Consider the following 70,478-nt stretch of genomic DNA (forward strand, 5'->3'; position numbering starts at 1 on the left):
GCTCGTGGTTGAGACTGGAAAAATCATTGCTGTGCGCAGGGGAGGACTCGGAATTGTCATCATCGCCCTGATGTTTGTAAAACTGAGCTGCTGGTGGCACTGAGAGCTGCCCCAGGCCACAGAGGACATGTTCCCCAGCCCAGTGAGGGCTCTCCCTTCCCTTCTTGCCCTCCCTGTGCTCGGCTGTTCACAGGTGAGGAGCCCCTTGGTCAGTGCTCATCATCACCCTCCCGGCTGCCTTTGTGCTCTCTGCTCCATCCCACAGCAGAGCTTTAGTCCTGGGGACATCCAGTTCTGTCCTGGCTGTGTCCCCAAGGCCCTGCAGAGCCAAAGATGTCCAGGCAGCTGAGCTGCGTGGCCTGAGGGAAGGGAGGGCAAATGCACCCCAGTTAAGGAGTGATCCTGTTAATGTGGTGCATTAATGAGGAAATTGGAATAAAGGACTTCATCAGAGATGTAAAGTGAATTGGTGGCAGGCTGGAAGTCTCCTAATGAGTGCTCTCCCCTGAGTTTTCTACCCTTTTGTGAAGCCAGAACAAGCTGTTTTGAAACAGTACATTAACTCGAGGCACTAAGAGGCTTCCAAGAGATGGGAGGGGAGGAAGGAGCCAGGAGATGGGAGGGAATGAGCCAGGAGATGGGAAGAAAGGAGCCAGGATATGGAGGAAAGCACTAGAGACAGCAATGCTGAGAGCTGCAGCTCAGAGCTCATCTGGTTTCTGAACTCCCCTGTGACTTTGGGCAGGACCAGGAGCCTGGACACCCCAGCACAACGAGATGTTGGCTCAGTTCTGGACACCAGCCCAGCCCTTCCCTAACACCAATGTGACCTTGGAAACACCTTCCCACATGAGGATCTGGGCACAAACACCAGCAGCTGCCCTCTGGCCAGGGCACCCAGCAGCTGCACTTACCTTTGTGTGATGAGGTTAAATCCCTGCCTCATTAGAGCCCTCAAATGAAGTCCCCACCTTGGTGGATCGATGGCATTTTCCATGATGCACTCGTGACACCAGGGCTGGCAGATGGATTGATGCTGGGAGCCTGGAGCGCTGCGCAGCCAGAGCCAGCGTGGGCAGGGCCTGTTCTCAGGGGGAAAAAGGGCAAATTTCCATGGAGAGCAGCAGCTGAGGGCAGGGCAGGAGCTGTGGGGGAGTGGGGGCACGAGGACAGAGTGTGCTGGCACCTTGGTGCTGGTTCCCAGCTCACATTTCAGGGCTGTTGCAGAGAAGGGTCCTTGTGTGTGAGAAGCTGTGGCAGAAACGGTCTCCTCTCCTCCAGGTGTGTCTGCACTGGGATCAGGGTCTGAAATGGGCTGTTCTTCCTCCTGCCCCATTCTCCCTCCCTCTGAGCAGGGTCTGGGAGAGGAAAGGTGGAGGAGAAACCTCCATGGGGTGAGATTTCTCACCAGCAGCCACAGCACAGCCCTGTCCCCAGGAGCTGCCACCATGCCCTGACTGGGATGGCACCACAAGGACCCTCCAGCTGCATTGATCCTTCTGGAATGATCTTTACAGGAGTGTGCCAGTGGCTCAGCTGGGGGCTGGATCCAAGGGAGGAGTGCCCAGGGCTGGGTGTGAGGTGAGCTGGGGACCCCAGGTGCTGGATCACTTCTCTCTGAGCTGCAGCCAGGCCAGGAAAATCTGTGGCCAAAGTGAATGCTGGCAGTCCCAAATCCCAGCTCTGGGATGTTTGTGCTTCTGCCAGCCCCCCACACATGGAAGCTTAGAAGGGACCTCTCTGATGAGGACCAGAGACCACCCACCTCACCCCAGCCACCTGCCCCACTCCAGGTGCGAGGGCTAAGGTCAGCTCTTCATCTTCCATCCCCATCTCCCTCACCCAATGCCCTTCCCACCTCCCTCACCCCCCTTACCCCTCAGGACCACCGAGCCCACGATCCCCCAGTGCTGGGAGCTTGTTCAGCAGGCTGGAGGAGCAGGCAGGGCAGGTGCTGGGTGGCCAGAGCAGGGGCTACAACCCCTCCTTCCTGCTCTGCAGCTGGACACCACAGGGCTGGGCGGTGGGGAGGGGAATGGGCCCAGTCTGCTGCATGAACTGGGTGAGTTTAACCCTTCCAGGTCAAGCCTGGCTCTCTTGAACAGCTCCAGGGTACAGCCAGCCTTTCCCAGCCCCTTTATAGGAGCAGGGGGTGATTGAGAGGAGCAATCATAGCCCTAAACCCACTCCTCACCCCCCAAACCCAAACACCTCCTGTCTGCAGGGTGCCCACATTGCTGCCAGACCAGAACTCCTGGGTGCTGGCTGGATTTCCTTCCTAAATCTCTAACACAAGCACAATTTATCCAATATATCTGGCATTTTAAAAACTGGGATTTCTCCTGTTAATCCCTCTGCAGATACACCCAGAGGTGACCTGGGGGCTGTCACAGCCTCGTACTCAGGCAGAGGTGGAGGAGTGGGCTCAGGCAGAGGCTGTGCCCACCCCAGGGCGTGAGGGCTGAGTGGGTGCCTTGCAATAAAACACAAAAGCAACAGGAGGAGGGCAAAGCTGATAAAAATGCCCAGAGCAGCTGTGGCAGTGTGGGCAATGCGGTGACACCACAATTGGCTGTCACTTATTTTGAGGCTTAGCATCTCTGGGTGGTTTAAGAAACCTTGGTTTTGTGTCCCAAGAGCCCTCTTGGGAGCTGAATTTGTGCAGCCCAAAATTCTCTGACCTGCTGCCAGCAGGGATGCAGGAGGAAGCCCAGGGAGAAGGAGAGACCCTTGTGAGGAGTCTGTCACATTTGGGCTGAAAAGGTCTGATTTAAAGGGAGAGGAAGGAGGACACTGTCCTGTGTCTCTGGCTCATACAGGGAGCAGTTCTTGGGTTGATCCCCACTCTTGGGAGCTCATCCCTGTCCTGGAGAGCAGGGAGAGGAGAGGGCACGCTCTGCTGTGGGTGCTGCAGGGCACTGGGGCTGTCTCTGGGCTGAGCTGAGCTCTTTGTTCATCCCTGCTCCGAAGCAAGAGAAAAACACTCCTGCCGAGTGCATCCAGAAATAACCCAGGCCTCCAGCAGCCAAAAAGCTTCCAAGGGGGAATTTTAAAGTGCTGGGAATTTGGCCTCTCAGCCTGTGCTTGGGGCTCCTCTGCTGTTACCATGTCCCAGGCAGGGAAAGGCAGATCCTGGACACAGCCCTGCTCCTGGGGTCCAGGAACCCTCATCTCAAACAGGGAACACTCCTGGGTCACCCCAAGGCCCTCTCAAGCTCCTCTTTTCACCCCAGTGTTTTCAAGCACCACCATCAGAGCTTCTGTTTGAAATTACACTGGTGATGGGCACTTTCCCTGTGGGATGTGCTTCAGGGGTCATGGTGCCCCAAAATTCCTCAAGAGCCCCTCACTTTGCTGTGACCCTGAAATGAGATCTCCTTGCAGGGCCAGCCCTGTTGCTGGTGTGGCCAGGATTTGGGGATCTGGAAAGGGAATGCAATAAGGATGAGAGGTTCCATTGCCTGCAGAAGGGAGGAGCTGGGGGCATTTACAAACAGGCCTTCCCCGTGTCTGGGAAGGACAGCAGATTCCTGCACTGTCCATATGGGATTTGAGTCACGTCGCGCAGGGAACGATCCCTCCCGTGACACATGTCAGGGGCTGCAGGGAAGATAATGCTGCTTCATTGCTCTGGCCCCACTGTTTGTTCACCCACAGGGATCTCCTGGCCAGCTTTTCCATGTGTCAGCATCTCCCCAGCACCCCAGAGCAAGGGCATCGTGTGGCAGATGCTGCACAAGGGACAGACACCTTGTCACGGAGCAGCAGCTCTGCTCCAGCTCCATCCCTTCACCTGGGGCTGTAACCCAGCACATCCCTCAGCCTCCAGCACCCCCAGGCAGGCTGCAGGCTTCCCTCCTGTGCCCCTGAGCTGATCCTGCATGCCCCAAAGTGCCCCTGTGGGGCAGGACACCCACAGGGATGACCTGAGTGCTCTGGGGACACACAGGAGCTCGCTGGAGATGCGTCGGCTTGGCAGGACAGATCCCCTGATGGATACAGGATCATCTGTTTATTTTAAGTTTTACAGGGGGCATTTTCCCTTGCCAGGAGTTGGAGAATAGAGGGCCTGGGTACCATCTGCCCAGGGGACTGGTGAATCATCCTATTTTCCAGTTAACAGCACTTGTTTGCTTTGGGAGATCTCCAAGTTAAGGGGGAAGAAAAAGAAAACCCAGCCCATGGATCTTTTCCCACACAATAAGAAAAATGCCTTGTTTTCTTTTTTTTTCTTTTTTTTTCTTTTTTTTTTTCCAAAAGCCAGTGTCAACTCTGCTTTTACTTAGCAGTGGGCTGGATAAAAATAGACAGTGAAGTCATGACGCCTTCGGAAGAACCAGGTATGGCCTGGGGAGAGGGGGTGACAGGAGACAGGCTTTGGGGACAGGGACAAAATCCAGTGTGATTCAGGCAGAAAGGCAGGATCTGTCCCTGGAGAGCTGCTGGTTAGCCCAGAGTCTTGTGATTTCCCTGGCACATTGCTGAGAGAGGCAGGAGCCTCTCTGGTGGATAATCCAGAGTTCAGGCTGCTGGGATGGGGCTGCAGCCCAGAGAGCTCCAGGAGCTCAGCTCTGTGCAAAGCTGAGGCACTCGGAGCTGGAGGCACTCTGGGCAGCAAGGGGAGGCAGCAGGGAGTGGAAGCCAAAGGGTTGTGCTCCTGCTTGCTCCAGGACCATATTGCTGCTGCCTTCTCTCTCAGTTTTCTGCTCAGATCTGTCTGTTCCTCCCCTTTGATCGCCTTGCCAGGCTGAGAGCACGCTGGGCTCCTTGCAAGGAGCCTGGTCCTTCCCCTGCCTGGCAGAGCATTTGATGTCTCCTGCTCAGGGCAGGGGCCCTGGAAGCCACTTGGACACCTGCAGCATGAGGAGATGCAGTTGGTGACCAATTTCTGGTTCTGCTGTGGCCAAACCTTCCTGGGGCTGCTTCTGCAGAGCTGGGGCACATCCTGAGCTCAGCCAGGCTCAGGGCTGGGGTGGCTGCAAGTAAAGATCCTCTGGGCCAGAGTCTCTGGTATTTCAGCACCACAGGACAAATCAGAGATGTGAAGGCAACTTTCCAGCCACACAAATGGATGTGAGAGCCCAGGGCTTAGCACAGAAATGCTGAGTCCCTCTGTAGGCTGGTTTGTCTCAGGTTGAGCGCTGAAGAAGACCCCAAATCACTGCCTGTGGTGTCCCCTCTGTCACCACACAGCTCCTGTGCTGTCCTGCCAAAGCCACTGCCCCAGCTTTGAACCTTTCCAGCCCAGCACCTGCTCAGGTCACGACTGAAATGAGTTTGGCTGGCCCCAGCACGCCCTGCCACAGGTATTTCTGCACATGCTTGGAAGCACCATGGAAGCTGCAAGGAGATGCCAATTTTACATAGCAAAAAGCTGCTGCCCAGCAGGAACACTGGGCCCTGCCAGGACCAGGAGGGATGGAGCTTCAGGCTTTATATTTTCAGGATATAATGTGAAGGTTTGTTGGTTTTATTTACCCTTCTTCTTAAACAAATTCAAACTTTCAAGGAAAAAAAAATTCCTGTGGAAAGTTTAGCCTCGCCCCACAAAGAATGAACTTTCTATCAATAAGAAAATTTACAAAATAGGGGGAAATTCACAAAATATGGGAAAATTCACAAAACAGGGGGAAAAAACATGTCCTTTTCTGTTCCACCTGCCCCTGAGCCATGGTTTGTGTGCAGCAGGAGGCTGGGGAGGCGCGAGGGGAATTTCTGCATTTCTGTGGGATCAGTCCCTGGCATTAGCAGGGAACAATGGGCTCAGCCCGGCCCTCCGTGCCAGGGCGGCTCCACCGCAGCTCCCGCGTTTATTTCTGTCCGGGCTCGGAGCGGGGGCGGCCGAGATCAGGTGACAACAGTGCCCGAGCAGCGCCGGGCATCGCCTGCCCTGCCACCGTGAGAGCGCATGGCACCGGGAGCGGGCAGGGACGGGGAACGGGGAACGGGGAACGGGGAACGGGGAACAGGTAACGGGCAGGGATGGGGAATGGAAAACAGGGATGGGGAACGGGGAACACGGATGGGGAACGGGGATGGGGAACGGGGAACAGGGATGGGGAACAGGCAGGGGAACAGGGAACAGGCAGGGATGGGGAATGGGGAATAGGGAACGGGGAACAGGGAACAGGGAACGGGGATGGGGGAGCAGGCAGGGATGGGGAATGGGGAACAGGGAACAGGGAGGGATGGGGAACAGGCAGGTATGGGGAACATGGAACAGGGATGGGGAACAGGGAACAGGGAACAGAGAGCAGGCAGGGATGGGGAATAGAGATCAGGGAGGGATGGGGGAACAGGGAGCAGGGAACAGGCAGGGATGGAGAACAGGGAACAGGCAGGGATGGGGAACAGGGAACAGGGAGGAATGAAGGAGCAGGCAGGGATGAGAAGCAGGGAGCAGGCAGGGGTGAGGGAGCAGGGCTGGGCAGGCAGGGTGTCTGCTCCTCCTCACAGATCCTTTCTCGTGGATGAGCCTGCCCTGCAGACCCCCGTGGGAGAGGGGATGCTCTCACAGTGTGGGAACCATGGATGCTCCCACTTGAGCTGGCTTAGAGCTCTGCAGTCCTGTCTGGGGAATCAAAGCAGTGGCTGTGCTTTGTACTGGGATTAGGAGCTGGAAACTGGTTTGTGATAGAATTGAGTTATGGGCATACCAAGGAGACACAGAAAGGACCATGGTGGAAGCCCAGCTCCCCAGGAACCACTGCAATGTCTCCATCTCTGAGCTTGCGTCTCTTTCCCTGTGGTTTCCACACTGGGTTGTGTTTGAGCAGCACCAGAGAGCCCAGTTCATTCCTGGTGCTGTCCCAGCAGAACAGCCAGCCTGGCAGGTGTGGCTGTGATAAATTTGAGTTGACTAATTTGGCAAGCTGGTCAAATTTGCCAATGTCCTTGGCCAACATGAACACCTTTCCAACAAGAATCCATCCTGGATCCTTCCCCAGCCCCAGCAGAGGTGAGTGTGGCGCTGCCAGAGGGTTCAGCCCCTGCTGAACATCACCTGAACACAATCTGCAGCACTGGAGAGTTTTATTTCCCAAGGGGCTGAGCAAAGAGAGGAGCCTGGAGTTAATCAAAGCCTGGGAAGTGTGTGGGAGCAGCTGTGGCTGCAGGGAGCTCACAGGGCCTGTGCTGGAGGGGGAGCAGAGCTGGGATGGGCTCTGGGGGCACGGGGTGCAGAGGGGTGGGGTCTGGTCTGTGGGAACACAGGAACAGGACATTGATTTCTCAGGTATGGGGTGAGGAAGAGGGACCAGGGTGCAGGTATGTGTGGCATCACATGAGTGATCACTGTTTAGAGCCCTGAGCAGCATCCCACAGCCCAGGATGCTGTGATCCACACACGAACCCAGCCTGACCTCAACAGTGCTCTGTGGCAGAGCCTGGGGCTGTTCCAGCTGTGGTCTGGGAGCCACACACTGCAAACACCCGCTCCCCTTTGCAGGCCATCCTGCAAAGAATCCCCTTTTAAATAAATCCCAGCCAGGATGGAAGGAGCCTGCCCTGCCCCAGCAGGTCATTCCAGGCTTGGCTGAGCTCCTTTCCTCTCGAGGGGATCTTTGCCAGCATCTCGGAAATGGCCCTGGTGGGATCTGCAGCCCCAGCACAGCCCTGGCACTCGAGGAGCTGCAGCTCAGAGCAGCAAATCCCTCCTGCAGCAGGACGAGGATGGATGATGTGGGAGCATCATGTGGAAATCTGGCAATGGATGCATTGGGCCTAACTCAGCTTCCAAGGGCCTGACCCTGTTGGTGCCTCCCAGCTGTGTCTCCCTGGATCCCTGGGAGTGTCTGGACATCTCTGATGTTGAGATCAAAGAGCCTGTGTTCATCCAGAGGGCTGGAAACACAGGGTGGAAGGGATGCAGGCACACATCACCAACTTCTTCTGCACCCTCAGCACAGCCCTTACCTTGCTGTGTGGACAAAGGACACACACACACAAAAGCAATGAAGCTGTGCATATCACCTGTCCATTTTCCTGAGGGGAAAGGCTTCCAGACTGCTCTGCTGGGTGATATTCTGCAGACATTTAAATCCAGCTGGGATTTAGCAAGGTCTGATGCATTCTCCCACCCTCTGGACTGTCACGGTGAAGGCAATGTTTCTTCCTGGGCTGATTAGGGAAAGCGTCAGGGACCTCACAGCCAAGACTGACAGGCCAGGGCTTCTCCTCTCACTCTGCTGTGTTTCACTAATTGCACCTCTGCCTAATTAAAAATCAGTGCTGTGGCTTTGGCAGCTGCAGTCAGGTCCCCCAGGCCAGCCCGGGGCAGAGGCTGGGAGGTGGGGAAGGATGGAGCCATCCCTGGAGCCTGGCACATGCCCTGCCATGGCTGGGGGCTGCAGAGGAGCCAGACAGCCAGGAGAGCCCTCCTGAGGGGCCACAAAATCAGAGCCCAGAGAGTGGGACAGCTGAGGGTGTCCCTGAGCTGTGGCTGGGCAGGAGGGAAATGCTCTGTGTCACTGCAGAGTCCCTTTCCATGTGGCAGTGGTGGCTCCAGTGCCATGTGGAGCTGGGCAGCAAACCCAGGATGCTCTGGTGAGCTGGACATGCTCTGCCTCTCATGCTCTGCCTCTCCTAGGGCACAGGAAGGGCCCCGTTCACTGCCAGGCACTTAAAATCAGACAAAATAAAAGCTTGGATGATCTGCAGAAGTGCAGGTTCCTCTTGGCTTGTCGGTTGGCTTGATCTATCAGCTCTTTTTCCTTCCTCATTTCCACATGAGGGAAAAAAGTTTTGTTTCAGCTGTTTTCCCATGGGATAACGATGTCTCCAAGCAAACTCAGCCTGGGTGAAGGCAGGAGGAGCAGCCAGCCAGCAGCACCAATGTGCACTGTCAGCAGCTCCAGGGTGATTTCATTAACGAGTTCTTGTGCTCTCCCTGCATCCGTGCAGACCCACAGACACCAGTGAGGGTCCCAATCCCCTGTTCCACTGGCCCAGGCTGCTCCCAGCTCCATCCAGCCTGGCCTTTTCCTCCTTGTACAGGCCCTGTTTGGAAATCCAGGGTGAAGGGGGTGTCTGTCTGTCTGTCTGTCTGTCAGGGTGTCAGATAAGGACAGGACAGGGGATGCTTTTGTTGCCCAGGGAAGCTGTAGGTGGGAATAGAGACCTCAGCTCACCTCAGGGGCTGCAGAGTGAGGGATTGGGAGAGGGGGAACTGCACAGCAGCCATTTCAAGGGATGAAACAGGGAGGGTTTAGGAGAGGCAGGACACTCTCATCTCTGTGCTGTGCACGGACATCTTGCAGGAACTGATGAGCAGATTTTGGAGAGTGGCTGGAAGCCCTCAGTGTGGTGGTCTACAAGAGAGCTGGAGAGGGACTTTGGGGCTGGAATGACAAGACAAGGGATAATGGCTTCAAACTAACAATGGGCAGGGTTAGCTGGGATATTGGGAGGAAATTCTTGGCTATGAGGCCTGGCAGAGGTTGCCCAGAGAAGCTGTGGCTGCCCGGGCAGTGTCCCAGGCCAGGCTGGACGGGGCTGGGATAGTGGGAGGTGTCCCTGCCCATAGCAGGGGGCTGGAATGAGATGATCTCTAAGGCCCCTTCCAACCCCAATCTCCCCAGGGAAACAGGGAGGATCGTGCCCAGCTCCCCTCTCTGGCCCTCAGCCAGGGAGGACCTGCAGATGGAGAGCTGCTGGCTGCTCCTGACGGGCTAATAATACCCCTGGGAGAAGGTCAGGTGGGCAGCAGCACGGGCAGCTCCCATTACAGGCTGCCACTCACCACCCTCAGCTGCCAGAGCCTCCAGAAAATGTTGGGATGTCTTGGATGAGAGCTGGCAGTGCCAGCCCTCCTCCATGGGTGGATTTCAGCAGTGGGTATCTGCACCATGGCACAGAGAATTTAACCCCCAGCACCATCCCTGCCCTGCATCCCCACATCCTCCCCTGCATCCCCATCCCAGCAGGACCTGGCTGCCACCGGGCAGGCCCCCGTGTGTCCCACGGCCACAAATGTCCCAGCAGAGAGGGTTTTTCCTGCTGAAAAGCTGCTTAGCAGCTTATGGAAACAATAAAAGTAGTATTATCTTCAATGGTGAGGCAGATGGTTTGGATGATTGGTTTGACTTTTAAGCTGGATTTGAGCTACGGATATTCTGATTTTTAACAATTTTTGGCTGGTCAGACCCCGGCGGCGTAATCCCCAGATTCCTGCTGCCATAAATCCAGTGCAGCTCTCAGTGCTGGGGGCTCTGGGATGGAGCCCTGCCCTGGGAGGGACCCTGCATGTGAGGGGGGCACCCAGAGCCTCCCACCTTGGAGCCACCAATGCCACCCCTGACCTTGGGGGGACAATCCCCGTCTCTGCTCCCATCCTGCGTGGGCAGCTCTGCAAATCCAGGGCTGGCAGCAGCCCAGGCCTGAGCTTCTCCCTGCACATTGTCTTTTGCTGAGGGGTTTGTTTAGTTTTTCTCCTAATTATCAGGAGCTGGGGACTTCCTGCCAGCATCAGTGCTGCTTCTCCTGACAGAGCCTGCTCCTGCTGTCACCCCCACACCTGGTGCCAGTGTAGGGTGCTCAGAGGTGACGTCCAGTACACATCTAGGGGCCTTCTCCATCCCTGCTGCAGCAGGAACCCTCAGCCACCCAGGAATCCCTCCAGGACAAAGGGATCTGCCTCTCTCCAGGACCCCCAAGCAGCCCCTGGGGTTGCTTTGTAGCCACAGGTTTGGGAAAAAAGGGATTTGGGAATGAAATCAGAGGGACTGGGGAAGGCTCCTGTTGGGGTAGCTCCAGACAAATCCATGTATAAATAATAAAGGACATGCAGCAGTGTCTCAGGTAATGAATTACCTGCCCCAAACCCCGCAGCTGCCCCACCTGAGAAGAGCCATCACACCCAGAACATCCTGTGTGTTAGAATGGTTTTTATTCAGCATTAAAATGAAACTCCCCTAAAACAAGGTTCATCTTTGTGTGCACATTGGAATTGTAAACTGAGAAAAAGAGGAAGACTTCTACAGAGGTCAAAGGTCACCCAAAACATCCCTTTAAGAAAAATATCATCAGTTTTCTGCTCTCATTGTGAGCTCCAGTAATGGTCAGCAGTCAAGGGTGAGGCAGAGGAGAGGGAGGGAAGGAGGGATGGGGATGAAATCTGGGAAATCTTTACCCAGCTTGCTTCAGTCCTGGATCACGAAACACCAGGGGGAAATAAACCTGTTGTGAAGCATCGGGGTGATTTTGGGTGTGCTCGCGAGAGGCAGAGGGAGGCGACCCTGGCACGGGCGGTGCCAGCGGGGATGGAGACGGGGCCCGGCTGCGATCCCGGTGCCCGATCCCGGCCGCCTTTCCCCCGGCGGCTCCCGCGGGGCCTGGCACAGCTCTGCCAATGCTGCCAGGCTTATCTTTAGCTCTGTTCCCTCCCTCGCCCCCGCGCCCACCTCCTCGCCGCGCTCCGCGTCCCGGCCCCCGCCACAACACGCGTTATGTAAGCGCTGCGGAACCATCTGGGGCTGAGTCAGCCACGAACCCGAGCGGACAGCAAAGCCCCGAGGCGGGCACCGACCCACGGGCAACGCGATTTGGGGCCATCCCCCCGCCGGTGCCAGCCCGGAGTGCGGGCACAGCCCCGGCCTGGGGGACGGGGGCGATGCTGGGGGTCGTCAGGCAAAGAGGGGAAGGATTAATTACATCCTAATGAGGTGTTTCCAAAATAAACGTGCCAGCTGCAGGGGAAGAGGAGAGGGAGTGTCGGCTGGCTGGGGAAGGGATGCTGATCTGTCAGCTTGAGCGCATCCTCCCCATGCTGATATCCCACGGGAAACCCTTCTCACTTCTCCCCTCAAATCAGCGCCACCGAGCCCAGTTTGATTCCAAATTTATTCATCTGGTGTTTCCCATCAAAGCCCAGGGTCAGGACAGGAGATGTCCTTCACCTCCTTCATGAAAATCACCGAATTTCCCTGTGAGCAGCACCTCGGGAGCGTTTGTGACCTGAACTTTGCAGTGTTGTGCTGATTCACAATGGCTTGTCACAAAAAAACTGCCTAAAAGTGACAGAAAAAGGGACGCTGACTCATGTGTTTGCCTTCCCCGAGTGAGGAGAAATGTGAAAGGTGAACAAAGTACTTAGCGGGTGATAATTACATTCTGCGCTGAAAAAAGCCAATCCATATTAATAAGCCGGAGTGTTATTGCTAGTAGAGGCATTTTACAATTAAAAAAAAATTAAAGTATTTGAGGTTTTTAACCTTGACAGTGACCTGTTAACAACAAGTGTAAGGAAACCCCTAATTTTGTCCCACTCACAATTAAAAATCTGTGTTAAGGAGAAACTCCAGCTGCTGCCTTCCTGGACTCCCTGCAGGATGCTGGAGGCAGATTCCCTGGCTGGATCTTGCTTTTAGTGGGGTGAAACCTGGTGTGGGATGGAGTGGAAGAGCTGGCCCCTGTGGCAGAGCTCTTGGAATCACCTTTATGGAGGGGCAGAAAGGAGTTGGAGAGGGTCCACCTTAATGCAGGATGAAAAAGCAAATTGCCAGCAGGAGAGCAGAGATGCTGCTCCGTTACTATGGTTACCCCCAGAGACAACCCAGCATCCCTGGGTATCCGAGGTACCCGAACTGGAATGGCACTGGGGCAGCTCCTGGGGCAAGGGAACAGAGCTGAGGGGTCTGAAGGGCCTGAGCCTCTTGGAGCAGCCAGGATGGATGGAGAAGCAGCATCTCCAGTGGGGCCAGAGCAAAGTTCCTTGCCTTCATCCCTCTGAGGTGAGGTGCTGGAGGGAATGCAGGGTTCCCAGCCCCTCTGCCCTCTCTCTGCCTCTTGATGACAGACTGGCTCAACCAGATTTCAGTGGGTTTGAGCCAAACCCATCCAAGCTGGTGAAAAGACACCCTGCTTTTTGGAGGCCAAAAACCTCTGCTAGGGCACTGAGAGATGCTCTGATCTCCTGAACCTGAAGGGAAAGAGGCAGAAGGGCAGTCAGTGAGGGCTGGTGCATTGCTGAGTCCAGAGAGGGTTTTAACCCTTGAAGACATCTTGAATATTAGAAGTGGAGGTTGCCAGCAAAGAAACAGCCCCAGACTCATTACACTGGTGCCCATCTCTGCTGAAAACTCCCCAGCCAGGCCTGTGAGGTGTAAGCAAGGTCATTCCCCTCAGAGGCACCCACTCCTTCCCATCCCTGCTGCTCCCACCCTCAGCTCAGCTCTCAAAGACGAGGATGGTTGGACTGGGAATAAAGCAAGGACCAAACACCCCGGCAGCACATTTCCCGTGGTGCCAGCATCAGCTCAGCTCCCTGGGGATTTCTGTACAAGCAGCAGCCACCGAGGGAGGAACTCTGGAGGCAGTGGGAGCTGTCCCCAGGGAGCTGCCGGCTCCTGAATCATTAAATGCTTCCACAAATGAAGCGCTGGGGTTTGTAGTGCAAATGCTGTGTGAGGAGTCAGTGCTGTGTGAGGAGTCAATGCTGTGTGAGGAGTCAATGCTGTGTGAGGAGTGTGTGCTGTGTGAGGAGTCAATGCTGTGTGAGGAGTCAATGCTGTGTTAGGAGTCTGTGCTCTGTGAGGAGTCTGTGCTCTGTGAGGAGTGTGTGCTGTGTGAGGAGTCTGTGCCGTGTGAGGAGTGTGTGCTCTGTGAGGAGTCTGTGCTGTGTGAGGAGTCAATGCTCTGTAAGGAGTCAATGCTGTGAGAGGAGTCAATGCTGTGTGAGGAGTCTGTGCTCTGTGAGGAGTCAATGCTGTGAGAGGAGTCTGTGCTGTGTGAGGAGTCTGTGCTGTGAGAGGAGTCACTGCCTCATGGCACAGCAAACCCCAGCAGCACGGGAGGAGCCGTGGGAAGCTGCTGCACGGGCCCGTGCGTGTCCCCAGGAGATGCTGCCAGAGCATCCCCCACCTCCTCCCTGGCATTTTCCTTGCCGAGATCCAGCCCGTGGTTTGGAGTAGAGTGTTTCCCATCTCCTCTCCTCGCTGCCTCTAACAGGCCATTAGCATCCCCGAGAACCCCCCGCTCCTCTCCTCAGCAAGAGAAAAGCTTCCAGAAAAGCATCTGGTCCAGATTTAAAGGCATTAAGAGACAGAGATTGGTGGCTTGTTCTAATAGCTAATCATTATTAAAAGATCGCTCCTTATTTCCAAGATAGATTTGTCTGGCTCCAGCTTCCAGGAAGAGGTGGTTGTTATGGCTCTCCCTGCTAGATTGAGTTACCTCTTTGTACCAGTGTATCCTCCCCATGACAAATGCTGTAATCAACTCACCTCTCAGTCTCCCCCTTTGCTAAATTAAACGGGCTTTGCTCTTAAATCTTGCTTAGCCCCAGCCCCCTCTGTGATGATTAGAGTGAGTGGCTGGCGGGGATTTTTATTTTTAAATGAGTAAAAAACTTCCTTATGGCGAAAGGGATGGAGCTGATGGGACCCAGCAGACCATCACTGGTGGGTGGAAATGATCAACCTGAACTGGATTCAGCCCCTGCCCAGCCTGAGGAATGACGATGGATAATTTCCCCAGGTTATCTCAGCACACGAGCCCCGTTCCCTGCAGCAGCCAGGTGTGAAAGCCAGGAGGAAAATCCAGGCTGGCAAATCCAGGGGCTGTGTGTCCAGCAGGCCATTAACCTCTCTGTAAATAGCATCTCACACTGTCTCCGCTCTCCTCTAGCCGTGACCATTAAAGCCATTCAAACTGTCACTTGGACACGGTGCGATGTCCCCTGAGGTCCCCACAGGAGGCAGTGCCATAGGAAACACATCCTCCAGGGCCCAAGGGGACCAAGGTCGCTCTGGGAAGATTTGTTGGGTCGGTTTTGGATGATTTGGCTCGTTCTGCCTGACACATTTTCCCATCTCCGGGCTCCCTGCATGGCTGCACTCTGTTCCTGTGGGCAGAGCCACTGGAGTGAGTGGTACCCAGGGATGGGCTCTGCAGAGCCCCCCCTGATTCTGAGCATTCCTGCAGCAGGGAGGAAAATTATCCTCCCAAGAAAAATTCAAATGTGTGTTTTCTGCTCTTGCCTAAAGGCAGCAGGATGGATATTTGCTAAAAGGCTCTTAAAAATAATCTCTCTTTGTCGTGCTGGCCCCAGTCTTGCTCAAAGTTTGCTCCACATATCCTGTGTGTGTGACAACTGACAGACTTGGAAACACGTTGGAAGTTGGCTACAGGCAGACACTTCACTATGATCTTTAAAATATACAGCATGACGCGAGATATTTTAAATAGATCAAAATACATTTATTACATATTTATATTATTTTCTCTAGTCTATTTATATCTTTTGGAGACTCTTATATATAATATATATAATATATTTAAAATAACATAAAATTGGCCAGTTTTGTCGTCTGAAATACATTTTACAAATATATATATACATTGTCACATATATCTCAAATATATGTGCAATGAGACAGAGAAACACCGGAGGTGGAAAAGGTACAGATCCTTCATTGCATCCCTCAGCTTCTCTACCACCACTGCCCCAGCGAACAGACTCAGCATTTCACCCCTGGGAAACCAGTGCTCCCAGTTGCCAACCTGCCCTGTGAACTGGTGCCAGGTCTCTGTCCCCAAACCCAAGAGGGGCCAAGCCTGGGGGAGCACTGGGTGTGTTTGGGGGGAGATGGAGGGGACAAGGTGCCCTGGGATGGGCAGCGGGACAGATGTGCACAGCTGGCGGGTGAAGGGATGGGTGGCATCGGGCTGGGCGCTGTCCCACGTCCCGTCCCTGCTCCTGTGCCAACCCCCCCGTGGCAGCATTCCTGAATTGGGGGGTGGGAGAGCAGGATGTGGACACAGCCACAGCTGCCACACGCTCGTTTCTGTGTGCAATAAATGAGAGGGGACACACACACACACACACAGAGGGGACTCTTTTGGTTGTCAGCACGAGAGGAAAGGGAAGAGCGGGAGGGTTTAAAAATAAACGTATTTGTTCTGCCTTATTAAAGATAGAAAAGGTGGCTCTGAAATCATCTCCTACAAAAGGTTTGAAGGTCAAGCAGGCACCGAATCGCGAAAGGTTGAGCGCTAAGTGATTGTCCCAGCCCTAAAAGACAAAGTGCACTAAATTTGGTGATGAGAAGCTAAGGCTCGTCCCGATGGCCCCCGGCCCTCCCTGGCCTGGTGAGGAGCCCCCAGGGCACAGGATGCTCTCCCCAGAGGTGGATTTGGGGTGTGGGGATGCTGCTGCTTGCTGCCCTCACTGGGGATTGCTCAGGTGAGGCCAAACCGGAGCAGGTGCAGCCCCGACCCCCGGCTTGGGGAGCCCCAGCCCCAGGCAATGCCTGCGGGATGCTGGCCAAGGGATCAGCGGCTCCCTCCTTCCCAAGGATCAGGTGTAACACCGGAGTGAGCTCCGGGGATGGAGCTGGCTGCAGGAAATGGCCGGCGGCTCTTTATGGTGGGGGGCACATTTCACCTTGCTCCTCTCCAAGCCCCTTCCCACAGGGATTCCCCTCCACAAAAACCCACACACCCAAAGCATCCCTGTGCCTTCCCAGCCCCCTAAGGAAACACAAGGGCTGAACTTGGGCTTTTCCCACCTTTTTTTGTTTAGTTTTTAAATTTTACCCCTTTCTTTGACAATTGATGGGATTTAAGCTATGGCTGGGCAGCCTTCCCAATGCTCCCTGGTGGTAGGAGAAAAGACCAGTAGCTCTGAGCTCTCACAGGTAGGCAAAAATAATATTTATACATTTTATATGTACCGGCATGGTCCATGGGCAGGACAAGGACTATACAGTAGATATAGGACATCTCACCAGAGCTAGACCCTCACTAGGGCTTGGGGCAGGGGTTGTGTGAACAGGGGCCAGGGAAGGTCCAAAATCCCCTCACTGTGCCAGCCACAGGCTCTCCCTGTCCCAGTTCACATCCTCCTCCTACACAGCAGTTTAAAAATACATCTGTATATATTATTCTATTCTCCCAGGTAACACTGTACAATCATAGAAGTTTGTTTAAAAGCAATAATTTACTTAAAGACATCTCTATTTCTCTTTCGTTTTTATACAAATATTTACTGTGATATATATATATATATTTATAAAGAAGTTAACCCTCTGAGAACTCTACAGCAGCAAGATGTGCACCTTTTATTTTTTTTTAATAATTATTATTTATTCAAAAGAACCTAAAACCACTTAAAAGCATTTGTTTTAAAAAAATAAATAAGTAGTGCTCACACAAAATCTCTCTGCCCCCCACCCCCATCCATCCTTCCCACCCCCCAGATGCTGTGGTGCAAAAAGCAGGGGGTAAAAGCATCCCCCCAGGAGCAAAGGGATTGGAGATGGGATGGCATCCACCTTCGCTGCCTCAGAAACATAAATGTCATGGCTGGAGCTCAATGGCACGTCCCTACGGGTCCCCACTTGTGGGGACAACGCATTTGGGGCGCTCAGTGCTGGAAGAGCTGCCTCCCAGCGCTGCCCCTGGAGAAGGTTTTCTCCCAGTGGTTTTTAGAGGAAGCCAAAACCAGAGCAGCAGTGTGGGGTGATGGTGACAGACACTGGTGGGCAGAAGCTCTGCAGGGTCTGTCCTGGTCCCCACCACGATGCTTGGTGGCACAGGGACACTCAGGGCAGCCTTTCCCCAGAGCCCTTGGCAAGGAAAAGATGGGGATGGGGACACAGGACAAACCCTGTTTCTGCCACACCACAGCAAGTCCTGACCCCAAGACTTGGCTTCCCTGGCGTGGGCTGTGGGGGGAAAAGCACCGGGAGTCCATCCCAGCCAAAATGCTGTGGAGGACCCCACTGCTGAGCCCCCTCCCCAAGGGCTCCATGCCCAGGGTCAGATGAGGGATGCCCATGAGGGTACAAAGCCTTTCCCATGGCCACAGGGAGCAGGGAGCCAGAGTTTGGCTCCCAGAGCACCAACGAGCTCAGATGAAGGGACCCACAACCTGCACCTGCCTGACCCCTTCCCTCTGTGGGAGCAGGGCAGGGGCAGGGGGAAGCACCCTTCCCATGCATGGGGTGCTCTGCCTTGTGCCAGAGCCAACGCTGAAGCAGTTGTCACCAATGCCAGCCTGAAAGGCGGTGGATGATGGGATGAGGGTGCTGCAGAGCAAGAGGGGGGATGCAGGATGGGGGCTGTGGAGAAGGGCTGGGACACGGGATGAGTTCGCATCTCTAAGGCACAATCCACCTTGAGGCTGGGACACAGGGATGGGCTGAAGCGCAAGGTGGGGTGATTTTCTCGACTGGCATCTGTAGTTTTGGGGAGAACATCTGCCTCTGAAGCAGCACTCTCTGGTGAGTTGGGAATTCATAAGGCCCAGCCTGGCATGGACACAGCTCCAGGACTAGAAGTGCAGCCCAACAAGATGACTTTCCCATTGATTTCCATGTTTGAAAATATTCTTCAAGGAAGAAAAATACCAAATTGGTCAGAAAAGTGGGGAAATACCCAAACTTGAGAGCTCTCCACTCTCATTTTTGTGCTTTTCACTGTTATGTCCCTGTTATGGTGAACCTTATGAATTCCCCATCAGAGATGTTGGGGGAGACCCAACACTTCAGCAGCTGAAGTTCCAGACCCCATTTCTACCCCAAAATCCAACATTTCTAGAAATTGGCTAATTACCATGTTTACAATGCTTTTTTCTCTCACAGCCCTGCTTATCCTTATTACCTCCTTTGTCAATAATTCCACTACTTTCTTTCACTGTCACAGACCTACAGTCACTTACATCTGCATATGAAGTCATGCCAGTGGTAAAAAAACACCCCAAAATTGGATGCAATCTTAACTTTTAGCTCTTGCATTTACCCAACAAGTCACCCCCTCAAAGGACCCCAGTGACTTCTTCACTCCCTTGTTCATTTTTAAAAAATACTGAATGACTTCTTTCAGATTTAATATTATTATTATTGTTATAATTATAATAATAATAATTATTATTATTATTTTGGTAAACAGTCTCCCAAATGGTGCGGTGAAAATATTAAAAACCCTCTCACCTCCCTCCCCCGTTTTTTCCCAAATTAAAAAGAAGTACATTAATGTTGCATGTTATTTCAAGTGTTGTTCTTGTGCAACTGAACCAGACCACCTGCCGAAGGAGCAATTGTTTTGTTGTCGCTGCTCAGTTAAAAAATAAAAGGAAAAGAAAAGAAAAGAAAGAGAGAAAGAGAGAGAGTAAGATTTGTTTCCTGATATTTCCTCTTTTTGGATCTCGCAGTGCTCGGCTCCAGGAAAACGCTGACGTTTTCCCCTCGGGGAGAGCAAAGCCCCACGGGGCCGAGCGGGGCGAGCACCTGCCCACGCCCCACGGACCCTCCTCTCCTCATCCTTCCTTCTGTCCATCCATCCCTCTGTCCATCCATCCATCCATCCATCCCCCAGAGCCGTGGGCCCTGCCGCGGGCGCTGGGCGCGGGGGACGCGCCGTGGCCTGCCACCGTCCCCTCTGCAGACCGCTCAGTGGTTATTGCGATGAAACTGAAAACTATGAACGATACTAATTTCTCAAGCATTCCTATGGCACTTGCATTGTTCTGCATAATTTGAGCGGGTTGTAGGGGAAGAGATTAGAGGAGGAAAAAAATACCCTTGGAAAAGTCAACAGAAGGACCAAGAGTCATATTTCTGACTCCCTCCTGTACGACCGCTGATCCAACGCTATTGTGGCTTGAAGCCTGTCAAACTCGTGCCTGTTGTCTGGGCTGAGGTCCTCCAGACCCCGACTGTCGTCGTCTTCCTCTTCCTCATCGCGGCTCATGAAGGCCAGCTCGTTCTCGTAGCAGAAGGAGTTGGTGCTGGGCAGCAGGAATTTGTTCTCCACCAAGTCCTTGGCGCTGCAGCGGGGCGTGGACGGGACCTCGTAGGTTTTGTGGAAGTGGGAATAGTCTACTTTGTACTGGTTTTTCTCCTCGAACAAGACGGGCTCGAAGCGGTGGCCCCACAGTATCTCACTGGCCAGGTAGGAGCTCCGAGCTTGCGTCGTCATGGCTGTGGCCTCCACCATGCCCTCCAGGATGACGACGATCTCAAAGTCATCTGTCTCCAAGTCCTGGCGGCTGATCCCGAACAAGGGGCTGTCCTCGTTGATCTCGTGGAGAATGGTGATGGGAGACACCAAGAAAATACGGTCCAAGCCTTTATCAAAGCCCACATCAATGTCTATTTGGTCGAGCGGGATGTACTCCCCTTCCTCTGTGATCCTGGGCTTAATTAGCTGAGCTCGTACGTGGGCTTCTACTATGTGGCTTTTCCGTAGGTTCCCAACTCTCCACATCAGGCAGAGTTTTCCATCTCTCATCGCCACTACTGCGTTATGGCTGAAAAGTAATGTCTGGGCCCGTTTTTTGGGCCTGGCCATTTTTGCCATTATTGCACCAATCATGAAAGAGTCGATTATGCAGCCCACGATGGACTGAACCACCACCATGAAGACGGCGAGCGGACACTCCTCGGTCACGCAGCGGAAGCCGTACCCAATCGTCGTTTGGGTCTCGATGGAGAACAGAAAAGCAGCCACAAAGCCATTGACCTGCAGAACGCAAGGCTTGAAAGTATCATCTCCACCTGGGTTTTCTAGGTCTCCATGAATGAGTGCAATTAGCCAGAAAATCAGCCCAAACAATAACCAGGACACCAGAAATGCCAGGGAAAAGAGCAAGAGCATATACCTCCAGCGGATGTCAACGCACGTGGTGAACATGTCTGCAATGTACCTCTGTGGCTTGTCATCCATGTTGGTGAACTCCACGTTGCACTGACCATTCTTCTTTACAAACCTGTTCCTGCATTTCCTCCTGGTGTGGATTTTCCCATTGCCAAAGCCGTTGATACCTGGCATGGTGGTCAACCTCAGCCCGTCTTCCTCGGAGGACACGATGCTGTAAGGGTTGACTCTGCCCGTTGTCATCCCTGAGCCAAGCCCACAGTGAAGGTGAAGGGTCTTGCGACTCCCAGTGTCCCCCTGACCCACCCCTGCCCACCCCCCAAATTCTGCTGCGGTGGAAGAGAAGTCCCAAACTTCCACGTCTTGGCTGCCACGTCACCACGTGGATCCTGTGAGAGGCTCTGCAATGAGAAAACAGAGACAGGGCCGTTACCACTCATGGCACAGGGACCCGAGGGGCTGCTTGGCCAATGGTTCTGATGAGTGACAACCTCCTGCACTGCTCTAATTCTCCCTTCCTTGGCTGGGCTGCTCTCAAAAAACACACCGAGGAAAGGAGAAGGTGTTAGAGTTTCTTCTTTCAGGATACGAAGCGAGTGAACAAATCCTACTGCATTTGTGGGACACTCAACATCTCCAGCAGAGGAAAAACCTGGAGAGTTTCTCCACTTCACTTTTCCCACGAGCTCTGCCACCAGAGAGGAAAGCAGAGAGGCTGAGCTGTTCTCCGTGGGACACAGATACCAATAAAGGTACTCCTGGAAGCAGCTCCATCAGTTCACATTGCCCGTGCCAGATGGATCGGTGCCCAGCCCAGCGCCGACCTCAGAGCACCAGCTCTGCTGGGCTCGAGGGAAAGCACAGGGAGATGTGGATTTAACCTCTGTCCCCCTGCCCGGGGATGGGAGAGGACACAGCCAACGTGCATCTGGTTGGAGAAGGTACTTGCTCAGGGCAGATGTCCTGAGGAGCAACTTTCCCAACGTATCCATTGGGACATGGAGCCATCCACGGTCACAGATGGGTTGAGCTGGCCAAGTCTCATGAAGGAACAGCTGCCACTGGGGAATGGGGAGCTGTTTTGGTCCCTTCTGGAAGGCTCAGCTGCAGGGTCAAGGACCTACACTCAGCTTTGCTTGGGAGAGAGATGACAAGGACATGGGAGAGGTGGCCCAAGCCTGGTGGAGATGAGCACGTGGTGGAGAAACCCACTCTGCCAGGTTGCTGGATCCCCCAGCCCCTTGTGGGGCTGCATCAGGGAGTGGACAGGACTGTGGAGAAGCCATGTGGCACACCCCAAGCACCTCAAAGAGATGACACCACAGGAACTCTTCACACACGACCCCCTGGCACAGATCACCCTGTTATTTAGCGCCATGGGATGTGCCACTGAGGATGGAACCACTTTTCTGGTAGTGAGACCTGCACAGAGCACCAGCATGGGGTGGGAGTGGGTGCAGAGCCCCCTGTGAGAGCTGAGAGCCCCCTGTGAGAGCCCAGCTGTGCCTGGAGCACAGAGAGGCCTCTGGGCTGGACAGGCTGTGCCGGATCCGCCGGCCCGATCGATGCGCTCGATTCCTGCAATCAGCTCCAGTGCCCGGGGACACGCTGGGACAAACACACCCTTTCCATTACACAGTGTCCAGGGCCAGCCAGAGCCAGGGAGCATTGCCAGGCACAGCCTGCCTGGGGCTGCATCATTGCAATGATACCCTGCTCTGCCTTTTACTGAAATGCTCCCCAAACCCAGCCTGAGAATCAAGAAACCCTCCAGAAGCACTGTACCAAAAGCAGGAGCACTAAAGCCTGGCCAAACCTCCCAGCTGCTGGACGCAGACCCATGTGTGCCACCACCTCATACCAAACAACACATTTTGTCCTGTTGCAATACAAGTACAACGATTTTTATCAACTAAAGTTGAGTTTTTGAGAGCCACAGTGGTTTGTTGGCATCTCAGCAGACCAAGGGATTGCTCACATACTGAATGAGGGGCCTCTCCCTCCTTGGAGCCACAGGGGAGAAAAAAATAGGCACAAACAGTTAATATTAATAGTAAATATTTACAATCTTATAGTCCCTGGCATTGAAACAGGACCTAAGTGGCCTTGCAGAGCTGATCTGTCAGGCCAGCTGCCCAGCACCAACCTGGTCTCCCTCCCCGAGTCTTCCTCCTGTCCATCCTGGCTGCATCCATTAATGTTTCTCCTCTTTTTTTTAAAATGAGATCTGAGCATTTTGGGCCACAAAAAGCTGCTCCTCTATCACTCCTCCGGCTCGCCCCAGGACAATACACTGAACGCTTTTGCCACAAGAGGAATTTAGAGTTGGGTTTTTTTAATTAATTCTAGATGCATTTGAGAAGTGAACAAAATGCAATGAGCCCCCAGTGACCTGTGAGAGGATTAGCTGGGGTCTGGATTAACTGTGCTGGCAGGGGAGCTGTGCCCGGGTGACTGCAGAGGCAGCAGAGCTGCCCTCACCTGTGGTGGGGCTTCAAGGGACCCTCAGGCTCCATCCCTGCTCCCCTTTATCCTTCCTTCCTTCCTTCCTTCCTTCCTTCCTTCCTTCCTTCCTTCCTTCCTTCCTTCCTTCCTTCCTTCCTTCCTTCCTTCTTCCTTCCTTCCTTCCTTCCTTCCTTCCTTCCTTCCTTCCTTCCTTCCTTCCTTCCTTCCTTCCTTCCTTCCTTCCTTCCTTCCTTCCTTCCTTCCTCCTTCCTTCCTTCCTTCCTTCCTTCCTTCCTTCCTTCCTTTCCTTCCTTCCTTCCTTCCTTCCTTCCTTCCTTCCTTCCTTCCTTCCTTCCTTCCTTCCTTCCTTCCTTCTTCCTTCCTTTCCTTCCTTCCTTCCTTCCTTCCTTCCTTTCCCTTTCCTTCCTTCCTTCCTTCCTTCCTTCCTTCCTTCCTTCCTTCCTTCTTCCTTCTTTTCCTTTTTTCCCTTCCTTCTTTTTCCCTTTTCCCTTTTTCTTTTCCTCTTTCTTTTTTCTTTTTCCTTTTCCTTTTTTCCTTTTTCCTTTTTTTCCTTTTCCCCTTTTCCCTTCCCATGCCACACACAGTTTCAGGGACCCCTCTGCCACGGGGTGATGCCAGGACAGACCGCAGGAGCCGACTCTGGTTTGGGTACAGGGACATCCTTGTGGCACAGCCCCTTTCCCACCCCACATTCCCGAGCCCTTCCCGGAGCTCCTGGTGGGACAGACTCCCCTGTCCCGGGCCGGCAGCGGCAGCCTGGGCAGACAAATAAAGCAGCTAAATAAAGGCAGCAAAGTGGATGTGCCGGAGCAGGCGGCCGCCTGCGGCTCGTCCTTTATTTAGCACAGTTTTGTTTGGAAATACACTTTCTCGACTTCGCTGAAAGCTGAGTTTCTGGTTTGGTTTAATTTTGAAGGCTGGAGCCCCACGCTGCCGCTGCGGGAGGCTCGGGCTGGGAGAGGGCTCATGCAAACACACGAAAGCCGCGGCTGGACGGGCTCTGACAGGGAACCAGCCGGGACAGCATCCCCGTGGTCACTCTGCATCTCCCCGGCTCCGGAGTGCATCCTCTGCACCAGCCTGGCATCCCACAGCCAGAACTGCCCCAGGGGCTGCCAGAGGAGCTCCTGGGGTACATCCCCCTTCCTTTCTGCTTCCCAGGAGTCCCACAAACCTGCCTAGCACAATTTCCCCGCACAGGAACAGCATCAAAACTTCCCTGACAGTCCCGTTAATCCCAGCCCGGCTCCAGCTCCGGCAAACCCCGCTGGGTGCGGGACCGGGACCATCCCCGCTGTCGGTGCCACGCGTCCCGGGCTGAGCAAACAGCGTTAACGTGTATGAAGCAAACCAGGCTCATAATTCGAGTTTCGGGAACTCGCGGCCCCGGCTCCCCGCGGCTCGGGAGGCAGGACAGCCCCAGCTAATGAGCTGACAAGGGAGGAACAGCTCCTGCCACGAAGCTGCAGCAACGCGGCTCCCACCGCGGAGCGGATCCCCGCCGAGAGTCTCCAGCAATCTGCCAACTGCACGCTTAATTTTATTTATTTTACTTTTTGTCTTAAAAGGGGATGTTAAATGTTACAACAATATTCGGGACGGCCAGCGCGCTGGGAAAAGGCGCTGGGTGCAGGGGAAGTCATTAGTTAGAGCCGGCTGGATGTGTCAATGCCATTTATCATCACACCTTTCCTGTGGAGGGGACGCGTTCCGGCTGGCACCCGCCTCTCGCACCCTCCCAGCGTGGATTTTCCCTCCCATGGGAATGTGGCACAGCTCAGGTGGGGCTCGGAGGAGTTTGGGGTGATGAATTTGCAGGAACCCCGTTGGAGGGGCAGGGAGGGGATGGCTGAGCGGGTCACACTGGGCGCTGCTGCCTGCCCCGAGCCGAGATAGCGCTGCCCTGCTCCGGGAGATAACGCCGCTATCTCCCGCGGCGATGCCCTTCATGGCCCAGCGGCAGCACAGCAATGTCAGCGGCGAGGAGGACAGCGATGCCACCCAGCTCTGTGTGCGGCCGAGAAAGCACAAATATCCCCTGCTCACCCCGTCCCCACAAAGCCACCCCTCACTGAGGGCACCCCCAAACCGAGGGAAGGCAGCTCAGGGGTTGCTCAGCCATGCCAGGGTAGCAGCAATGCCTGAATAACTCCCTCCTACAATGCCCTGTCTCTGAGCACTGCCAAAAAATGAGGGGTCAGCACAAGGCAGGCCAGGTCAGGACATATAAAGAATAAATGAGGATAAATGGCTCCCTGTTTCCCCTCCACTGACGGGGAGGACAGGAAAGAGGTTCCCACCACAGTGCATCCCTAATGAGAAAGAACTGCTCCATTTTGGCAAGGACACAGGAGGAAAACAGCCACGGGCACACACCCCTGCCCAGAACACCCATGTACTCCCTATTTCCAACAAGCATTGAGAAATCACTGTCTGCAACACACAGAGAAGGGAAACTGAGGCACGTGGGACAAGGAAGGCCCCTGGGACAAGGAAGGCCCTCCCCAGGGTGCCTGGAGAGATGCTGGCTCATCCCTGTCCCCCTGAGCCACGTGTGGATGCCACGGGTACGGGAGCAGGAAAAGGGCCACGTGCAGCCTTCGTCACCACCGGGGCCAGGTGGCCTCTGTGGGGTGATGGGCAGGTGCTTAAGCACCCTAAAACTCCTGCTGGATGTGCCCTGGATCAGAGAGATCCTGGGAAAGAGCCTTTCAGAGGCTGCACTGAGCATTCATTTGGCCCCAAAATCAGTGGAGCACTCCAGTCCAGTTGTGTCTGTTCCAGGTCAGCACCCATCCCTGTTCCAGCACCCATTCCTGTTCCAGCACCCATCCCTGCTCCAGCACCCATCCCTGTTTCAGCACCCATCCCTGCTCCAGCACCCATCCCTGTTCCAGCACCCATCCCTGTTCCAGCTCAGCACCCATCCCTGCTCCAGCTCAGCACCCATCCCTGCTCCAGCACCCACTCCTGCGCTGACAGGGCCCAAGGGCTCTACATCCACCCCTGCTGCTGTCCCCCTGCCTGACTGCAGGACAATGCCAGGGCAATCTGGGATCAATGCCACAACACCCACAGTCACCCCAACCCACAGCCAGCCCTGCTGTCCCCCCAGTCCTGAAATCCCATCTCGTTCTGGAAATCTCAGGCTGTTTTTCCATCCCCTCACCCGGACAGGGGGAAAGGATGAGGGTAAGGGGGTCACAGGCCTTGGCAGGGGCTGCCAAAGGATGCCCCAAAACCCAGCCAGCCTGCCCTGCCCACATGAGACCCACCCAAACCTCTGGGGTACCCCCCTACCCCTGCCCACACCCCCTGCAGGCCCCCACAGCCCCCCAGGCTCAGAGGGTGGTGTAAATATCCCAGGAATTCAGGCTGGGAAGGGGCAGAGCCCAGCTCCTCCCCAGGCAGGGATCCCGGGGGTGTCAGCCCTTACCTGGTGTGTGCCCGGGGGGACCCCAGCGCTCCCCGGCCATGGCTGCAGGGCACAGGGTGCCCCGGGCCCTGCTGCAGCCCGGGCAGGAGACAGAGAGTTTTAATTGAATTTCTAGATTATCCTGGGGGAGAAATTGTAATCTCCTTAAATCCAACCTCTGGTCGAGTCCCGTAACCTACTGTCCTGCGCCTGGGAAGGGATTTAGCGAGGGGGAGGGGAGGTTTCCCAGCCTGCTGATGCTCCAGACCCTGCACCCAGCAAGATCTGACCCACAGGACGTCAGAGTTCTGCTCCCAGCAGCCCCCGGGCCCTGCAAATTAAAGTTCTGCAGCAGCAATGCCCTGTGCCCGTGTCCTGCCGTGGTGACAGTGTCCCAGGAGCCTCAGGAGCTGCTGGGGTTGGGACTCTGGTGATGGAGATGGCTGGGGCTGGGTCAGTGGGGTCTTTGGAGGGTGAAGAGGAGCCCCTCCCTGGGTGGGACTCATGGCAGGGGGATATCCAGGGCTTAGAACTGAAATACTACCCAGCCCAGCCGTGCCCAAGGTGCCAGAGGGTTGTACGAGTCCCCAAGAAAGTCCTGTTCCCTGCCAGGCTGTGGTGGTGGCCTCCCTCCCAAAAAAAACATCCCTGGGTCGTGTGGGCCAAGGGATGTGCTTGGATGGGTTGGTGACCTTGGGGTGTCTCCATCACATGGCCCTGGTCCCTCCTGCATGCTCCCAAATCCAGACACGTGCTGGGCTCCAGCTCCAGCCCCAGAGCTCCCAGGAATGGAGGTTGAGAAATAGAGATGATGACAGGGCTGGAATTGGTCATTCATGCTCCTGCCTGCCAGAGCTGGGGCCTCTGCAGGGACATGGATTTCCATTGGGAATGGCAGGTTCCCATCCAGCACATGCCAAGAGGCTCAGGGGAGAGGCAACAGCCCTGCCCCAGCCCTGGCCTGACCAAAGGGGAGCATCCAGCTGCTAAAAACCACCGTGGGAAGAAAGGGGAAAGCCAGGCAGAAAGGGCAAATGTCTCCAAGTGGATTTTGTCACCAACCAGACAGAAAGGAGCTGAGGACGCAGTGCTGAGGGCTTCCTACCCTGAAGGTAACACCAGTGGTTGGAACCATCCCTGGGATATCACAGGCACAGATTATTTCAAGAGCCCTCTCACACCTCAGGGTCAGAGGCAGGAGATGATGGATCTGGATCCATTCATCCTCATCCAGCAGGACTAACCCTGTACCTCCTGCTTGCCTGGTTCCAGTGGAGGCCTCTTTCCCAAATCCCATTATTCCCAAGTGTGAGAGTCTGTCCAAAATATCCTTCATTTGCCTCACGATTGTCACAGAGAGAGACTACCAAAAAATTAAAAACTGAAACAGGTTTCAGTTGTTCTCAGCTAACACAACCCCCCCATTCCAGGGAAATCATGGGTACCCAAGAAATGTTTATCCTGAAGGCACAAACACAGGTTGGGAGCCATGGAGCTGCCAGCCAGAGCCAGGGGCTGTGGGGACAGCAATGGCATCTCCCACAGTGACATTCCAGCTGGGAATATGCTCGGAAAGGAGAGGGATGACCACGAGAACCAGCTCAGGACACACACATCCCTTCCAGCCAGGAGAGGTGGGATATCACAGAATCACAGAATTTCCAGGTTGGAAGAGACCTTTAAGATCATCGAGTCCAACCCATGTTCTAACACCTCAACTAGATCACGGCACCAAGTGCCACATCCAGTCTTTTTTTAAACACATCGAGGGATGGTGACTCCACCACCTCCCTGGATAGATGATTCCAGTATTTGACCACTCTTTCTGTGAAAAACTTCCTCCTTAATATAAGCAAGGCTGAGCCATCAACTGCTCATCAGCACCCTCCACCCTTTTTCCGACCTTAAACCCATTATGGTTCCTGCTCCATCAAAACATTAACTGCTCAGCTTGGCCAGAAATCCAGCCCGTGTCCCACCATCCCAAGCACTTTTCCTGGCTCCACGGCAGTGCCAGGATAAAGCTGTCATTTCTGAAGTGCTGCGTCTCCAGGCTGGGTTAAGGTGTCAGCAGAGCCCTAAAGGTGACTGGCAACCCCAGGAGGAAGGCCAGGGGAGGAAGGACACGCCAGGCTGGGGGAGAGCCGCCCTCCCGGCCCTACTTACCCCGCGGTGGCAGCGAGAGCCGCGGATGCTGAGCCGAGGCAGCGGCGGGGGCTTTGCCGATGGATGGATGTCCTGCCTGATTGCTGCCCAGCTCGGGTTACAGCCTCGCTTCTTCCCTACATGTACAGGACACGGCACCTCGGCCGAGGCCCCGGGGAGCCACGGCCAGCCAGGGGGATGTGCATCTTCAATGGCATTTCCAAGGGGCAGGGAGGGGAATCGCCGTGCCACAGTGGTGGGCAGCCCACGATGCCTTAGCGGTGCCAGGGGCAGTGGAAGAGAAGCAGCTTGGAGGGGATTTCAGAGGTTTTTGGGAGGTGAAGGACCAGCCAGAAGGATGAGACACATTCCAAGCTGGTGGAGCAGACAGTGGTGTCAGGCAGGCGGTGTTCCAAGGCGAGACCACTTTGTTCTTGCTGTTTAATGATGGCTGTGACACAAACCCCATCTTCTCAGGAGAGGATGAAAAATCACCCTCCTTTTCTGCTGGGGATGTCCAGCTCCCCTGGCATCTTCAAGACAAAAAAGGCCCTTGCACTGTTTTTGCAGCTATTAGCTTTCCTCCAGCTCATGGCTCTGCCCGCAGCAGTTCATGAGTTTCAGTGTCTTCAAAATCCTGTAAGGGCTCCCTTAAAGCTCTCATTCCTCAATGGGAGGAAATCATCTTCCCAGGGGGTAACAGGTTTCTGTCCCAATCTTTCTGTCTTTTCAACGCTCCTTTGCTGTCACCAGAGAGCTGGACAACCCCAAACTTCAGTCATGACCCCAAACCCAAGTAGCTGAAGGGCAGCAAAGGCGGGTCAGGGTATTTTGGGGACCGTCTTTATCTGCTGCATGAAGATTTAGCACAGGCGTTGCGTAACGCTGGGGGGGTCACTGCTCCCGGCCCCTCTCGCCGTCAGAGATCAGAGACTCAATTAATCCTCCCTCATTCCCTGCCCACGGGGACCAGCCATGGGTGCCCTCTCAGCCTGGCCCTGGCAGCAAGAAGTCAAATCTCTGCCCGACGTCAGCATCCGCTGATGTTGATAGCCCAGAGCCTGGGGGTGATGTGCTGTGCTGTGGGACACTCCACTGCCACGTCCCAGGGCACACATTGGTGGCACTCCACTGCCACCACCCAGGGCTCACATTGTCCCTCCCAGGCCACACACCTTGCTTGGAAAGCCCTGTTCAAATTGAGGTGGCCATGAAGGAACCAGACAGACAGCCCTAAAATGATTCATTATTTCTGGGCCCCAGCCTCAGGTTCTGTTGTTAAGGGGCTCAGCAGACACAGAGCCTGTGCAGAGATCTGGGCATTTAAGGCATTTAAAAGGTCATTTCTAAACCAAGGCTTGGTGCACATCTGCCCGTGTTACCCCTCTTCTCCTTTGCACAGAGCAGGTCACTGGTGGGTGGCTTGCTCAGGCACACACTGCAGATCACAACAGCAATGAAGGGATCCCTATTTTTTTTTGGCCAGCCCTAAAATAACAACCCCCACGTGTGTCCTTGTGCAACCCTACAATGAACAAGGCGAGTGCACAGCCCGGCGTTGGCGAGCCCGGGCCCTGCTGTGTGCACACATGGGCTGACAAGGAGAGGGGCACCAGCAGGCAAACCCAAAATGCTGCCACAGGAAGGTTTGGGGAGGTAACAGTGGTGTCACACTGCTGCCACCCACAACAGCCTGCAGAACCCCTGGGGTCCTGATCCTGCCCACCAGCACCCCCTGAGCAGTGCAGACATCACACAGCATCCTGGCATGGCTGGGTGGCCGTGATGGCAATGGGAGGGCACAGAGCAAAAGGACCCCGTGGCTGGGGCAAGGGCCAAGTCTGGTGGCACTGGGGAGGATGACAAGTCTGATGGCATTGGGACAGGGTGACATGGCCCTGGTGAAGAGCCTCACGGAGAGTTACACAACGCCGCCCTGGGCTGTGTGTGCCGTGCGCGCTGCTATCGACACGGCCCCGGCCGCCCTCCAACATCCCCAGGGCACAGAGCCCTGCAAGTGGCACAGATGGGAGTGCACGTGAGCAGGGGACCTGCTGAGCCCCCCCTCAAAGCCTGGGGCTCCTGCAGTGGGCAGCAGCCACGCACCAGCATCCCACTGTCCCCTGGCTGGGCTGTGCGGTGGCAGGGGGGCAGGAGGGCTGTGGGGAGCAGGGGGAACAGGGCAGGCACCCACCCCAGCTGAGAAAACACCTTGGATAAGGCACTGCATGACCCCCAGCCAGGGACTTCCAGGACATCAAAGACCAGCAAGAAGGATACAACAAATTGAAACCTGGGGGATGTGATATCAGATTAGGGCAAGGACCTTGGTTCTTTGGTCTTGCCACTTAAGCAGGTCTATAACCCAAAACCACCTTCAAGCCTATTTCAGGAGAGGAAGAAAAATCCCCCTCTTTTTCTGTTGGAGGAGAAAAACCCTCTCTGCTCCCATAGGCAGCAAGGAGCCCTCCCCTCAGCCCAGCAGCGGGAGAAGCAGGGATGCTTTTGTCCATAGAGGTGGGGAAACTGAGGCACCGTGGCTGGGGAGGCCTGAGCGTGGGGACTGGCAGCAGCCCTTGTCATCACCTTCCCCCCTGGCTGGCCTGGCCCCAGGTCAAGATATTTATAAAGCCGATAAGGGAACAGAAAGAATTTTCCAAACGCCAAAGTTACGTAACCTCTCCTCGCCCTCCATGGACATCGCCTTCAGTTATAGCCTTGGTTTGGGGGGGAGCCCTCCGTGGTGGGGCTGGTGGGGGCCCCACTGCATGGTCACCCCAAAGGGTCTCACCCTCCTCTCCCTCACCACAGAGAGTCCCCAGGGCCAGGCACCAGCCCTTGCCACCGTGTCACCCTGTGGAGCCCCATCCCTGAGGGACCCTGATGGTTTTGGGGTCAGTCTCCCCATCCTGTGTAGGAACCCCAGGTTTTTGTCTGGGTTCTGGGTGGCTGAGCCCCCTAGGGTGTGCACACCCCTGCAGCCCACCCCAGAACGGGCTGGATGTCATGGCAGATGACAACCTGAGCAAGCTGGCATTGCCATGGTGACAATCGATGGCTGCTGCTGGGAGGACTCGTGTGGAGGTGCTGCACCAGCACCTGCCCCCCAAAGTGCTGACTGCAGGTGCTCCCTGCCCTCCACCAGCCCCATTTCCACCCCTTTTTACCCCATTACACATCACAGGCAACTTCCAAACCCTTCTCCATCGCCTCACAGCTGCCTCCAACTCCACCAGCTGTGCCTCAGTTTCCCCAGCCCTGCATTGCTACCCCAGGGGAGGACAGACAAATATCCCTTCCCTGGGATATTTTCCTGTCGCCCAACTTCGGCCAAGGCTGCGGAGTTGGAGGGATGCTGAGCGAAGGCTCCGTCGCTGTGGCAACCCGCGGCGGCCGTCTCCAGGCGACCGCCCAGGGATGCTGCAGAGATGCTCTGGAGGCAGAGCGAGAGGGACCAGGGCGGTGGGGGATGTATCCATAGGGATGCCACCCCCCTACTCCCCTTCCCCACCCAAACCACAGCCTGGGTCTTTGTCACAGGGTGTTGAAACACCCTGAAAACAGGCACTGCTTTGACTCAGGCAGCTGGCTGAGCACTGACGAGCTCATGGCAGCACAGGCTGGCTGGTGGGAACACCAGCAGGATGCTCCCGGGTGGGAGCAGGGCCACTCTGCTTCCAGAGACACCTGCAGAGCTGTGGAAACCATTGCTGGAAATAAGCCCGTTAGCTTCTTAACCCTCATTAAGCAGCTTAGGGGGGACACACGCCCTCCTACGCAAACCCGGAGGAGGAGGAGGCCTTTGCCAGGGCGAAGGGGTGACGGCATCTCGGGGGGTGCTATGGGGGTGGCATGGGGGGCACGGCCCCGCCCCGCCCCTCGGCGAGCTGTGCTCCTGCTCCCAGCCCCGCTGCTGGGCAGGGATGGTGAGGATGGGATGGCAGCGCTGAGCAGCGGGCAGGGATGGTGAGGATGATGAGGATGTGATGGCAGCTCTGAGCAGCGGGCAAGGATGGTGAGGATGGTGAGGATGGGGATGGCAGCGCTGAGCAGCGGGCAGGGATGGTGATGGTGGTGATGATGGGTGTCACACCCGTGTGACGAGTGTGGGAGGTCTCAGCCGCAGCCCCGCCGGCGGTGACAGGGACGGCCCGGCCAGCGCCCGGCACCGCGGCTGCGGGACGGAGCGGGACGCTTCTAATCACTCCACTTGGAAACCGTCCCGTTTTTACATTTGTTAAATTAAAGGATGTCAGCGTCTGATGCCAAGCCCAGGCTCCCTCGGAAATTTAAACTAATGACAGAGAGGAAAATGAGCTGGAACCAGAGCACAGGCGCTCCCACGTTATCCAGCCGCACCAGCCATCTCTGTGCCGGGGTTTACATGGCAGCTCGCAGACAGCAAAGATCTCAACTTTCTGCCCCAAAATCCAACCTTGCCCACTCTCCTCGGCCAGAAGGTGCAGGGGTGACACCTGGGCAAGCCAGGCTGTTGTGCTGGGGGCCCCAGAGACCCCCTTCCTGCTGCAGCCTCTCAAAGGGCAAACATCTCCCTCCTTGCAGGGTACCGCTGCCCGGGGCGGTGGGGTTTATGGCAGGGCAGCTCAGCCAGTGCGATGTGCGGATCTCTCCAGCTCTGACGGTTCCTACAGCGGCTCCATCCTGCCTGGCCCTGTGCCAGCAGGCAGCGGGGTCCTGGCAGAGCGCGGGGGCCCCTCGCTGCCCCGCTTCCCCACGGAAATACCTGGGCTCAGGCGAGGGCTTCGCTCCCGGCGCTCTCCAGGCTCCGCTGCTGTGGTGGTTTTGTGCTGCAGCTGAGTAAAACCACAGAGTGGTGGTTGTATGGGTTGTTTTTTTTTTTTTTTCCTTTTATAATTTTCTCGGCGAGATAAAATTAAACAAACAAGCCCTTCTGGGAGCAGCGCGAGGAAGGGAGCCTGCTTCCCTACAGATGTGCGTGTCCTCAGCTATTACAAGCACCGAATTAAGCTTTCCCTGTGGCTGGGACATTTGCACAATCCCACTCGTTCGCCTCCTGCGGTTTCACTGGTAGGAGACTGGCTCACTCTGCAGCCTCCCTCCCCATGAGGTCATTACCCAAACACCTATTTTTCACAAAAACATTGAGAATGTTGGGTTTTTTTCCTGACCTCACCATCTTGCCATCAAATTAGAGTGGTTTGGAGTGCAAGGCTGGGAGAGCTCAGCGAAGCAGAACATGCTGAGGAGAAACAGAATGGAATAGGATAGGATAGGATAGGATAGGATAGGATAGGATAGGATAGGATAGGATAGGATAGAATAGAATAGAATAGAATAGAATAGAATAGAATAGAATAGAATAGAATAGAATAGAATAGAATAGAATAGAATAGAATAGAATAGAATAGAATAGAATAGAGATGCAGCCAGACATTCCCCAGGGCATGGGGCTGCAGAGGAGGGGGAATGCTGTTGGTCAGGAGGGGAGTGGGGTCTCCCAGCTGCACTCCCAGCTCCATCTGCATCTCCCAAACCCAAAAAGGAACAATGATGGCATAAGGCTTGCAAACACACCTAAACTTCCCAGCTTCATCTGCCTCAGGAGCCAGCCCAGAAGCGTTGCCATAGCTTTGAGGACCACCGGTGGGTTTTGCAGCACAATCTGGACCAGGGATCTATGCAAATCCCCAAGGCAGGAGAAGCCTTTATGGAGGCATATGACAACCGAAAAAGAATAGCGCTCAGTGCTCTACTCCCACACGCCACCCCCCAACTTCACCATCATTTAAATCAGTCTTAAGTTGGAAGAATTCAAATCAACACTGTCGTCACAGAGCCAAGCAGAGAGGTGACACAACTTGGATGCTGCCAGGGAAATTGCCCCCCTGAGACTCCAAACTCATCAGCCCATCACTTTTTTTTTTTTGAAACCCCATCGAGGAAAACAAGTGAACTGGCAACTTGCTGCCCCCAGCCCTCCATTGCCTCTTGCCTGCGCTGCTGGAGAGGTTTCCAACCAGCCTTCCCCTGGGATCAACAGGAGGGGAACGATGGGAGAAAAAACTATCCAAGACATGCTGTTGAGGCTAGAGAGCTGCAGTTGGAAAAGAAATCAAAGCTTCTAAAGAGAGAGATGCCAGGGAGATATGTTGTTCCCAAGAGAAACAGGACATTCCCCTCCCAGGGGGGGAAAATGAGGAGGAAGGCTCGTGCCACCTCTTTCAGCTCCCTGGCATAGGTGCTCAGCAGTCTGGGCACAGCTTGTCCCTGCTGTGCCACACTGCAGACACAGATGGCATCACAGATAGTGATTTTTTTTCATGTGTTTTGTTGGGGTTTTTCACCCCAAAAGCACATTTTCCATTTGGGGGAAAGGTTGCTGACAGACCCAAGGGGAATGTGGAGCCACTCTTTGGGTTCCTGGAGACCTCCCTGCCTTTTTGCAGCACACACAATCATTAGGGTTGGAAAAGGTGTCTAAGATCACCCAGTTAACCCATCACTGCCATGGCCACCACTAACCCACGTCCCCAAATGTCTCATCTGCACCTTTAACCATGAGCCCAGACCTGCTGCTGTCTCAGGGCATCAGCAGAATCCTCAGGGCTCTTATGGGAGTCACAAAGAGAAGAAGCCATGGGGAAAAATTCATATTTTGCTATTGCCAGAAACACCAAAATCAGATCCTGGCTTAGTCCATAGGGGGAAGGATCATCAGGTTATATTTTCCTTACAAAACATGTTTGAGTTACACAAGCAACGGGATCAGGCTGGAAGCAAGCGGGTGAGATCATCTCAGCGCTGTCCTGGTTGATCCCCTGAAACCACCCAGTCTGGCTGGTTCAGCACAATTCCTGCAGCAAACTGTTCCTGCAGGAAGTTTTATACCTGTGCCCTTGGGCTAAGCCCTGACAGCATCTTTCACTGGGAACAAGGTGTCTGCCTCCTCAAGGCACCACCTGGGGATGGCAGAGGGAGAGGACGGTGGGAGCAGAGCTGGCCTGGCTATAAATAATCCCATGGAAAGGAAATGGGAGAAAAAGCAGCAAAAAGCAGAAACCAATAAATCCAGGGAGATGTGTTCAGCTACAGGCACTCAGTGTGAACAGCTCCTTGTGCTCTATGGGATCCCATGGAATCAGGCCCGAGAGAAAATGGGATCCATTGCAGCTCAACAAAGCAGGATCCATTGCCTTTCCATGAGAAACACATGGAAACCAACCCAGAGCCCAGCGTGCAGGATGCAGCACATGGCTCGTGGCAAGACCTCATCCACTCTGCTCCATTAGGAAAGATGAAGTTGAGAAAGGGGAGAGTTAAATAAAGGAGAGTTAAATTACAGAGAGTTAAATCAAGATGCTTGTTGGACCACGTTAACACAGAGCTGGCCTGGCTCCTGGTGCCACCAGCACTGAACACCCAGCAATCCCATCCCCAGCAAGCTGGGAAATAGCCTGTGTTTAAGGCAATCATTATTTGCAATCTGTGATCCCAGAGAAAAGGGCAGAAAAAGCAACTTCTCATTTTCACCAATAAAAGAGAAAATGCAGGAGCTCAGCAAGCACAGTGGCCAGCAGGTCACAACCAGCAGTGCTGGAGTGATTCATCCTAAACGAGGCAGATTCAGTCAAACTAGCCTAGAATAAGGCAGGGAAAGAGCCCAGGGTTTTCCCTGCTGGTACCTGCCAGTTATTCACCCATGGGAGCAGCAGGGCCAGATAAGAGAGACAGAGGAACATCATCCCCACCACTGCTGTCCCCTCCAGCTCCAGGACAATCAATGGAAAGCTTCAATCCCAGCTCCCACTTTCATACTGCACAAAACCCCATTAAAGAAAGATTTTTTTTTTCCCTCTTTTCCCAGCCTGTCTTCCCAGAGCACATCAATTCCCAAAGGTGCTGGAGGACCAAGGGCTCAGGCACTGTTCCACAGCATCCACCAGGCTGGTCCTCCCCACAAAAACATCTGAGCAGCTTCAGTTTGGCTTGTGTGTAACTTATTATTAAAGCTGAGCAAATAATTCAGGGCAAGAGCTCCAGGAGCAACGTTTTGCCTTTTCATTTTCCGCTCTGGAGCTGTCTGCAGCTTTCCCAGAGCTCGGGGATGATTTAAAGACCTGTCTCCGGACGGGAGCGTCTCGCTGCGAAGTCGGCTCCGAGTGTTTGATGGCCCGGGTTTCACGTGCGTGTTTGAGGACACGCTGGACACATAAGGATGGATGAGCCTTTCCTGGTACCCTAATTAGATGAGCAGCATTTGCAAGTGGGTTCTGGGGATTTTTTTTTTTTCTGTGTTGGAGACCTGCAAACACTTCAGCGCAGAGTTAACGACAGCCTGTTCGTTAGGCACGGCTCGGCTGTGCTTGGTGGTGCCTCATTTTTCCAGTCAGTGGTGCCATCCTGGACATGAGATTTCCTTGGAGCATCCCATTCCCAGCTCCTCTTTACACCCCAAACCACTAAGGATGTGGGAAAGGAGGATGGGACCATGGGCAGAGCCAGGCTGTGATGGCTGTGACCTTCCAGCACTGCAGCCATCCCAGGAATTTGCCTCCTCATTAGTGGAAAGGTTATGGAGAAGGGATCGGCTCTGTGCAAACTCCCCGTGGTGCTCATGTGACACAGGCTGGCAAAGGCAGCTTGCCCCTTTGCTCAGGCAAGTGCCAGCCGAAAGAAAAGCAGGGAAAAAAAGCAGAGCCACATTCCCAGGCTGCAGAACCCAACTCAGAGGTCCCCATACTTGGAGCAGAGCCTGTTTCCCCCACACCGTCTGCCTGTCCCTGGGAAGCCCATCTGTCCTCAAGGCCACATGAAATGCTGACTCCAAGTGCCTCCACCCTTTTCCTGGAGGAAAGGGCTGCTGTCAGCTGCTGCTGTGACCCCAGACTCTCACCAGAGAAGATGAAGGGGCTGAGAAAGGAACACCCCTCCTGAAGCTGCGGTGGGAGAGATGACATCAAGGACAGCCCTGTCTCCTTTAGGGGCTTGGCCCTGGAGAAAGGTTTTGGCTCCCAGGATTGGGCCAGGCAGCCTCTGTCACTGAGTTTGTTGCTTTGAGGATGGAGCAAACAAATGCCATCGATCTCCCACTGTAAAACCCCTGAGAGCAGCTCATGTGCTAGGCAGAAGGAGCCATTTAATGCCCCCCCCCCCCAGCACCTGAACATTTTGGGGCCATCCCAGGTGACCAGGCCTGGGGCTCCATTAGTCCTGGTTGGAAACTCCTCTCCGGCTGAACAGCTTTCTCCTCCCATTGCGTAATTGCACTTTGTTGAGCAGACCCAGCCTCTGGCAATACATTTTCTCCAGCCTTGCTGCTTTCCTGTAACATTTCCCTTATTCCTTTCACTCTCTCTGGACAGTTGTTGAAACACGTGGAGAGGGAGAGGAGAGAAAAACCCAATGCTTGTCCTGCACATAAAGCAAAACCCCGGATGGGAAAAGGGGTAAAAGAGCAGGGAATGGTGTCAGATGCCTCTTCCCAATTCATCCCCTCCCAGTTTGCCTGTGGGGGTTTGACAAAAGTGCTTTTTGGCTGACAAAATGATTACGGGGTGCAGAGGCAGTAAGGTGCACATGGGCTTCTTCCCTGCATTTCAAACAGGGCGAGGACATGGCTGCACATCTGGAGGGGTCACAGTGATGAGGGGGAGGAAGGGGGAATTTGGGAAAGGGAGGAAGGAGGGGACGAGGGATACCTTCTGCTTGGGAAAAAAGCAAGGATGGAGCAGGTGGGAACGTGTGTGATGAAGCCAAAGGCAGGTGAGGCTGAAGATCCATGATGGGATGAGGTTGGGTTTGGGAGGATGCTGGTGGCGGTGGGGAATGGAGAAGCTGCAAAGTGGGGAAAGGAGAAGCTGCAGCCGCTGGTCCCTGAGCAGGAACAGACCCTGAGGCCTTGTTCCGAGCTGGGGCAGCGGCAGCGGTGGCAGAGGGAGCGGGGTCCAGCTCCGGATGGGAACTCGGGGTGCGCGGGGCAGAGCGCGGTGCCCGCGGCGCACTCGGACCCGCCGCGCCTGCCGGCGGTGGGTGCTGGGCAGCGGGGAGGAGGAGAGGAGGATTTCAGCTCCCAACTCAATCTGTTGGAGAACTTGGCCTGCTCCCCGTCAGGCTGAAAATAGCACACATGTAAGGACGTGCACGCAGTGCTGGCTGTGTCCTCGCCGAGCGCTTCCTTCCTGCCGCGCTCCACGCAGCGCCCGCGCCCCGGACCCCGCAGCCCCCGAGACCCCCATGGGGCACAGAGCCAGGCAAAGATGCTCCTCAGAGCATCCTCATGCCACACATCACGGGCAGTGCACAGATCCTTTCACCTTCAGCCGTTTTTCACGTGTCCGTCCGGCGGCGGCTTCCCCGCCGTTCTCATCTGGAGCGGCTCACGGCGGGAGCCGAGCTTTATTAGAAACTGGCATCTGGCTTTATCTGAAACTGGCTTCAGCCCTCCCCGCAGCCCCCGCTCAGCCTTGGCATCGGGATGGGGCAGAGAGCACGCACCGGTGCCCAGCAGGCGGGCAGGGAACTTCCACAAGTCCCCGGTTTTATTCCTGGTTTTATCTGCGAGCTCATTATTGGCGATGGGAGAATAAAGCCCCGGTGCTGGCTGCGGGAGCCTGCGCTGCCCGGCCGGGGTCGAGCCCCAGCCCTCGGAGGGACGGGGAGGCAGCAGAGAGTGCTGCAAGCTGGAGGATGGAGATAACCCTGGCGGCAGCCAGAGCTGATTCCTGCAGCGGAGAGGGAAGAAAAGAGGCTGAGCTCCCCACGGACAGCAGGCACGGGAATAATGGGAGAGCTTTGTCGGGACGTCGCGGCAGCTCTGAGCACAGCTTGTGCAAAGTGCCGCTCCCCTCCCGTCCCTGCTGGGAATACCTCTAAAGAAATGTTCCTCTAAAGGGCAAATACCCCGGGATGGAGGAAATGCAGGAAGCAGCCTTGTGGGGCAGCGACTGAGGGATCTAGGAGTGCAAAAAGCAAAGAACACCGGATGTACAGGGACACACATGGATGTACAGGTGATCCACACGGATGTACAGGGACACACACGGATGTACAGGGACACACACGGATGTACAGGGACACACACGGATGTACAGGGACACACACGGATGTACAGGTGATCCACACGGATGTACAGGGACACACACGGATGTACAGGGACACACATGGATGTACAGGTGATCCACATGGATGTACAGGGACACACACGGATGTACAGGTGATCCACACGGATGTACAGGGACACACACGGATGTACAGGGACACACATGGATGTACAGGGACACACATGGAGATTGGTGCTTGCAAGAGGGAGTTGTCAGAAACACACAGGTGGTTCTGTGCTCGGGGTGAGCTGTGCACAGCCTGTGGGGTGATGCCCTGTGCAGCAGGAGCCAGCAGCCCTCCAGATCCCAGCCTGTCCCATGTCCCAGGGATGGCTCCACAGAGCACCCAGCAGACAGGCACTGCCTTGTGAGAACACCTTTGTGTTTTGTGCCTTGTGAGAACACATTTCTTCCCCCAAATCTCCACTGTGCCAGGGCTCTGCTTTGTGCCAACAGAGGCCTCATGGTGCAGCACTTGGCTGGGGACAGCAGCAGGACACCAGGGAATATCAGTTGGCTGGGCAGGGACCAAGATCTCACTCACAGCACTCCAGATCTGCACCTGGGCATGGCCAAAACCTCTCTGCTTCCCAAAACCCTCTGAGGAGCAGCGTGTGGTATCAGCTCTCCTGAAACAAAGCCATTGTGGTTGAGGCAGGATCCTTATTAATCCTTTCCTCTCTTTAATTTCCATTTTTTCTCAGTTTCCTTCCCCGTTGCTCAGGCAGGGCTTGGGTAGGGCCCTGCTGCTGCCAGGCTGTGTCCCTGTGGCACAGTGCCACTGGTGCCATTGCTGTGTGGCACAGGGAGGTGATGGGGGCTGCATTTGGGGTGCATGGTGAGATCAGAGGCATGGAAAGGGAAGGGAGACAGGGACAGGGCAGAGAGCCCCAGACAGAGGGGAAGGGGAAGGTGGGGAGCACCAAAATCAGCCAAAATCACCACATCAGCAGCAGGCAGTGGGGTGGCAGGGATGCACAGGTGGATCCCAGCCCCATCCTCCATCCAGCTGCGGGTGGAGACAGGAAACTGCCACTTATTGAACCAGATTTGGTGAAACATGCCAGCTTCCCCCCAGACACCATTCCCAGGCATGGATCACAGGGAAAAGAGTGGGACAGGACATCCTCAGCACCCACAAAACGCAGAGATCGCCTTTCCCACCCCTGCCAGCAGCGCCTTCCTCAGCCACCCACCACCAACACATCTCCTTCCACCCTTGGGCCATCCCCTTCCTCCCCCAGGACCCTGAAAAGCACAATTACCCTATTACAGCCCACACCCAGCACTCCTGCAGTCCTTTCCAGCACCAGCCCTGCAACACCAATGGCCATTGATGCCAACAGCGTGTCCCCAGCTGCCAGGGGACCCTGGGCAGGGGTCAGCACCCAGAGCCTGGTGGCTCCAGGCCCTCCCATGGTGCCCACCCTTACATAAACACCCAGGCCTGGGACTGTTTGTGTTTGTGCTGCCTTCAGCGCTGTGCTCCTCAACCCTATTTGCATAACAAATAATTAATAATAATTAATGACTGGGAGGACGGTGTGGGTTGCCAGATTGTGCTGATTAGTGAACAAACACCATTGCACCAGTGAAGGCAGGCATCACACGGCCCTGTGTCCTCACCATGTGTGGGATGGGGACACAGTGGGGACAATGTCCTGTGTGACTCCTGGCCCTTCTTGGGGAGGGGGAAGAGGAGGAGGAAGAAGAGGATGAGGAGGAAGCAGTGCTGTGGGTGGTGGTGGGATGGGTCACTGGTGCTGCCAGGTGGGTGCCTTGGCACAGCCCTGCTCTGTGCCCACACATGTGGCACCCCATGGCACCCCAATGCACCCCACGGCATCCCACAGATTCCTACAGCATCCCACAGCATCCTACAGCACCCCACAGCATCCCACAGATTCCTACAGCATCCCAATGCACCCCACAGCATCCCACAGATTCCTACAGCATCCCACAGATTCCTACAGCATCCTACAGCATCCCACAGCGTTCCACAGCATCCTACAGCACCCTACAACATCCCACAGCATCTCACAGCTTCCTACAGCATTCTATAGCACCCCACAGCATCCCAATGCACCCCAGTGCACCCCACAGTATCCCACAGCATCTCACAGCATCCTACAGCATCCCATCACATCCCACAGCACCCCATAGCACTCTACAGCCTCCCACAGCACCCCCAGGCTCGCTCTGTGCCCTCATTAGAGCCCGGGACAGCGCTCCCTAATTGTCTGCCGATGGCGCCGCTCCGCATCATTAACGAGCCGAGCAGCACTGGCTCATTAAGGCGAAGCCTTTGCTCCGGCAGCTCCGCAGCCAAACCGGGCTGGGGACACTCTGACCACAAGGTCCTGGCCGGTGGCACCCCCTCCCTGCTCCAGGGGGGCTGAAAGCACCCAAAAATCCCCCCAGTGCTGGAATGTGGGGATGTGAGCAATGGGATGGGGTGTTTGACATCCTGGAGCAGCCTCTGCCTGGAGATCACACACCTGCAGCTCCTGGGGCATGAAAGGGGAAAAGGAGAGGGAAAAGGAAAAGCAGGGGGAAAAAACCCCAAACCAAACCAAACAAAAAAAAAAAAAACCACCCCAAAACAAACAAAAAAATCCAAACAAAAAACAGAAGGGGAAAAGAGAGGGGGAGACAGAAAAAAACAAAGGAAAGGAATGAAGACAGCAGAGAGGAAAGGGAAAGGGAAAGGGAAAGGGAAAGGGAAAGGGAAAGGGAAAGGGAAAGGGAAAGGGAAAGGAAAGGAAAGGGAAAGGGAAAGGAAAGGAAAGGAAAGGAAAGGAAAGGAAAGGAAAGGAAAGGAAAGGAAAGGAAAGGAAAGGAAAGGAAAGGAAAGGAAAGGAAAGGAAAAAGGAAAGGAAAAGGAAATCGGGTTCTCTTGTCTTAGATCTGCTCAAGCACTGACTGCTGCTCACATGGGAGCACTGGGAGCAGTGGGATGCTGGGATGAGCAATGGCCAGAGCTTGTGGATCTGTGTGGCCAGAGGCAGACTGGGTGCAGGTGCCTTCCTCCCTGGCAGAGCAAGGGATGAAGCAGAGCTCAGCCCTCTCTCACTCCCCTCCACAAAACTCTGCAGGTCCAGCTCAATGTCCCCAATCCCTGCAGTGTCCCAGACAAGCCCTGGATGCCAGCAGAGCTCTGGGGCCTCTCAGCCTTTCTCCCACTGCAGCCTCAAAGCAGCCCCTGCTGTACCCCAGCAGAGCAGTGATGCCTCACTGCCTCTCCTCTATCACTGTAATTCCTTTGCTCTGCTGAATTGCTTCCCCTTCAGCACCACACACAATCCATTGCACTGTAATTACACGGGGATTTTAATATCTGGTGTATTTATAAGATGCACTTAATTCATCAGCCCCTTCAGGCACACTGTCAGCGCAGCCCTCGGCACGGTGGGAAGGATGACTCGCTGTCAGATGCAGATTAGCTGGCCCATGGGTGTGACGAGCTGTGGAGGGTGTTCTGAGCCCAACTGAGAGCCCAGCCTGGCTGAGGGGCAGGATCCCAGCGTGCCAGGTGCCCCAACCCTCCAGGGGCTGTGCCAGGGCTCCCCTGAGCTGCTGCAGGGACAAAGCAGCACAATCCAGAGACTTCTCCCTAACGTTTGAATCATCCAACAGGTTGGAATTTGGCAGAAATGTGTTGGGGTGAGAACCCCTACAGCCCAAGCACTGGGGGTTCCCCAAGCGAGGTGAGGGACCCACATTCAGACCCCAAGAAGAAAGTAGCCACTACTGAAGGCTTATTTTTCCTGGCATTTGTTTTGGTGGCTCCTTTCCAGCCGCGTCCTAAAAGGGAACCAAAGGCCTTTGAGCCTCTTGCAGGGAGCACAATGCAATGATTTTCCCAGCCCGGGCAGGAGGGATGAGCTCACTGGTGTCCTTGGTTCCCCCTGGCCTCGGGGTGTGGGGTCCCTGTGCCCAGCACAGCGTGTGCCCTTCAGGAGGATGCTGGGGGTGCTGGGGCTCCATCCCACCCAGCCCTGGCAGAAATGCCAGCTGAGCCTGGGAACGAGGGGCAAACGGGGAGAGAGAAGAGTGGTCTCACTGCCTCGGTCCCTGGGGCCACCCTGGCTGTCACTGATGGATGACACCACGTATTTCACACTGGGATCACACTGGGATTTCCCACAGCCCTGCAGTGACATCCATGCTGCCTGGTGGCACCCACAGGTGGTGGCATTGCTGTGAGGCACAGCCCAGCTGCTGGGGGCACTGGATGGCCCTGCACGAGCAGGATGGGACAGGGACCCACCAGGTCCCCAGAGCACTGGGTGAGCACTGGGACACAAACCCTGCTCCTGCTTGCAGCGAGCTGTGCTGGAGCAGAGCTGGGCCAGAGAGGGACTGAGGTGACATTTCAGCTGGAGGAGGACCTGCAGCAGGTGCCACCTGAGCCCCTGGGCTGCTGTCAGCACCCTGAGCCCACCCACAGCCCCCGGGGCTGGGTCAGATCCCAGCTGTACCTGGCACTTGGCAGTGGTCAGGCACGGTGACACCCTGGTGACACACTGATGGCACGCTGGTGACACACTGGTGGCACACTGGTCCCTGCCACACCACGGCCTTGGCACAGCCTGGCAGGGAGGTCTCTCCCCACATCTCCGTGTTCTGGCACCCTGTGGCTTCCTGGGAACTCAAGCAGGGGACACGAATGGCCAGGGTGTCCCCCCATGGCCCTTGGCATGTCACACACACCCAGAGGTGCCCATCCCTGCCAGGCTGCCCCTAGTGCCAGCCCTGAGTGGGGACACCAGCTCTGGGGGCAGAGCTTGGGCTGAGCTGGGGCACCTCCAACCCAGGGTTCTCTGAGGAGCTGCTAATTCCCCATCCAGAGGGTCCCTGGTACCCGCTCCCCACAGCACGGCACAGCTCCTGCCTCAGTTTCCCCACCTGCACAGTGCTCTCCGAGAGGGGACAGGCAGCACTGTGGGTAGCAGGGGGTGCAGCAGGGGCTCCAACCTCACCTCTGGCTCAGGACCAGGACAGTGCCCTCTCTGCTGTCCCCATCCCCAACCCCTCCTCCTGCTGCCACCCAGGGGGAACCCTGATCCCCAAGGTCACTGCCAGACGGGGCTGTGAGCAAACACCTCAACCCCACACCCAGCCAGCCCTACCAACCACCCCCTCCTGATGCTGCCCCTCCCCGGAGCTCAGCTGCCCTGCAGGTGTCCCCCTGCCTCCCCCTGTCCCCAAAAAGCGAATTTCCCGGGAGCCGGGCTCGCGCTGCAGCTCCGCCGGTGGCACTGGCGCTGAGCAGAGCACACACTGCAGCACGGCCGTTACGTAAGCCCCAGCCAGCTCGGGGGATGTAGGACACCAGGGTTGTCCCCCGGCCCCCCCCCAGGGCTGCCTCCCCCACCCCGGGGCTTGGGAGTTTGGGGAAAACCCCCCCAGCCCAGCCCACAGTGCAAGGAGGGGCTGGGGCGGCTCTAGGGATGCTGTGGCACTGCTGCGGGGCACACGGGGGTGGCACTGGGGTGGCACTGGGGGGACAGGAGGGTTGGGCCGCTGTGGGGCAGGGGATGGGGCATGGGAGGTGGGGATGGGGCTGGGAGGCAGCGGGTGCTGCACCCACATCCCACTGAGTCCCTCTGGGCTCTCCAGGGCTCACCCGGGCAGGTGAGGGCTCAGGGAAGGAGCCAGGGTCAGGCTGTGCCTCCCCCGGGGTGACTCACGGAGCAGGATGCAAGGATCCAGTCCTGATCCCAGCCTGCTGCATCTGCAGCCCCATCCTCACAAATCCGGAGGGTCAGCATCCCTCAGGACAGCATCCCTGTGACAGCATCCCTGTGACAGCATCCCTGTGACAGCATCCCTGCCATCACCCTCCGTGGGATCAGCGTCCCTGGAGCAGCATCCCAGAGAGGAGGAACACCCCTGGTGCCTCCAGCACAGGCTGGGGAGCCACGAGCAGGATTTCCCAGAGCTGGAGGGAAAATCCTTCCCCTGCAGGACAGCCCTGGCCCCACCTGCCCTGCATCCCTGCGGGGACACGGAGGTGAGGGGTGGCACAGCTGGCATCACCCATCCGCAAACACCCATCCCCGTGCTGGGGGCACGGCCAGGGGGCAAACAGGGCTGGCAGCACCCCCGGGATCAGCCTTATCCTGGGCACCAGAGCATCGGGATCCCGGCAGCATCCCCTGCCTTGGTGCAGGATTGGGAGCCCAAATCCCCCACAGCACCACAATTAAGTGATTTCTCTCTGGTTTTCTGTCAAGCACAGTCTGGATCTGGCCATTTCTGTTTAAGGATGTCAGGGAGGAGGAGAAAAAAGCCCAGGCTAAAGGTCCCAGCAATGGGAGATACCAGAGCAGGAAATTAATGTTAATTAATTCATAATGACGCTGAGATAGTGATACCAGATGCTTCAAAAGTCCAATGGGGGAATCTGAGAGAGCTTTGCAAGGAATCCATCGCCCACCGGCAGCCCTGCCTCACTGCAAGCTGGGAACAGGGAGTGAGCTGGGAACTGGGATCAAGCTGGGACTGCAGGACCCAGCTGGGACCAGGGAACAAGCTAGGAACGAGCTAGGAATGGTGAAAAAGGGGCACATCCCTGTGAGGTGACAAGCCCACCGTCACACAGAGCTGTGCAGAGCAGCACTGGGAGCCTCCCTGCCACCACACTCCCACCTTTCTCCCCTGCACCCCAACTCAGAAGCCAGAGTGGAGCTGGAGTGATGAGACACCCACCGAGCTCTGCTCCCTGGGGCACAGGGGCTTCCCAAGACCCTGAATGCTCATTTTTTCCTCTTTTTTCCTCCATTTCAGGAACACCAGGGCCAGGGCAGGTGGCTGGGTATGCACTGGGCACTCAGGGGGATGGAGGGACAGCCTCATGATCTGGGACAGGGACACAGATCCTTTGCCAAGCAGTGTCCCCACACTCAGGGGACAATTTCTCCTCCTCATCCATGCGAGCCAGCCCTTGCCCTGCACTGCCAAACCCAAACACGGCTGGACTTCAGCCAAGGGGTGCAAAAGAGCCCAGAAAGGGTCTTGAGCCTGGTGCCACCTCCCCAGGGCTGGGGACGGCAGAGCCAGCACCGGGAAGGGTGCAAGCACGAACTCTGCAAAACCCACAGGCAAACCCTGGGCTTGGGGCTGTTTATCCTGGCAGGGGGATTGTGCTCCTTGCACAGTGATCCAGCAGCTCCTGCACCCAGAGGGGACCCTCGGGACGGGGCCTGGCAGGGGCAGAGCAGGGTGGCACAGCCAGGGCACGGCACTGCCATCGCTGCTTACATAAGGTGTCCCCTCCAAGTGCCACACACCCGAGCGGTGACAGGAGAGCAGGACTGTCCCACTCCTGCTGCAGGCAGCACCCCCAAAACTGCCAACCCAGCCCCGTTCCCCCTGCACAGGAGTTGGGTGAGGCTCTCATGTCTCTCAAGCACATTCCCACCCCAGGAGCCCCTAAAGCTGGCAGGAATTGGGTGGAAATGCCAGGTTTCAGCTCACGGTGCTGCTCCCCTGAAGTTTATCCGCAGCAGGAGCATTTCTGCTGCGCTGCTGGTGGAGCTGCCCCAGCCAGCAGGGACAGGGGAAACCACACTGTGACACCACCAAAAACTACAGAGCACCACGGCACCAGAGTCAGGGTGACACCAAAATCCCAACCCCAGCTGGTCCCACGGGAATTGCCATAACCATCCCTGGCTCATTCCAGCGCTAAGGAAAAAACTGCTTTGACTTCACAGGCAAAGCAACTCTTTTTGGGTAAAGAGCAGCAGAGGCAACACAGGATTTCAAAGTGTGTTTTGGATCAGAGGCAAGAAGTAAAGTGGCCTTTACGGTGCCTTCCCCAGCAAAGCCAGAGCTTTATTAAGCTTATCTGGCATGGATGGGAGCGCTCGCTGTTCTTCCAGGCCTGAAAAGAGCAGGCAAGGATTTTCTTTTTTTTTTTAAATTTTTTTTTTCAAGTCTTGTTTTCATTATTTTCTGGTGGCTTCATTGCTTTGTGCTCACACAAAGGGAATTTCACCTGCTGTTCCAAACAAAAGGCCCTGGAAAGTTTTGCAGAGAAGGGGATGAGGGGAAGAAGGTTTGTAGAAGCAAAACGAGTTGTTGCAGGGCTTGTTGTGGATTTTTTTCCACAGTGACCTGTAAAACATCCCCAGCTCTCTGCTGCTTGCAGAGGACCTGGCGCCGACATGTGAGCGCCCTGTCCCCAACTGTGTCACCCCTGGGATGGGAATGGGAAGGTATCAGAAATTGGGGTTGATTTGGGGTGCAGAGGGAAGGCAGCAGGACCGCTTCCCATGTTTTTCACGGGCAAAGTCACGCCACGCTTTCTAAGAACAGGAAAGAAGAGAACCCAGCCCTCGTTTGCTGACACCACAGCAAAACAGGTGGTTCAAAATCACAAGTGCAAAACGGGGGGAAGAAAATAAACCCTATTTGGTGATTTTGTGCTCATATTCACTGCAAAACTGTCCGGGAATGCTGCTAAATACACACCATTTTCCCTCTCACACTCTTTGCTCTATAATTAAGAGAGACTTCTAAAAATACGAACGGCCTCGAGCACCCAGTGAAGGCGTGCAGGTGCTGCTAACTGGAGGCACTTTAGTACAGCTCATTTTCTGGACAATTTTACTCGCCTGGCTCGTGCTCAGCGCCGATACTATTACAGTGATGCAATTATGCTGCTGCTGCTGCTGCTGCTGCTGCTGCTGCTGCTCTGCCGGGCTCGGCTCGCTCGGGTTTTTCCCTGTGCTTTGCAGTTTGCCTCCCAAGCCCCCCCAGCCCCGCAGCTCCCGGGCTCACCCCAAGCGTGTCCCCGCCGGCAGGGCCCGGGGAGCTGGGGATAGGAGTCAGGAGCTGTGTGTGTGTGTCACACCAACATGTGAACATCCCTGTGTGGGCACCGAGGGGCACAACCCCGCGTGGGCATCGCCCAAAGCAGCCGCTGTGCAAAAGTTTTGGGTGAGGAAGCGAGCTGGCCGGGGGAAGCGAGCAGAGGGGAGCAGGGGCACGGAGAGGAACCCAAAAAGCAGCAGCAATACCCTCAGTGCTGGCTGGGCACGGAGGGGGCCCATGGCACTGGCACGGTGACGCCACCTGGCAAAGCATCCCCCCCTCAAAAACTGGCATTTGGGGCACAGGGGTGAGGGGGAACTTTCCCCGTGGAGCCGGCGCTGCGAAACTTCCCCGTCTTATTTCTCCATTAGGGCTGCAATAGGTGGAAGTGATTGACTCACTATGAGACTGCTGTTTTTGCCTCTGACTTGGGATCGAGACGGAGCTGGAGGAGCCGTGGTGGGCAGGCACCGGAGCCGGCACTTACCTCTCACTGCATCCAGCCCCTCGGGCCGTGGGGCTGCAGCTCCTGGACAGTTAGCTGGCAGGGCACCCCACATCCACTCGGCTTTCTCCCAGGACCGACGTTCGGCTGCTGCTTCTTAGGCACAGACCCAACCCCTCCATTCCAACCACAGGGGGAAAAAATATATCTTCTTCCAAAAGAAAAAAAAAATAAAAAGAAAAGGAGGGAGATTAAAAAAATAAAGCAAAAAAAAAAAAAACAAACTCGCTTTTTTTCTTGGTTCGGTTTCCCCGTGGAGAAAAAAAGAAAAACAGATAAATCCCAGCGACCAAGAGATCCAGACTCAGGTGAATTTAGCTTCAAACTCCCTCTGCGCTTTCGGAGCCTTCACCCTCAAATGGGCTCTGGAAGATGCTGGGGGACCCATCGTAGCCAAAGTGTCATCAAATATCCTTCGGGCTCAACTCCGCTCCTGCCCGGGGAGGGTGGACTTCTTCCCTTTTCCCTGCTTGCTGCGTGCTGTGGAGTTGGCAGGGACCTGCCTGTTCCAGCCTCAGCGTGGAGGGTGGGTGGGTTGGTTGGTTGATGTGGGTTGGTTTTCTCTCTTTTTTTTTTTTTTTTTTTTTTTTTCTCGCCGCTATTGGTTTCCCTGCTATCTGATCCTGAGCGAGCGCTGCAGCTCGCCGCTGCTTCCCTGCTTTTTTCCCCCCACCAGCTCCCAGGCTTTTTGACAGGGAATGAAACACAGACACCCAGTGAGACAGGCTCCGGCTTCTACAAAGCTCCACTCCCTCCTGCTGCCTTTGTCCGCGAACAGCAACTCCTCCAACTCTGCCCGTAGACACGAGGGAACCTCTGCATCAGCACTTTCCTAATGGCTGCTTCGCCCCAGCCCTTCGGCCCTTCTGCTGCTGCTGCTTCTTCTTCCTCTTCTTCTTCTTCTTCCTCTCCTCTACCTTGATGGCTTCCGCTGGCTTTTTCTAGCCCGGCAGGCACAGAGCCGGGAAGCAACAGCCCCTTCCCGATGGATGCATCTCAGCTCCCCCGCGCTGCTCGGGGGGCAGCAGCCCTGCAGCCCATCATCATCCTCGCTGGGCACCTTCCATGGAAAATCGGTGCTGGGACAGCGTCCCTGAAGGCTTCACTTTGGGCTGGTTTAGGGGCAGGGGGTTGTGTGTGTGTGGGGAGGGGAGATGGGGGCAGAGAGGGGGCTGAGAATTGGAGCCGCTTCTTTTTATTGCAGGCGGGGATTATTTTTATTTTCTTTTCGAAAGGTTGACTGGAGTCCAAGTTTGTTTTGTTGGGGGTGAGCATTATTTTAAGCCGTTTGGGAGGCTTTGGGTGCCTCCAGGTCACACTATCCTTATAACAGCAAGGCCTTTTTGGAGAGGGTCAAAGTGAAACCTTCCCCTGTGGAGGGGAGCAGAGGCTCAGGGATGCTGCAGTGGGCTCACAACCCTGGCTGGCTCCCAGCCAGAGGGAGATGCAAACCAGCCACCGTCTGTAATTTTTGCTACACTTCCTCCACACTCAGTCACCCGCGAGATCCCAGGGCTGCTGCCTGCTCCTTTTTTGGGGATTCACAGGCTTTGTTCACAAAAAAAAAAAGAAAGAAAGAAATCACAGCCAGGAGACCTCCAGCCTCGCCAGCGATGCTCGGCGCTGCTCAGCGTGGCTGTCACGAGCTGGCAGGTCACAGAGAAAACATGAAACCCCACAGAACACGGCACATGAAGAGGCTGCCTCCTCCCCTGCTCTTTGGCAGCCTCTCCCTCACTTTTCCGTGGTTCCCACCACAAGTTTGGGACCAGCAATTCCTCCCTCTCTCCTTCGACAGCATCCTGGAGCAGTGACTCTCCTGGTGCCCAGCTCCTATCCTCTCCTGAGATGGAGATTGCTTCCTCACTACTCCCAAACACCTCAGGGCAACGCTCCCAGAGCTGCCTCCACTCTCCTCTCCACCTTGGCTTGTCCCATCTCACCCCATTCCACAGACCTCAGAAATACTGAATTTTAACCAACATCAAAATCCCAGGATGAAAAGCGCTGCAGGGCCTTGCCCCAGCCCTGATGGACACTCAGTTAACAGCAGGGATTTGGGATTTGCAGGTCAGAGGGGACACCAGCTCACACACTGGGCATGATGGTCTTGTGCAAGACCACTCAGGGACATCCTGACCCCAAAACACTGCTCCTTTCTGTCTGTCAGGCAGCCCCTCACACGCCAGCTCTCCTGCCACCCCAGCATGGCCATGGAAAGCTTCCCAAATACCTCCCTGCCCCAGTGCCCAGCCAGAGGTGCCAGACCAAAGTTCCTGACACTCCCTTCAAAAATAGATTAAAAGATTGGTTGCAGAGCTGGGCTGGGAGACTGGTCATGGGCCAGGGGCACGCACTGGGGTGAGGGGAGCAGCTTCAGGGTTCCCAATCCAAGAGTGGGGCTGGCTGGGAGGGCTGAGCAGCCACAATTGGCCAGGTTGGTGTTCCCATCACCTGCCCATGCTGGTGGCTTATCCCTCTCTCCCAAATTTGCTACAGGAAATGCAAATGAATAGCCTGGGACTTCCATCCTCGTAAGCCCCAGTTTCCCTCTGCTTTTGGGGAGAAGTTCCCCATGTTTTCCCATCAGGGCTGGGGAGAAGCTCATTGTCTCCTTCTGTCAGCACAGGACCACAGCCCTGGGGACCCCCATGTTCCGTGGGCTCCCAGCCAGGGAACAGCTCCAGCCAGGATCCAACCTCCCCCTTCCCCAAGCCACTCTTTTGGGAATTGTCCAGGTGAGGGGAGGAGGATGAGGGGCTGGAATGGGGGTGCTCCAATCGAGCCCTGGCGAGCGAGCGCGGCTGCGCGGGGCCGTGAGCTCGCGAGTCAGCGCTGAGCCATTAGGGCTAATTTAATCAGGATGGATGGCCCGATTGGAGGGCTGCCGTCCATAAATCCCCCCCTCCCGCTGCATTAATGTCAGGCCTCCCACAGGAGGAGGAGGCCGAGGGGGAGGCGGGGATGGGGAAACGTGCTAAGTCACCCATCCTGCTGGTGGCCGCTCAGATCGGTGCCACCAGCCCATCCTGCACACCCTGGGGACACAGGCCACTGTCCTCCAGCCCTTCTGAAAACCTAGCAGCTGGATTGCAGGGAAGCTGGGTTTGCTGAGCACCAAAAGGTGCAGGGTTGTTCACAAATCCCACAGGGCAAGGCTATGCTCCCATGGGCATCTCACCCATTTGCTCCAATGGGTTTTGCAGCAGGAGGAAGGTGGGGTGCTGGGGGAAATAGGCTTGGAGCCCCATCACACATCCCAGTGTGACAACTGGGACTTGGAAATACAAGCTGGGAAAGCCCCAAGGCTGATGGATGCAGAACCCAGCCCAGAGCCCAGAAAACATGCAGAACTCAAGCCACACCAGACCACGACATCCCTATGGAATACCAGCTCCTCTCTCCCAGCACCCCACTCCCTTCCGACTTCTGCTCCAAAAAAGGCCATTTTCAGGCTTTTGATGACCCAAAACATGTCCCTCCATCCACTCGACGGTGAGAGCCATACGTGCCAGCTCAGGAAACAAACCCTCATCCATCCAGGTCAAAAATAGCCGTGAGCTTTGCCACGGCCACGCCTCGCCCTGGCACTGCTGCCCCATCCGAGCTGGCTCCATCCCTCCCGCCCAGGCAGACCCCCAGCTCCCAGCCTGGGCCATCTGCTCACGGGCACGGGGCGCCCACCCTGCCAGGCCACAGTCTTGGCCAGCAAAGGGAGGCAGAGAGCCAAGTCCTGGTGGGATTTGGGAAGAGAGCGGGCCAGGGGATGCGGCAGACGGAGGGGAGGAGGGATGGCACGGGTCTGTAGGCACTGCTCTGGCCCCTAGAGCATTCACAGCAGGGGAGAAAGCAAGGGGTGAGAGCCCAGGGGAGAAGAGATGTTTGTGTTACCAGGGGATCTCAGCCTGGGAGAGCAGCAAGGATGTCCAGGAGCAGTTGGATGATGGAGAGAGGGATGCTCAGCCATGCCCTCCACGTCCAGAGCATCTCAAAGTCTGTCTCAGCACAGAGGGGGCACAAAAGAGCTCAGGGAGGTTGACGCCAGGGCATGAGGAGCAGTGAGCTGTGGCACTGCCATGGATTTCTCTGGAAACAGAGGAATGCACATCCCTGTGCACCTCTGGCTGTGCTTCAGTGAGACCAGGAGGGACAGAGGGCAGGGAAGGAGCCCAGCTGCAACAGGAGGAGCACAGCAGCTGAGGGCTTTTGATTGTGGTGCTTTTTTGGCACTATGAGTGAGGTCTTGGGGACCAGAAACTGCTGATGGGGGCAAGATTTGGCCATTGCCATGCAGGGATGTGGAGCAGCTCTCCATAGGTTGGTCACACCACGCCCAGCAGGTCTTGCTGTCTTGGCTCAGCACCTTTGTCTCCACTCACCCAGGAAAGAACAGCAAAAGCAGGATTGGGCCTGAGGAACCATCAGCCAGGAGCAATAATCTGCTCCATGAAAAGCTATGGAGCAGGTGAGCCATTTCTCCCCAGAATGGCTAGCACAGGGGGGAAAAAAAAAGACATTTGTATTTCTGCCAGTTGACAAAATGAAATGCCACTTGTAGCCAGTGAAACTCTGCAGATTTTGCTAATGAAGGACTGCTCCATCCAGCTTCCAGCTGGATCCCAGCCCCAGCCACAACACGGACCCTGGCAGCATCCCCGTCGCATCCCAGCACTGGTGCCACAGCCCAGGCTCCTGCACACCCAGGCTCTGCCCCACAGCAGGGACACAGACCCACTGCCAGCTTTGCTCCCCTGTGTTTGCCCTGGGGACTGTGCTGCTGGGGTAGCACCGTGTCCCTCGGGAGGCTCTAACACATCTTAGGAAATTTTCCCATTCTACTCAGTTTAATTTCACCCATTAGAGCTTGTTTCAGCAGGGTCCCGAGGGAATGGCACTCCCCAGCATCCTCCTCTGGCTCTTCCTCTGCTTCTCTTCTCCCTGTGCACACAGCTCAGCTCAGCATGGCTCAGCCTTGCTCCTCCATGAGCAGTGCTGGTCCAAACAAGCACATCCTCCATAAAATTTGCACCTCCCTGCACAGTCCCAGAGGGTTTCCCAGCTGGTCATGATACACTTTTTGGGAGTTTGAAGGTGCTGACCCTGCCCTGCTGCACACAGAGAGGACAAACACTTGAGGAGACCTTGGCTAGTGCATCTCATCATGGCCAGAGGTGGGAGCCTGCTCCTTATCCACAACTGAGAGCAAAAATTGAGCCAGTTTGGGAAAACTGTGCACCCTCAGTGTGCCACCACTCCAAGACCAGGTCAGAGACTCCATGGCTTGGGATCCTGACTGGAAAAAACATGAAAAAGCAGGAGGAAAGAAGCTTATCTGCTGCTGTCATGGCCTGCAGTGTTTGGGGGGAGGATTTGGGGCAGCAGATGGGAATTCCTAGACTTTGTGCACAATCCCAGTGCCAGCTCCATGGCCCAGTTGTGATGAGCACAGCTTTGGCTTTTTAGCATGGGATGCTCAGCAAAGAGCAGCTCCCCTGGGGGCTCACAGCACCCAGGAGAAACCATGGAGCCCTTTCAGCTTTCCTTACACCACAACCAATGCTCAGCTCCCCTTCCCCTCATCCAAAGGGTGAGGGAGGAGGAAAAGGCAGCAGTGATGAGCTGCTCACACTGTGGGTGGACACGCTGTGGGTCAGACAGGCACCTCACTCGACCCAGAGGTTTGGCTGCAGCCACACTGGAGCCCAACTGGCTGCTTACATAAAGGAGCAGAGGGCAGGGCCTGCAGGACCACCAGCACAGGCAGCAGATGCTCCCAGGGCAAATCCACCCGCCCGGGCAGACGTCACCTAATCAGCACGCTGGCTTCCTCCCAAGGCACTCCTGGGCACTCTGTAAATATCTTATGTAAGCACCCCTGGCCTGGCTGGAGCCCCGGCAGCCATGTCACAGCCATTCCCTCCTGGATAGAGGCACAGAGGAGGTCTGGGGGTTCTGAAGGGGCTTTCCCCATCATGGACCTGTCAGATCCCCTTGGTGACCCAGAGGAGGCTCCAGGGAAATTCTGATGAGTGGAGGGGAATTGCCAATCCCCAGAGGCAAAAAAACACCAGAAGAAGGGGTCAAAATGATAATTTACATCTGCCCCCAAGGTTTTTGTCCTCCAGGATTTGGTAGCTGAGTGCAGGGCTGGGAAGAGCCCAACAGCCTTTCCTACAAGGGCAGCACCTCCAGCCCAGCCACAGCTGAAGTCCCCTCAGTGATGGAGACACCACACCAAGCCAGGAGACTGTGCCAGTGCTCAGCTCCCACCATGCGAGGAATTTCTCATCTCAGTCTCCCCCAAATTTCTCAGCATTGCCAGAGACATGAGAGACACAGAGAGAGGCTCCTCTTTGTCCTGAGCAGCCTTCTGGAGGCAGCTGGAGTTGGGAGGCTGGAGAGAGCCCATGGATGGACACAACAGGGGTAGAACCAGCTGGGCTGGGGCATGAGCAGGGTGCAGAGGAGGGATAACCTGGCAGCACCTTCAGCACTTCAGGCTGCTCAGTGAGGTGAAAGTTCAGGTGAGGGCTGTGCTGCCAGACACTATTTCCTCCCTCCCTCCAGGCTCACATCTTCAAAGGATTTACCCACAGTGGTTTTGGCCAAAGGAAACCCCAAATGAGTGGGATTTTGCCTTTATCTGTCAGCACCAGCCTTGGGGGACCTGCCCATGCATGGGACATCCCCTCCTGTGCCAAACAGGGTCACAGCGAGCTCGGTGGGCTCAGACATCAGCTGGAGGATGCTCGGAGGCACAGACAGCAGCAGGCCGAGGGATCAGACAGGACACGACCCGCCCCAGCCTCCTGCTCTGTTTCACAGGTCATTTAAACACTACAAACCCGCCCTGTCTTTTACAAGAGGCATTTCACACCCGCCCCCGCTGCTAAATAAAGCATCCCCAGCCCTGCTGCACCTCCCGGGGCAGCGCTGGGCACGGAGCAAGGTTAAATTATCCCTGCACAATCAGCACCAGCGGCTCCTCCATCAGCCCTGCAGCTCCAGGCTGAGCTGGCCGTGCCACCAGGAGGGGACAAGAGAGGCAGACAGAGAATTTGGGTCTGTAGCTGGCAGAGGGGAATATACACACAAATATCTGTGCTGTCCTGCTCTTGGCAAGGCCTCTGTGCCCGCTGCTGGCAGCTCTCAGGGGTTGGGAGAGGGCAAAGGGGTGCAGGCAGCAGCTGGATGTGGGTATGGCAATAAAGGTAAAACTTTAGGGATTGCTCAAGTCCTGTCCTCAATCACACAGCACCAACTGGGCAGCTGCAGGTACCAGAGCCAAGTGGAATTGGAATTTATACAGTGGAGAAACAGCCAAAACTGGCACAAACCCCCCAGTTTTCACCCTCTGCTCAAAGCCTCGAGCAGGACTCACAGCAAACACCAGAGCTGTGCCAGGGAAGCCAAGAGGCCAGGCTGAAACTGAGCTGCATTTTTGGGATCACCTGCCTGTGATGGGTTTCTGGAGGGTGGAGTCCTACAAAACAGAGGTTCAGTAGTGCCCAGGGCCAGGGAGATGAAAGGCTGAGCTATTCTTTGGGTTGTGGAGCAAAATAAAACTGTACATTCATATGGAAACAAATTATTTTTAAGTGAAAGACTAAATTATAAAGGTTTTGTTCCGTGAGCCTCAAAGTAGTTTGTTCAATCCAAAAGGCAGCAGCTCCCCACCAGGTTGTTGCACTCATTTGTAAATCACAGTTCTCCCCTAGATAATTTAAAAGACATTTTCCAAAGCAGAAGAGGCAATTGAAAAAAAAAAATAAATTAACTCTAAACAGAGCATTCTGACTCTCCCTGAAAACTTCACATTTCCAAAAAGCCAAGGTAAAGCACCGTGGTGTTCCCAGTTGTTTCTCTCCCCCATTTTGAGCAGTCACATGTAATTCCTGAGCTCTGCATGAGTTTGGGATGGGTGCCAGGCTCTGCAGTGCCAGTGCTGAGCACACACAGCTGCCAGCACACCCCAGCAAAGCCCAGGGCAGGGAGCTCCTAAAGGGGTGAGGAATCCCCTTTCCCTTTTTTGGGGTGTTTATCCCTGTGGGGTGAGCCAGGGAATTCCATGTGGGATGCAGGCGTGGCACAGCAGTTCCCATCAGGTGGGTACCTGCTGCTCTGGGGTGCTCCAGTGCTCACAGAGATGACACAGAAGGGCTGATTCCCTCATGGAGCTGCTGTGGAACATCCTAAAGGTCTCTTTTCAGCGGGGAGCTCACTCTTCTGCAATGCTCAGGTGGCACACGCACCTCACACGGGGATGCCAAAGCAAGGTGAGGTGGAACACCCAGGCCAGGTGTGATCCAGGCCTCTGGGAGAACAGAAAACTCCTCCTGGCAGCTCATGCCTCAAATCCAGCACTATTGGGATGGGAATTTGGCTGTCACCAGCTGTAAATGCCCGTGACAGGGCAGAAATTATTGATGTCCTTCCCTGAGGCCTGCAGCCAGCAGGAGGGCACGGCCTACCAGGCCTGCACTTTGTGCTTCCCAACAAAGATGCTTCTTAAGAATTCCTTTTATTCTTCCTCTCTCCCCCTCCTTTCTGGATGATGGATGATAAAAAACAAAGCAGCAAAACCTTCCCAGAGCCCAGTCCTGAGTGACCCCCAAGCCCTCACATCTCCCTGGATGTCAGCAAGGCTCCAGTGTGAATTTTTGGCTTGGTTTATCAGGGATCAAACTGTGCCTCTCCCCAGGGGACCTTCCACTTCTTCTCCATTAAGATAAAAAGGAGAAAAGTTTTAAAAGCCCACTGTTTAACAAGGCAGCTGCAGGGAGGCTGCTCCACTGATTGAGTTTTTACCTGGTCCTTACAGGCAAGCTCAAGTACTTAACATAGAAATGAGGTTTAGTCACAGCGAGGCATTTGGGATTAGAGCTGGCTGGAGGAACTCTGATGAAACCACGTTCCTTCAGAATATGCACTCTTGTCAAAATTGAAATGTTTTGTGAGATTGAATAGGTTTAGCCAGAAGTTCATTTCCCAAAGAAAATCAGGGAGAGGTTGCAGGAAAATTTGTTGAATGAAAAAAGATGTTCTTTTTCTTTTGAGCCATGCTGAGGTGCAGGTTGTTGAAGAGGTTGAATTTTTCTCTTTTTTGTTGTTGTTGTTGTTTTGAGGGTTTATTTTAAGTCGTGTATTGCTCAGGGAGGAACCTGAAGAACTATTTTCTCTCTAATGACAAGTTTACCCAAACTCAGCAATTCCCTGCTCCCTGCTGGCTCACTGACTGGTGGCCCTGAAGACATTTCTGGCTCTGCAAGAAATCCTTGCTACCAGACTCCAAGGACAGCACGACTCAGTAAAGATAAGCTATCAAATCCCACCTGGAGTGATCCTGGGGAGGCAGGGGAAGCCAGGCAGGACCAGGGCAGGCAGCACAACTGCAAACAGCATCAGTGACCTTCACTAAGGTGAGTCCCCAGCAGCAATTGGGAATTTCTCACCCCAGCCCCACTGAAAACAAAAAAGAAAGGATGGGGCAGCCCTCAACATGAGTGAGTGACTTCCATATGGAATGACAGACCATGGGGGTTTCTGCAAACCTGTTGGTTTCAATTTTCTAACTGTTCTTCTGCCAAAATCTGGCATTGCTGCTGTTGGATAAACCTGTTACTGGAGTCTCTTGGTAATGGTTCACAGGTAAAACAGGTAAAACCTCAGGGTCAGGTTTCATTGGGAAATGAGGGTCCACCCAGGTTTTGGGCTCTGGTTTGAGCATCAGCTGGGCCCAACAATGGCCTGGGCTCCTCCTGCTCTGAGGCAGCATCCTGGAGCACCTGCTCAGCAGGTAGGGGAAGGAGCATTGGGATTTCCCAGTGTTAGAGCCAGCAGCAACTCCCAGAGCAGTGACACCAATTTTGCACAGCCCCTCCCTGTGATCACACCCAAGTGGCTGCAGTCACCTCCAGGTTTATTTAGCAAATGCCAACAGCTTCCTCTGCTCAGCCTCAGGAGGCAGGAACTCCAATTCCCTTAGATTGGCAGCAGGTTGGTGTCTCAGCAGCCCTGCCTGGAGCAGGCTGGCTCAGAGCAGACACTTTCCCAAGGGCAGGAGTCACAGGCAGAGCTGTTGGAACCAGTCACAACAAGGGACCCCTGTTACAACTCAAACCGCAGCCCAAAACATCCTCCCCAGGTTGTTGTGGGGGGATGCCAGCTATACAAGTGGATTTTGGAGAAACAATCAACAGCTCACAGTCCAAAGCAGCAGATTCCCAGTTTTCCTCCAGCCCTGTCACAGCCACTCATCACCATCCAAACCCAAGGGGGGTTTGTGCCTGACCTCAGCCTGGGGGTGTCCAGGAACCCTCTGACTACTGTCCCTGTAGCCCCAGCTGTGAGCAAAGCATCCAAAGCCAGCAGTACTGGGGGGCTTTGTTTTTGGGATGAGAGGAGCTTTATAAAAGACTTCCTCTCCCTCTCCCTGCCAAGCGGACATCGCTGGTCCTGCCGTCACATCGTGCTCTGCACACACACAGAGATTTCTGCCCTGGCTTAAAAAGAACATTGTTTGCAGAACAGAGAGAACAACACGTGAAAAGGAGAAGAGGAAAAAAAATTATATAAAAAAAAAAAAGAGATCTGTGATGTTTGCTGGAAGAAAAACCCACTCATTTGTTTGGACAAGGATTCTCAGCACGTACAATCTCAGGAACAAAAGGAGATGCTTGCTCTCTGCTGTGTTTGTGGGAAGAGTCCTGTAAATATTATGGGGTGTTTGTGCTGTGGAGATGATCTCCAACCCACCCTCAGAATCTCCCAGCACCCCCAAAATCCCTCCTGGGGATCCAGCCCTCACACAGCCCCACAGATCCAGACCCTGAGCCCTTCCCTTTATATTCAGTAGCAGCCTGTTCCAACAGAACTAACAGCAACACTCAAATTCCTTTGGGAAGAAGTTTTGGGAAGAAGCACAGCTCCATCTGACCTTGCTGGTACTCAACAAGATGTAGGTCAAATATTTTAATTGCCAAGTCACTAATCCCCCACGCACAGCTCTCCAATATTTGCACATTGCTGCGGACTTACAGCCTTTGGAAGCCTCGGGGGGGAAAGAAACAGCAGCTGGATTGATGGGGAAGCAATTCCTGCTGAAGCACAGCGCTGGATACAACTGCTTGGGATGAATGGCTGTGACTGCAGGGAGAAGGGAGAGGAGCAGGGGGGAGTTGCTGCTCCACCAGCTGCATTTCCAGTTGGATTCAAAGCTAAGGCAGCATCCCTCAGCATCGGAGCACAGCTGTCCCAGCTGCACAGGCAGCACATGAATGCACCCCTGGAGCCTCCCCCCTCCCAGTGCTGCTGGGGAACTCGGAGGAAGGCAGGGATTTCGTTTGGATAAGGAATCAGAGAGTGAAGCAGCGCAGCGCTGCAATGCAGCCACCTCCAGGCTGCAGCTCCTGACACCTGAGACTCCTCGGGCAGGCACAGCACCAGCAAATGCCTCCCTGCTCCCCAAGGAGTTTGAAGAGACTGAGGGTAATTGCCCGTGATGGAATTTGATTCACACACACACACAAAATACTCCAGCGGGAATCGCAGCCCCTGGGTCATGCAGAGGAAGAGGACCCTGAAGTGCCAAGTTCAGACCCTGCCATGCTGCATAATCAAGTTCAGAAATCCATCATGGGAACCTTTAAATTAGCTCCATTTTCTACCCCTCGCTGCTGCTGGCATCCTGCTCTGGATTTCCCTCCTGAGGATGCTCCACTCCAGGTGTGCTCACCTCAGGGTGGGCTCCCCACGTGCTGGGACACACAAAGCCTCTCCTTGGGGCTGGTATCCCAGTCAGGCACCACCAGCATCAGCTCAGTGACAGCAGCTCCAGAGAGGAAAGGGAATGGGGACGGGGGAGTGGGATATGTGGCGTGGAAAACCTCCCATTTTCAGGTCAGAATTAAAAAGGCCAATTACATTATCATCTCTCAGGTACAGGAATAGTCTCCCTCACTTAAACAGCAAGACACTGGCCTGGCCCAGAGCAGTGATGTTTCTGCAGCCCTGTGCAGAAATGGGACATTCTGATGAGGACAGAGGTTGCATGATTAAAATGGAGCGTGGTGGATTCTGCCTGTATATCTACCCCTGCAAATCTCAGAGAAAAGATTTTCCAGATGACGTATTCACATTCCTTTCCCTGCTGTCCCATTAGAGAACACACAGTGCCCCTCTCCCAGAGCATCACCCCAGGCATGCAAGAGGCAGGTTTAAAGCTTTGGGGCCCAGGGCTATCCAGGGAAGGAGATTCTCTGGAGAAAGGAAAGACTGTGGGGCGTTTCCCCCCCATTTTCCCCATTTTTCAGAGAGGATGTACCTTTGTTTCTATGTGGCAGAGGGAAAGCTGAGGGTGGGACAGCAGCAGCCCATTGGATTTGATGCACAGGAAAAGGAGTTGGGTGTTTTTCCTTGGCTGCTCCAGGTACTTGAGACTCAACACTGTCTGCTGGGGCATCACATGGACACACTTCATATTCAGTCTCACTTTCACAAATAGGAAGGAAATTTTGATTTTCACTATTTGTCTTCCTTAGACTCAGCCACACAGGAGAGTTATCCCCAGTTTGGGGACCCAGGAGCATGGAAGGAGCTGTGGATGCTGGGGTACAAGGCTCATCTCCCTTCTTTGCTCCATTCCCCCCACTGGGAAGGGAATTGGGAATTGTTTGTGCAACTACTGCCCAAAGCACATCCCATGGAAAGCAGGGAACAGGTTACAGGAGATGCTGGCCTCTGGAGCAGTGCATAAAACTTCAGTGTGTCCCACAGGGACAATTATCAAGTGGGAGAGTCAGTCTTCCCAACCCACAGCCATTAATTACAAAACAGGGAAGAGGGCTTAAAGCTCTTATGTTTGAACATGTTAGCTCAGCCCTTTAGGGAACTCCTGATGTGCTAGAGCATCTAATCTCTGCAAATCACTTTTATTCAGCCTTGCTCTGGGTTTTCCTTTTTTAATCAACTTAATCTTTATTCATGAGGTGTGTTACTGCATTACGGAAACGCCCAGATTCTGAGCATCAGGCTCGGGGAACGGAAATTGAGGAAACTTGGTGTTTGCTCCAGTCAGGGCTTAAGGTCTGGAGCAATTTATCTGGACTCGTGGCAGGCCCTAGAACTCCTCCATGTCCCAGCAGGGAGGAGGAGGAGGAGGAGGAGGGAAACAGCCCAAGTTCTAGGAGGACAAGCACTACACCCCAGGGCTGGCACGCAGTGAGCAGCACGTCTCGTTGCTATATTTAATCAGAGAGGTCCCCACTCACCCAACCTCGATGATAGAGCCTTTTTCTTATAGATATATAAAAAAATTATAATAAAAGATTCTGTGAAATAAAAGTAATAAATTAAAGGGATCAAAGAACAGAGTGAGCGGCGAGTGACAGCAAAGCGAGGCAAAGAATAAAGGGAGCGTTAATGGGATTTCAAGGGGAGAAGGAGGGCAGGAGGGAGGATTTGCTCCCAGAGACAGCACAGAGCTGTGGTGCCAGGACCCCATGACCTGTCCCACATGGGGTCAGATGCTTATCCTGATCCATCCCTCCTCAGGCAGAGTCTCATGAGCCATCTCTAAACGGGGATGTGGGCAGAGCACGGCAGGACAAAGCAGAGTTTGACAACAACCAGGGCAAGCTCCTGGGAGCAGACTGGGATTTTGGGAAGGCAGGAGCAATTTCAGTGTCTGTTTCCCTGGAGGCACAGGGCCATCATTTCGGGGTGGTCTGAGCAGGACCCCATCCCCACAAACCAGAGCACCCCCAGTTTCCCCAGTGCAGCTCTCAGCAGCCTGGAGTGCCCACAGTCTCATCCTCTGAGGATCAGCTCCCCCCCATCTCGATCCAAAGGAGCTAATGGGATTGTAATTCTTCTAATGAGCTGTAATTAATTAATTACCCTGTTAGCACAAGAGCTTTACATTTTTTGGCAAGCACGGTGCAGTTTTGTAGCTAGAGGGAGGCTCTTCCCCAGCACCATCAGGCTCCGATCGTGGCTGCAGACAAGCTCGTTCCCCTCCACTTCAATCTGACACACTTCCCTTTGGGAAAGAGCCTTGGAAGCAGCCACACAGCTCACAGTTCTCTCCCAAATTACAGACAGCCAAGGCACAGACATTCATTCAGAGGGATCACAAACATCTCCTCTGTCAGTCCTTCGAGAACATCCATCCCCTCTGGCAAACTTAACCAGACAAACACACCACGGGCAGAGAGCAGGAGATACCGAGACCCTCCGTGGTCCCTGCAGAGCAGCAATATAATGTGGGAAATTCCAAAAAGCACTCAGAACGAAGCCAGAGCAGTGTCTGATCTGTGTTGCTCAGCACAGCAGCCCTGCAATGCTCAGATCCACGCTGCAGCCTCCTGCACGCCCAGGATGCAGGATTGTATCCCTGCACAGCAGCCACCTCTTCCAGCTTGGCTTCTCCATTACCTCCACGTTTAATAATTAAAGCATCAGTGTAAAAGCATTAAAGTTTCAGGCCCTGACACGTTCAGAGCAAGATGAAGGGCTCAGGGATAAGTCAAGTGCTGCTGCTATTACCCCTGAACAGCTCAGACCATGAGGAGCAGCTCCCTGCCCCTCTGCCCCCACAACGTGTCCTTTTCCCCTCACAAACCCTTTCCTCCCAGATCTGCTTTCCAAGAGCCTCCACTCCAGTCTGTAGGGGAGATTTGCTCATCATCGGGTGTCTCTATAAAAATCCTAATAGAGGGGGGCTCTTCCCAGGGAGCCTGGCTTTTTATAGAGCACAGAGCTTTGTGCGGAGCCAGCTCCGAGCAAGGGTTACCAGGTACCTTTGGCTGGCTGTGGGGGCGGAACAGGAGGGAACAGGAGGGCTTTCTGCAGGAGCAGATGGAGCTGCCATGCCTGGGAGCCAGCCCAGCCCTGCTGCGGTGACAGACTGTCCCACGCCACCTCCCCCAGAGATGCTGCACCAGGACCCCCTTGAGGGAACTGGGGGAGGCACCGAGGGGCTGAGCACAGCACAGCTCATCCCACCACCACCACCACCAGTCCCCTTGCCCAGCATCCGACCCACCCCTCTTGTTTCCTCTATTTATAACCAGCAGGCTGGGGAGGAGGATGGCTCTTCTCTCATTAGGTTGAGCTGGGCAAGAGTACACCATCTTCCCTCTAATACATAACTAAGCTAATTGCATCCCCCTGAGTAGCTGATGCTGGTTCCCAGGGTTCTGGGTCCCTCTGCATCTTGGGGGATATGAGCCCCTTGAGTGTAGGATGGAATCCCCCAGACAAAACCCTTTAGATAAACTATTTGCTCCTAAAAAACCACTGAATCCAACCATAAGGTCGGGAATAGAGTTCATCCCTCCATGGAGCAGCAGAGATTTGGGGTTGGTGGAGCCCTGCCCATGGGGCAGCAGGGCCAGGAAAGGTTTGAGGCTGAAAATGCAGGCAGGAGTGCTCAGCCAGCCCTTCCCTTCCTGCCTCTCCTGCAGAAATGAAATGCAGTTTGCATTTGGAAGCAAGGATGAGCAGGGCCATCTGAGCCCAGGCTGCCACCGGGGCTGGGTGTGCCAGGCCATCAATCCTCGGTGACACTGCCCGGGCCTGGACACAACTGAGCATTTCCTTGATTAAAAGAGATGGGGGAATGCAGCACTGGGTCCCAGCAGAGCCAGGCAGGACTGTGCCCCACCATCAGCTCCCCCGGTCACAGGTGACAGCAGGAGCCTGGTGGGTCACACCTGCCATCCCACACCCACAGGGATTGTCCCTCCCTGCCAGGCAGCCACAGGCTGTTCCACCCATTAATCCAGCATCTGCTCCTCTGAGGATGCTCCTGCCATTTCAGAGCTTCTCCTGGTTTGTCCCCTGCCTTTTCAGGCACTGCAGACACAAAAGACCCTGTTCTTTGTGCAGTGCCACCAACCAGGTGCACCAGCTGGACTGGATCTAACAATGCCACAGGTCACCTTCTTCTTTACCCCCAGGTTGTTGTCCCAGTTTCCAGTCTTCTTTCACCATTTTTGTATTTCAAAGAGATTTTTGGAGAAGTTTCTTTCATGGCAATGTTTTCATAGAATCCCAGAATGGTTTGGGTTGGAAGGGACCTTAAAGCTCACATTGTTCCAACCCCTGCCATGGGCAGGGACACCTTCCACTATCCCAGGTTGCTCCAAACCCCATCCAGCCTGGCCTTGGACACTTCCAGGGGTACAAATGGGATGCACAGGGATGTCCTGCTGCAAGGTCACCTTTCTCCCAGACTGGCCCCATTTGTGCTGGTCCCTCTCCTTCACATCTCTGCAAACTGCAGCCAACTCCCACAGGGACCCTTCCCAGGTCCCTTCTCCCACTTGTGTTGTTCTTGCACCTGCTTTAGTTTGCTGAACACTAAATATTTTATTTATTACCTCTCTGGAAAGTTACTGGGGAGATTTCCCAGAATAGGAAATCATCAGAGCTGAGAGCTGCTCCTGGGGGGGGGACCAAGCCCGGGGATGGTTCCAACCAGCCCTTTAGTTGTGCTTTGAATGCACTTCTTTATATCATCATCATCTCTTTTGATTTGGTTCTTTGACCAAGCCATGACTTCAGTGGCACTGCCAAGATCTTTCCAGCCATAGGGAGGGTGGTGATGCCTCCTTATGGGGCTGTTTGTCCATCCCCTGCTCTTTGGGGAATGTGGTGCTCCAAGCAGAGCAGGGGTGGCAGGACCCTGTGGAAGGCTGAGGACAAGGATGGCTGCAGGGAGGAGAAGCAGGGCTCATGTCCCTGAGTGTGGTGGTCCCAGAGGCTGCCCCAGTTCCCTGTTCCAGGTGTCAGGATGATAAAGCCCAGCCCAGCTCCCCGGAGCAGGCGCAGCTCCCATAATTAATGGCACCGCCAGCACTTCCCTGCCTGGCCATGAATAAAACATTGCTGCTGAGCACCCAAACTTTGAAAAATCTCTCCTTTTCTTCCTGTTAATTATATTTGTCGGGACACTGTGATTTTTTTTATTGTCTCCTCCTGCTTAATCTGGGGGGTGGAAGTGAGTTTGGGGCCCATTCTTTCACCCTGTGTCCTAAAGGGATGGCAGAACTGCCAGGGAGATTTCCCACCCCCAAATTCCCTTCCCTCCCTTTGGAAAAGGTTCACCTCTGCATCTGCAAACCTGCTGGGTCTCTAGATTTGCTACAGCCATTGGATTTTTAATGTATTTCTGGGTTTTTCAGCATCCAAGAGTCCCTCCTGGAAACCAGCCTCTGCAGACCCTTTCCATCTTGCAAATGTTTTTGCTGCTTATCCAAGCTATGGGCATGGAGCTCTCCATTTTCCCCTGACCCTTTTAGCCCAGAGAAGGAGGGACAAAAGAGAGGGACATGTAAGCCAAGGGAGCCCAAGCACTTCAGATGAATTCCTGGCATGAGTTTCAGCACAACTCCCTGTCTCAGTTTCCCCGTTTCTCTATAAAATCCTCAAAAGGCAGTGCAGGAAGGGAAAAACCTCACAGGGCTGGGATCAGCTCAGGGGGAGAGAGGAGGCTGCTTACAGCTCTCAAACCAGACCCTGAACATTTTCCTCTGCCTGCCCACCCTGCCATGGCTTAGATTATTTCCTCCATCCCCACTAGCAACTCATGATACCCATCCATGCTGTGCCTGCAGCAGGCAGAGATTTGCACTCCTGAGTGGTTTTGGGAGGCTGAGCCCAAGTTTGTGCCACAAGGCAATCCCACCCCAGAGAGCAGCTCCATCACTGCCTGGCTGGGAATGGGAGCAGTGTCTGAGCAGGAGAGAGATGTTGCCTGCACATATCCAAGTCTGAGCATCTCCCTGTGTGGAGAAAGGTGAAATTCCACCCTGGCTCTGCTGGCCCTGATCCAGGAGCTGCATTAGCAGGGTTCTGTCGGGTCAGAATCAGACTCAAAGCCAGTTACTGCTGTTGCAGAAGTGTCTCAGCCACCCAAAGTGCTGCAAGAGAGAATGATTCCTGCCCTGGAGCCTGGGCAGGGGCAGCAGCAGCTGAGCTCAGGGCTGTGCCACGCTGGGACACTGCAGCACTGTCCCCTTGCAGGTGACAACAGCCAGGCCTTGCATTTCCACAATTCCCAGTTAGATTTCAGCTGTGGGTATGCAGGTCCTGCAGGGCTGGGTCCCACAGCTCTGCCCACACCAGCCCCAGACAAGGGGTATGGGGAAGATGAAACAGGAAAGCCTTATAAATATGATTGTCTGGCAAAAGATTTTGAGAATATGGAAACTATAAGTGAGATTGAAATGAAAGCAAGCTTGGAGATACTTTAGTTACTGAACGACTGGAAAACAATGGTGTGGCCAGCTGAAGGTGATCCCCTTTTATTGGAAAAACACCCTCTGCTTGCAGACAGCTCCAACAGTCAGAGCAGACCCTGCCAGCTTGGCAGAAGGGGCCCAAAGAGGAATTTTTAGGGTTTAAAATGTAAGACAGTATGGTGATGTAATGATTCTTACAGGCTGTATGTAAATGCTGTAGGATTTGTACGTTGTACTAGATTGGTTGGTAAGAATCAGAATATTCAAGACAGAAGAAAATGAATTGTATTGGAACAGGAAACTCTCTCTCTTACCCTTTAACTCTCTTACCTTTTTTACTCCCTTACTCTCTTACCTCTCATCCTCTCTGCCCCTCTCTTCTCTCAGGCCTGCTCTGAGCTGTGGCTGCAGCTCCCAACAGGGCCCTGCACTCAGGCCCTGTGCAATAAACCCCAAATTCCCAAATGCCCCTGCACCCAGGCCCTGTACAATAAACCCCAAGTTCCATGGCCAGAAGAAGATTTATTGTATTGTAATGGGAACCTCACTCTCCCATCCTCTTTACCACTCTCTTTACCTCTCTTTCTCTCTCTTGGGCCTGCTCTGAGCTGTGGCTGGCAGCTCCCAGCAGGGCCCTGCACTTGGCCCTTTGCAATATACCCCAAATTCCTGACCTGGCTGCAGAGATCTCTGCTCTCCATCCATCCCCACCATCTTCCTACAAAGGAGGACTTGCAGCAGAGGCTCTGGGACACAGCAATTCCTGCCTGAGCAGCAAGCTCTGTGCTGCTCACTGCATCCTCTGCCAGCCCATTTTCTCTCCCTGGGCTCCTTCCAGCTGGGCCCAGGGATGGAGCCAGCACACCCAACCTGCCTGGGATGGATGCAGCCCTGCCTTCTCCTCCCTTTGCATGTCCCAGGGGGTCTCCTCTGTCCTCCTGAAGGTCCTGGAAATGTTCTGCTCTCAGTGAGATGTGTGCTGTACCTTTACAAGCTGGAGTGGGAGTGCTTGAAGGGCTCTCAAAGGGAAGAGCTGGCACCTCTGGCACTGGGAACACAGAGCTGCAGCCACTCCTGAGTGCTAAGGAGGCTTCCTAGGTTATTTAAGAAGGGTCCTGCAGAAGAAAAGGATCTTCTCTCCGCTTTGTTGCCACAGTGAAAGCCTAAAGCAAGTGAAGGAAATCGATTCTGCCAAGGTGGAGTGGAAGTAAGAGGGAAAAATGACAGTAATCTCAATGGGACCACTAAAAATCCCCTGGAGCTCTTCAGCAAAGCAGAGATTAGCAGGAGGATTTGCAGCCATGCTGGAGGCTGGGGCTCAGATCTGCTGCTGAGGTTTTGCATGGGCTTGGGTGAACAGCTTCATCTCATCCCACCCTGTTTCTCTGTCTGGGAAGCAGGGACAGTCTTGATTGCCCAGAAAAAAAATAAAAATCTCCATTTAGTGGTGGTTGTGAGGCCCTTTGAGATCTTCCAAAGCAGGGAGAGGCCATGGGGAGGCAGAGTGGGGCACAATGGGGTGGTGGGGAACCATGGATGTGATCTGTGCTGCTTCTTGCATCAAACTCTTCCCTCAGATCCTTTAATCAGCCTCAGTTAATTTTTCATTTGATGTCTCTGGGATCTGCAGGAGCTTCTGGCCACCCCAGCCCCCTGAGACACCAATCCCCACCAAAACCAGCCTCATGCCATGCACCAAAACCAACAGATTCCCTCTGAGACAGGGATTTTTATAAGGCAGTGAGAGCAGGACCACACAGGGCGCATGAGATGAATCTTTGTGAAACTGGACCATGGAGAGATGGCCAAGGGGTGCCAAGGCGAATCCTTCCCTGCCTCGGGGCCCCAGGACACCTCCCTTCACCTCCACAGAGATGGAAATGAGCCTCCCCCATCCTGGAGCCCTGGCAGGGGCTGGGCTGTGCTGGGCACTGGCACCAAGAGGCATCGAGCTTTCCCAAGCCCTCCTAACACAAATCAAACACAGTGATTTGAACTGGCCAGCAAAGATGGGCCCAAAGCAATCCCAGAGGGAGGATATTTTTATAAGCCAGGGCTATAAGAGAAAGGGCAGGAAACCTGACCCACCACAAATCACTCTGCTGTCACTTGCTGTAATCTAGAAATGCTCTGTTAAAAACAGGAGCAGCCCCAGCTGCAGGCAGGGACACAGAATGGGAGGAGGGCAGCTCAGGCTGGGATCTGATGCCAGGGAGGTGAAATCTCTGGGGCTGGAAGGTCTGCTCTGCTCTCCTGTGGTTCATGGAGCTGCCCGTGGCATCTGTCACCTGCAGCCAGCACATGGAGGTGACACGTGGAGGGACACATCTCCCTCCATGTGTCCCTCCCTAATGGCTGGCAGGGCTCTGTCTCTAAGGGCTCAGACACAGCTCCATGTTCCCAGTCTGTCCCCAAAAATGCCCTCCTTGAGCAGGGCAGGGCCCTGAGTGCTCAGTGGATTTTTCCTGGTGCCAATGGCATTGGGAAGGTTCCTCCTCTGTCCTCAGCTCTGGCCATGGAGCTGTGAGCCCCTGTGGCCACCACTGCAGCAAACAACATCACCTGAAAAATGAGGTTCTGGGGCAACAGCAGCACTTTGCCAACTCAGCACAAACTGAGGCAATAATTACCAGGGGAGCAAAAAATAATTCAAGGGTACTGAAACACTTGAGGGCTTCCAAAAGTTTTTTTTTTCCCTTAGGAGATGCAGATTCCCATTCACTTTGAGGTTTTCCAGGTGAGATCTTTGACAGCATTGTAACATTTTCCATTTCAATGTTTTCCATGTCCAAGCCCAGCTGCTCTGATCACAGGGCATGGAGCAGCTCCAGAAGCCCCTGAGAGGGGAGTGGGAATCTCCTCCCTCCCTCCTTCCCTGGCTCCATCAGGGTTTCACAACCACAAAACCCATTTTCTCACATCTCTCTCCTTTGACAAAACCGAACGTCCTGGACCACCTTCAGCACTGGCCAGAAGATCTGGTGATGCCAGGAATGCCCTGGACATTTGGGAGAGCCTGGAGCCAGGTGTGTGAGGTGCCCCCACCCCAGGGCCCTGCTGCTCCCTCCTCTGAGGCCAGTGCACACCAGCTTGCTCAAACAAAGCCCATCTGTGCAGATTAATTACCAGATGATGTTTGCTCTGCTGCCGGAGCTGATTGGCTGGTGGAAGTTTAAACAGGATGGAGAAGGAGAAGGGAGCAC

The 70,478-nt window shown here is 54.8% G+C and overlaps 1 protein-coding gene across 1 annotated transcript; it reads right to left on the reverse strand.

Moving 5' to 3' along the window:
• Positions 1-14,291: 14,291 nt before the first annotated feature.
• On the reverse strand, positions 14,292-49,886 carry KCNJ12 (potassium inwardly rectifying channel subfamily J member 12). The gene is made up of 2 exons (XM_064725831.1): positions 49,013-49,886; positions 14,292-20,996 (listed from the first exon to the last, which is right to left on the reverse strand). Exon 2 carries the CDS (start codon positions 20,836-20,838, stop codon positions 19,549-19,551), a length of 1,290 nt encoding a protein of 429 aa, XP_064581901.1. The 5' UTR covers positions 20,839-20,996; positions 49,013-49,886; the 3' UTR covers positions 14,292-19,548.
• Positions 49,887-70,478: the final 20,592 nt, after the last annotated feature.

The sequence above is a fragment of the Zonotrichia leucophrys genome, chromosome 14 (genome assembly GCF_028769735.1).
Source record: "Zonotrichia leucophrys gambelii isolate GWCS_2022_RI chromosome 14, RI_Zleu_2.0, whole genome shotgun sequence".
NCBI classification, from domain to species: domain Eukaryota; kingdom Metazoa; phylum Chordata; class Aves; order Passeriformes; family Passerellidae; genus Zonotrichia; species Zonotrichia leucophrys.

Bases quoted from the DNA above. Each gene is read 5' to 3' on its own strand.
- KCNJ12 (XM_064725831.1), bottom strand. From the start codon at position 20,838: ATGACAACGGGCAGAGTCAACCCTTACAGCATCGTGTCCTCCGAGGAA.